At 46.6% G+C, this 61947-nt stretch overlaps 2 protein-coding genes across 10 annotated transcripts; both read left to right on the top strand.

The window, feature by feature from the left end:
* Positions 1 to 1773: 1773 nt before the first annotated feature.
* Positions 1774 to 24873, top strand: MOB3C (MOB kinase activator 3C). Of its 5 annotated transcripts, none has more exons than XM_051625639.1 (5): positions 1774 to 1959; positions 2427 to 2546; positions 9588 to 10087; positions 20102 to 20304; positions 24733 to 24842. In XM_051625639.1, the coding sequence occupies exons 3-5, from the start codon at positions 9667 to 9669 to the stop codon at positions 24760 to 24762; spliced, it is 654 nt and encodes a 217-aa protein (XP_051481599.1). In that variant the 5' UTR covers positions 1774 to 1959; positions 2427 to 2546; positions 9588 to 9666; the 3' UTR covers positions 24763 to 24842. The 5 variants fall into 5 exon arrangements, with proteins under 5 accessions (XP_051481599.1, XP_051481598.1, XP_051481602.1 ...); XM_051625638.1 differs by having other exon boundaries at positions 2405 to 2546; XM_051625642.1 differs by lacking the exon at positions 20102 to 20304 and having other exon boundaries at positions 2405 to 2546; positions 24733 to 24873.
* Positions 24874 to 35247: 10374 nt separating this feature from the next.
* MKNK1 (MAPK interacting serine/threonine kinase 1) lies at positions 35248 to 59764 on the top strand. 5 transcript variants are annotated; one of them, XM_051624929.1, is made up of 14 exons: positions 35286 to 35328; positions 36431 to 36495; positions 39950 to 40045; positions 43349 to 43447; positions 44329 to 44426; positions 45895 to 45974; positions 47336 to 47409; positions 49952 to 50056; positions 52374 to 52429; positions 52986 to 53081; positions 54056 to 54250; positions 54917 to 55081; positions 56534 to 56577; positions 57917 to 59764. In XM_051624929.1, exons 4-14 carry the CDS (start codon positions 43351 to 43353, stop codon positions 58143 to 58145), a joined length of 1239 nt encoding a protein of 412 aa, XP_051480889.1. In that variant the 5' UTR covers positions 35286 to 35328; positions 36431 to 36495; positions 39950 to 40045; positions 43349 to 43350; the 3' UTR covers positions 58146 to 59764. The 5 variants fall into 5 exon arrangements, with proteins under 5 accessions (XP_051480888.1, XP_051480886.1, XP_051480890.1 ...); XM_051624928.1 differs by lacking the exon at positions 39950 to 40045 and having other exon boundaries at positions 35248 to 35328; positions 56537 to 56577; XM_051624926.1 differs by lacking the exon at positions 39950 to 40045 and having other exon boundaries at positions 35248 to 35328.
* Positions 59765 to 61947: the final 2183 nt, after the last annotated feature.

Below are 61947 nucleotides of genomic sequence, written 5' to 3'. Positions count from 1 at the left end.
ATGATTTCCTGCTTCCCTTGGGAATAAGCATGGACACTGGGTTCCCAGGATTGGTTACAGCGGCACTGCTCAGTCCTCGCTGGGACTCAGGCTAGTTGTGATGTGCAGGGAGCACCCAGCATTAGGGATACTCCCCTAGGTGCCTCAAAAAGGCTTCATGGAGCTGCTGCTGCCTGAAACTTGCAGAGACATTGTCAAGCTCCTTCAGCATTTTTGTGAATAGCCCTTGATGGTCTTTCATGCAGCAGGTGCAAGGACACCCCTATGTCAAGTTTGTTTAATTGTTCCCTTTGTCTGCAGATGGCAGGAGCCTGCTGTTCTCCTTGGGCCAGATCCTGGTTTTAGGCTTGTTAGTTTGACCTGGAGACCATCTGCAGTGATCACAAGAAATTCACTCAGGAGCAAGGCCAGGCTGATGTGGAAAAGGCTCTGCCTCTGTAAACCAACCCACAAGTCCTGGGGAGGATGTACACCCAGAGCCTTGTAGGGACCATGCTGAACTCCTCAGCCATCTGCTCCAAGAGGCTTCTGGTTAATTGAGGACATTTGCCATTGCTGGGCTGGTAACTTTAAAGACTGTCTGAACATTGTGCCTCAAGGGCAAACGCTGGCATCACCTGTAGCTGAGAAGCCCGGTTATGGGGGAAGGAGCCTAGGTCTTGCCGAGATGTGTCTCCCACTGGGTGCACAGTCTGCATGAGGTCAGAAGGTAAATCCATGGCCACAGCAGCAGGAGAAGCCAGGCAGGGTTCAGGGAAGCAAACCCTCATCCTAAACCCTCCTGCTTCATGCAGACCCACCCAGCGGCCAGATCCTCCCATCCTCTCGGGCTGCTGCCTTTGTGGTTTCCTTTCTCACAGTCCCGCTGCTCTGTTTCCCCACCTCACCCCACCACCTACAAATGCTTGGCTGAACCTGAGTGCAGCACACATTAAAGCAAAACCTAGCAAACTTTCCCTCACCAGAACCGTGCCAAACAATCCGCAGACATCTCCGAGCAACTCTTCCATCTCACCTCGCCGCAGCTGCTCCCCTGGCCCAGACACACCATGGGGAGCACCAGGGCACCGTGCTGCTGCCCCCCACCTCACCACAACACCCCCAAGCATTGCGTGTGGGGTGCACCCCCACGTTTACATCCCTCCCCGTCCCACCGGGAGCCTGACCCGGGAGCAGAGCCCCTGCCGTCCCACGCTGGCTGCTCCCGCCGGCGCCGGGCGTGCTGGCCCAGGCTTGCTCTCCCCGAGCGGTATTTAAATACCGCAACGTGCTTCAGAACTCGCCCCACCGCCAGGACCGACAGACACAGTGAGTCCGCTTTCTGCAGAGAAAGTTTTTCTGGGTTTTTCTTTCCCTTCTCTCTCTCATTTCACTTCTGGATGGTGTCCAGCTTGGCCTGGCACTGAAACCTCGGGCTGGTTTTGTGTGCGTGCCGAGGAGGGGAGGAAGAAGAGAGAGGGGGCTGTGGAAAAAGATGGGGCGGGAGGGGTTAAACACTTCATCTGCTTTCCCTCAGTGCGTGGCTGTCCCATGAAAGCCTGGAGCCAGCGAGTGGTGTGGGGCCATGGGCCGAAACGGAGCTCAGCACCCGGGAACGGTGCGTGGGAGTGGGTGTGCGTGCCCGTCCATCAGCCCCTGTGCCCGCCGTGCCGGCTTCCCAGTGGGTTTTCCAGGGACAGCTGGAGCTGCCGGCAGGGTCAGGATGTGACATCACCGGCCGGAGGAAAACCCTCGGCCCCGGGATTCTGTAGGAAACCCCGGCGGGCGCCCGAGCGCAGCGGCGGTCCCTGCGCTGGCATCTCCAGAGCGCCGGCAGTCCCGACAGGGAGCCTGGCTTGGACCTTCAGCCTTCTTCATTTTCTTTTGAATTTTTTTGATTATTTTTTTTTTCTCTCCCTTTTAAGAGCGGAAAGCGTAGTGAAGGGATTCAGAGCTGGAAGCTGGGTGTGCTGGGATGAGGTGAGTGCTGGGGGTGGAAAAAGTCAGGGATGCTCCTGGGGTGCTCCTAAGCACGGGTTGGGCAAGACCTGGTCCGGGTTAGCCTGGGAAGGAGCGATCCTTCACCCAGCCGGGGCATGAACGCCTGCAGAGGGCTCTTCCCCTTCCTCTGTCATGTCTCGACTCAGCTGCCAGGGTGTAAGTACCGAGGGAGCGTGTTTCGGGGATGCGGGAGGCTCCGGGAGCGGCGGGCGGTGGGGAAGGGGGGACATGCGGGGAACGGGGGACGGGGTGTGGGCAGACACTCGTTTCGCGGGTAGGACAGTCCCAGCAGCGGCAGTGCCGGAGTCGTAGGGAAGGCGGAAAGTTGTGGGCGGGGGGGAACTGGGCGAGAGCGAGCGGTCGAGAGAGGTTGTGAGCAGCTGGCTCCTCTCCTCTCCCTCTCCTCTCCCTCTCCTCTCCTCAGCTCCCCGTGTTTGGGTTTGCAGCTCTGACCTTTGGGACTGAACCGGAGCAGTCGGGTGTCGTGGAGGCTGTTGGGCACCTCTTTGCAGGGCTCCCAGCGAGTCACTGGTGGCAGCAGCGAGATCCCAGCCCCCAGGAATGAGGTACACCCAGAAAGCCCCCAGCCCCATTGGGTATCACCCATGAAAATGAACTGGACGTTCTGCCTTTATCCTGGAGAGACTGGGTTTTCTTTTCTCCTTGGAGGTGTCTTGGGTGACTAGAGAAAAACTTTTTTGGTGCCTTTGGGTCAGGCTGTGGTTCCCAAGGAGCTGCTGCTTTGGTGGTAGTGTGGCAGGGAGGCAGGGCAAGGAGAGGGACAGAGCTGGGGGCCAGCAGGACCAGCTGGGGGTCAGGCCAAGATGTGTTCCTGGAAGCTGTGCTAGGTCTGTTTTGCACGAGATGGGGATTTCCAAGCACCAGACGAGCTGGGGGAAGCATCAGTGTGGCTTCCCACTGGCAGCTGCCCCCAGCTGGGGCACGGGGGGTGCTGAGTCCTGCTGCTGCTCTGGAGATGGGCTGGAGAGGGGCTGCCTTGGAGGAGGCTTGCACCTCTCATGGGTCTGTGCAGCACCAGGGGATTTTGGGGCAGGGGGATGCTGCTGAGAGCTCAGGGCTTCTCTGCAGCTTCTCCAGCCTGTGTACTGGGCCTTGATCCCTCTTCCAATATCTTGTCTTGGCTCATTTCCTGGAAATTTCCATCATTTAGGTTATATTTGGGATTGGCAGCCAATAACCCCTTTTCTCACAGACAGCCCAGCCAGGGCTTGGCTACAGCAGGAAGCACAGAGGGAGTGGGGCCAGCACCCCGAGACTGTACTCCCCAGCATCATCCTTCAGCAAACCCTCTTCATTGGGTGACTAAAATCAGAGGTGGCTTTTGCAAAGGCTGGAAAGGAGGGGATACATTCCTCTCTGGGAACCCGTATGTCCACAGCCCCTGGCTAGATTGGGGCTGAGGTGGCTGCAGTACAAGGAATGCTCTGGAGAGGCAGCTTTGGCCTTCGGGGCACTTCTGGTAGACTTTCAAATCTACCAAGAAGAAGCCCCAGTTGCAAAGATGCTCTAGGACAGGTTGAAGATGAAACTTTGCAACAGGACTTCTTGAAGTGAAACTCAAGAGACAGGGCTGTCGAATCAGCAGCCAGACAGTAACACTTCCTAGAGCAGCAAAAATCCAGCTGAGTTCCAGGGCCAGCTGGTTTCTGGTCAGACTGTCCAGCTGGAGACTGGCTGGCTGTTTCGGGCTCAGACAGAGGGTGGTTGAGCTGATGCCTGCCCTGCTCCTCCCCCAGGGATGGGGCAGCATGGGACTTTTATGCTGCCTGTGGTGGGGAGAAGGGAATCCCCTAAAGCAGGGAAACAGAAGTAGATATCCGGGCTGCCGAAGGCAAGATGCCCCAGGGAAGCCCAAGGGGGATGTGCAGAACTGGTAGTATTTAATCTGCACTGTATTCTGTAGTGCCTGGAGCTGCACAGATCTGTGCTCTCCCTCCACAGCCTTCCCAAAGCAGTGGGAGCTGGAGTCTCCCTATGGATTAGTTGTGGTGTTGGACCCCTTGTTGTCCTCCCTGGCTGTTGCACTGCTGGTGAGGATTGAAGTGTGCTGCTAAAGTGGCTTCCTGTGGTTTCCAGTCAGATGTTTGTGCAAGTGTGTAACTGTCTCGGGCTGGATCCAGAGAGGATGTGCTTGGCACTGGAGCTGCAGGAGCTGCCAGTGTCCGAGCCTTCCCCTTTCCTTAACCTCCCTGATTGTTAATGCTTCCCAGGGGCACTTGCAAAGTACTTTTCCCCTGAAGCCTTTGCTTTTGCAGCCCTTAATATAAGGGCAGCCCAGGGAGGGAGAAAAGTTTTGAAACTGGGGAAACTGAGGCAGGGTGTGTGGGACTGTCCCTGGTGCCCATGAACCTGGAGCCTGGCCATGGGTCTGACTGATCCTTCCTGCTGTCTTTCTGACTAAAGTCTATTTGGGGTCAAAAGTGGAGGGTTTTGTTGGTGACCTTGCCTTGTGCCTGCAGGACTGAGGGGGAGGAAGCCCCCCTTCCACCACTCTGCCTGCTTTCCCCTTTTGTTTGGCCAGTTTCTAAACAGACTTTCAGAGTTGTTTTTGATTTATAACAAAGCCTTCTCATTGCAGTGTTCCTCTGTGGTTTTCAAATGATAAAAAAAGAAAAAAAAAGCTTAAGTAAAAAAAAAGAAAAAAAACAAAACAACTCTGAAATCTGAAATTAGCAGCTTAGTTTGACCCTGAACTTACATCTCTGACATCCAGTTCATTTCCTTTCATCTCTGGACATGTCAGCAATCTAGGAAATCAGCTTTTCATGTGTTTTCATGCTACTTCCAAGCAGTGGCCCTGCCTTGCCCTTGCAGAACTTAACCCTGTGCTCCTTTGGTTCTTGCTGAATCCAACTGAGTTTTGCTTCTGCTGCTACCAGTAAGAACAGGGACAGGACTGAAGCCAGCAGCCTCTGGAGCCATGGATGGGGCTTTGTGGCCACTCAGCTGGGTTTGAAGCCAGCCCTCTGCAAAGCTGAAGCTATTTTGGGCACACGGATGAGGGCGAGCACCAAGCATGCTATGGTGCAGAAAGGGATGTGCGAGCCCCCCGGGTGGTCAGTACCACCCTGTGGTGGGAACTGTGGTGCAGTGAAGTGGGGTTGCAGCCCTTGCCAAGGCTCCTTTTGGGAAAGCTTTGATTTTGCACGTGGGAACCAAAGGCAGAGGCCTGCGGGCTGCCTCGGCGGCGCTGATCCAGGCCCCGCCAGCACGGGCTGGCAGGGGGATGTGTGTGGTCATGTTGTAGGAAGCTGCTGTCTGAGCTTGTTGAATGGCAGCTTGCCCTTTGGATTTCCCAAAATGGGCCATGTGAGCAGTCAGTTGGGCTTGGAGCTTTGGATTTTAGACTCCTGTCCCATCCCAAGCCCCAGCAGACCACTGCCTGATTTCCAGGATCACGGCCTGATTTGCAGGAACACAACAGCCCTGAACGTCAGACTCCGCTGAACTCTGCGCTGCAGCTAAACCTTGGAAAATCCCCTGTTTTCTGTCTCTTTACGTGCATCTGTCCTAAACACTCGGCTAGTGATGGAAGAGCAGGGGCTGAATCAGATGTGTTAAGGTGGACCCTTGGTCTTGTGTTTGCTGCTGATGCCCTTTTCCAGCAGTTAGACCGGGGGTGTCACTGGGTCCATTCCCAAAGGACTTGGCCCTTCTTCCCACAAAGTGGGGCTGGGTGCTGGGTCCCTGCTGTGTCCCAGGGGGAAACTGAGGCATCAGTGACTTTGCAGAGCCAGTTCTCTCCAAGCTGGTATGTCCCATCTCAGTGCCCCGGCTGCAAGGGCCATAGCTGGTATTCCGAGCCCCATTCCTGGCCTCTGTGCAGCTCCCTCTCTACGCTGCTCACATCCTTCTCCGCACTTCGATCTCTCTGGGCAGTAAAAGCTTTGGAGTCGATGTAAAGAACAAATTTGGTTTTTTGGCTTGGTGCCTCTCTCTGCTTCTTCGGGTTGTAAATCCCAGGATGTGTTTTTGGCTTTGTGTTAAATTCAATTTCTGGAGAACATTTTCTCCAGGAAAGATGCACGAGGCCCTTTAATGACTTGGTAATTTGGTAGCGATGCTGGTGAGGATCCAGAAGGCAAAACCGCTTGTGTTACTCTGGCATGTGCTGCTGCCTGGGGAGCAGAGAGGCTGCAGTGCTGTGCTGCCATCCCATGAGCTCAGGGGACAGGTCTGCACCAAGCAGACTTGGGCAGCAATGGCCTTTGCTCTCCCATCCCCTGGAAACTCTTAACAGATGCATGGCAGGAAAACACCTGGCAGATGCTTAGCAGGCTTGTTGCATTATTTTTATTTTTTTTTTCCCTTTTAACCTGGTATTTTATTTGCATGGTACTGAAGCATGAAGCATATTACCACCTGCCTGATGCATGAGAACAGCTTGGAGGGTAACAGAGATCCAGTTGTGGATGATGCAGAGATGCAGTTGTGGGATGAGTTACAGGTCTGGCTTCAGGAGGTGAAACACAGAGTTTAGTTCCCCGTGAGTGGCTCAGGATTTGCACAGGACTTGCAGTGTGAGGCACAGGAACACGGGAATCCTCTTTATTCATGAAGCACTGATTTCACTGCTGATGGCCCCTGCAAGTGACACATTTGATGGGTTGTCATCTGCCAGGGTGGCTTCTTCTCACCCCACAAGAACCCAGTCCCTGCCTGGAAGAGCCTGCAAACAGCAGGAGCTCCTGGAGCCAAGCAAATGCAACCAAGACCAGCAGAAGTGGCAACATGGAGAGATGTCTGTTGGCACGACTTGCCTTGCTGAAATCCCAGGGAAACCTCCTGGGTTGGATCCCAGTCCCCATCTGTACTGATGCTAATCCAGAGGGGCTGTGTGACCTGGTGGGATTGGTCTGGTCTAACACGGGGATAACAGAGTTGTTCATCCTCTGTCTACCCAGCAACGAGAGCGAGGACACAGGCTTGGCACAGTGCCCCTCCAGCCCTGTGGGGTGGCAGTCCCTGGGCTTTGGTCAGGTGCTGGACAGAGGGGCTGCTCAGCTTTGTCAGGGGTCGTCGACTGGGCAGGGGCAGGGATGCCAGAGCAGCAGGACAGATTACTGTGTGCTGCATCATCCCCATCCTGGGAAGCTGCCAGGTGTCCGGTGGGGAAATCCTGATTTCTCATTATGTGCATGATTGTTTTTTTTTTCCTCATTTGAATGGCCTTTATGTTTCAGCCAGAGCCCTCTGCTGCTGGCTGGTGACAGGAGAGAGAGAGAGAGGAAAAACAATCCACATACGAGGGCAGGGACAGCCCCATGTCCTGGCTTGGTGACAGAGCCAGTTAGTGATAGGAGCTTTGAGGGGGAGAGAAAGCACCAGAGGTGCTGCTGGCCCCCTCCCTCAGCCCCATCGTGCCTACCTCCATACAGGCAGACCTCATTCCAACATACAGGCTGGATGCCTCATCCCAAAGGGAAGCCTGGCATTTCCTACATGACTAGATTAGGATCCCCATTGCAGTGTTATATATATATATCTATGTGTATATGTACATATTTTAGAAACTGCATTACCAAACTCCCTAACAAGCCTTTTTTTAGAGGTGTTATCAACAGGATATGCCTTGAATATGTGACAGCCGAGTGGGAAGCCCCGGATAAGGGCTTTTTTTTTTTTTTTACAGCCTTGTTGTGCCCAGAGTCCTATGGTCTTTGTTTGGCTCCCCCAGGGCTCCTGTACCGAGACCCTTCTTCCTCTCAGGACAGGCAGGAGCCATGGCACAATGCCAGCTCCCTCCAATGGCTGGCAATTTGCGAAAGCTCATGCTCTTTTTTTTGACGTGGGAAACAAACTCTTTGACATGGCCAGAGGCAGCTGCTTGTGGCAGGGGAGGAGAGAGCATCCAAGAAATATCTCCCAGTCATCACCCTTGGGCAATGAATTAGGATAATGGGGCTGGTGCCGTTAAGCTCCCACTCAGGCACATGATCTGGGGAAGGTTTGCAGGTACTCCAGTATTACAGTCATTCTGCATAGCATCATGTGATGGCTGTGACCCCTTCCGTCAGGCAAAAGGCACCCAAAAACATAGAGTTTTGGGTCTGGTTGAAGCTGGGCACAGCAGAGCATGGCAGGGTTTGGTACCACGATGTTGTGAAATATGCAATGGTGGCAAAGCATCAGTTCAGCCTGCAGGAAAAGCTGTGGTCAGTGCACTGAGGGCACCCACACTAGGGCCTGCACTTGTACTTGCACCAGGGTGCAAGGGCAGATTCTGAAGGGCAGATTCTGTGGTTCTGGGGTGATCACCAGGTCTTGCTGCCTCCCAGCGATGCTCCCATGGGTGGACTTTGAGGATAGCAGAGGGATTCCCTGGCAAGACATTTAGCTGGGCAAAAGAAGATCTGCCTGTGGCTCAGGACTAAGTTTAGAAAACAGTTTACATAGCAAGCTTTGGGCTGCAAGCTTTCTTTTTAATGATGAATGTGCACCCAGGTTGGTTTGGCTTGGGCACCATTCCCTCCTGCTCGTGACTTTGGGTAATTGACTTCCCCTTTCCATTAATCTTTTTCTTCCTTTTTTTTTTTTTTTTTTTTTTTTTAACTCTTTCTCCATCTCCTCCTGTCAGGGGGAGGTTGTTGGAAGACTTTCTCTTCCCTAAGCCTCAGCAAAGCATTTAGCACAAGGGGGCCTTGATCTCACATAAACACCACCAGTGATGAGCACGGGTAACTAAAGGCACAAGTGTATTTCAGCCTGTCCAGGACAGCCTGGGGCGGATGGGATTTCCACTGGCATTTCAGGGAGGAAAAGAAAAAAAGGGGAAATACCTCAGCTCTAGTCTATGCTGCAAACCTCAGGCAGGAAGGGGTGAGCTCAGCACTTTGCCAAGCTGTGACTTCCAGACCAAGTCACCCGGAGCATTGGCTGGACACCCCAACTGTTCCCGCGTGCGTTGTGTGGGAGCCTGGAGGGCCGGCCGCACCCCAGCACGTCATGTTGCTGTGCTGGGCTGTTGTTTCCCTTCCTCGGATGTGGGTTTTGTTCTTTTGAATAAGCACAGGGGGCAGAAGAACAAAAAATAATCTCCCCTTTCCCCATTGATCTCGGCGCTGGGGCTGTGTGAACCAGCAGGCAGCTGCGGTCACAGCGCGGTCCCCAGGGCATCGCTCGCCAGCCGCCGCCGCAGGGTCAGGGGTTATTTGTTCTGAGAAATCCCTGGGAAAGAGATGCTTCCCCTTTGCTGGAAGAGGAAAGGGTCGCCAGGTTGGGACACTCTGGGCTGGTGAGCTCCACTAATATCGTGGCTTTCCCTTTATTGCAGCTTACCTAGAGGTGAGGGGCTGGCTGGAGCCCCAAGAGCTGCCAGCGTGCTCGGGAGGGAGGAAGGGCTCTGCCTGCCATCCCGCTTTTCATGGGCAAGTCTGTTGGGTGCTCACCCTCTCTGCCACTGGTAGCTGCTCTGTAGGTCACCTTGGTGAATGCAGAAGGGCCAGGAGTTCACCTTAAATCTCTGTCCCCATGTGCTGCCACAGCAGCAGGGCCAGCCAGTATCCTGGTGGGAATTAATCCTGGCAAACATGCCCAGGCATGCAGCTGCCTTCATAGGTGACCAAAATTTCTTTTTCTCCTCCTAGAAACCTCCACCACTGAAGACCTGAGTCCTGGGTTTCACATTGTGTCAAGCCTCTGCCTTCACCCTGGCCAGCCCTGCCCATGATGGCCTTGTGTCTCAAGCAAGTCTTCAACAAAGACAAAACATTTCGTCCCCGAAAGAAGTTTGAGCCGGGCACCCAGCGCTTCGAGCTGTACAAAAAAGCTCAGGCCTCCCTCAAGTCTGGGCTGGACCTGAAAGCAGTGGTGCAGCTGCCTCCCGGTGAGAGCATCAACGACTGGATTGCCGTGCACGTGGTGGACTTCTTCAACCGCATCAACCTCATCTACGGCACCATGTCGGAGTACTGCACGGAGAAGAGTTGTCCCATCATGTCAGGTGGGCTCAAGTATGAGTACAGGTGGCAGGACGATAACAAGTACAAGAAGCCGACCAAACTGTCGGCCCCAAAGTACATGTGTATGCTGATGGACTGGATTGAGATGCTCATTAACAACGAGGACATCTTCCCAACCAGGATAGGTGAGTGTGCTCTGATTCTTCATGGGGTTGTAACTGGTGCAGGTTCCCAAGCTGCTGGTGCACTTCACGGTTGGTATTCTGAACTTTGTGATCCCAAGGATCACAGCATTTCCTGTCACAGATGTTCCTCAGTGTCCGTTGCATACCCCTTCCTGCAAATCAAGCTTGGGATTCCTCATCTGGCTCCTAAAGGATGTGGAAAACAATCTGGTTCTTTTCTGTGCTTAACCTTTTCCCACATATTCTGTGACTGTGAGAAATGACGCCTGGTGGGTCATCAGCTCCCTTGCTCTTCCTCAAAGAGCTGAGCCACAGGGCTGGTTAAAGGTGGTCACCACATCTCTGCAGCATGCTCTTCTCTTGATTAACCAATGCTGGTTTTCCAGGTAAGTTCATGGTCCCAAGGTCTAACTCTTATCCCACCTTGCTGCTCCACTTCTCAGCTCTTTTCCATTTCTGCTAATTTGTCTCAGCCCTGATTATACATCACATCTTGCTATTTAGCTGAGGCATTGCCCAAGCAGAGATGTCTGACCCAGGATCTGACCCTTCCAGCTGCCAAGCCTTAGTGTGTATGATGCATCTCTTCAAAAGGTTTGGCCTCAAGAGCTTGCAGCAACTGCCAAAGGCAACACAGCTTGCAAATGAACCCCTCTCCTGCTGACCTGCAGTGCTTGGCAGCTGCTGGGGCTGCTCTTAGCCCTGCTACTTAGATGGTTTCTTGTAGTTTGGGGAGGTGAGTTGAGGGGTTGGAGCTGATGCATTGGGTGGTGGGGCTGCCAGAGCATCAGGTCGCACTGTGGAGCAGTTGCTTCTCAGATGAAATGCAAAGCTGCTTGAAAGCAAAATATTTAAGGAGTTTTGGGGAGAAACACCTGGGTTTGCAAGTCTACTAGACCTTTTTTGTTTTCCCAAGCTGCACAGCAGACAGAGCTGTATGAAATCAGCACAGTTTAGACTCAGGGTTTTTATTTAAATGCTGGAAAACATTGAAGAAAATAGTCTGTGTGGGATTACTGGCTGCCACTAACTGTTGTAGCCCTGTTTGGCTGTGATGTAGTATCTAGTTGTGAGTCTTTTTAGGGAAAGTCTTTGGCCCTCGCAGGCACAGAGAGGTCATGGCTCTCTGCAAGCAGGAGGGAGGCGGTGTCTGCAGGCTGGTTGTGCCAAACTCTGAATTTCAGCTTTCAGGGATGGGGTGACCCCCCAAGACCCCTGGTCCAGCCTGGCTGCACTGGCTATGCCTGTGGTTAGGGTGGTACAACCTGCCTTCTGGGGCTTTCTTCTCTCTCTCCATCCATTCTTCTCATCCCTCCTCCAAGACCTGCTGGCAGTAACTGCCTTCTTCCCCTTGCCAGCCATCTGGGGAGGCAGTGCCAGATCCTGCTGCCAGAGGACAGGCAGATGCGTTGCCCTCAGGGCATGGGGCAGGCAGTCCTTGGGATTCACCAGGAGCATTTGCTGTGCCACAGAGGCATCCCTCCCTTGTGGGCTGTGGGCTCCACACATCCCAGTGCACAAAAAAGACTGGAAGTGTGGCTGGCCAATAGCATCGGTGTGGGATGCTCTGTGCTGGCAGCCCCAGCTCAGCTGAGGACAACAAAGTCCCTGTTGATTCTGGTTGCAGCTGGGCACAGGCTCGATGCTGCCATGGGGTGAAACTGCAGCCACAGGGTGCAGGGTGGATCTTCCGTTTTCCAAGGTGGCTTGTTCCTAAGGAGAAGCTCTGCATGCTGTTAAAAGCAGGGCACAGACGTGGATTTACTCCATTTTCCCTCTGTCCAAGAAGGAGAGGGCACTGGTCCTGTTTCATGCCTTTCAGGTAGGATTTGGGGTGTGATGCTGCTTGAAAACTACTCCGGGGAGTCAGGGCTCCAAGGATTCTTAACACAGCAGAAGACAAGTGGTCATGGAGGGACAGCAACATTGCAGCAGCCTCTGCTCACCCACATCTCCCTCAGAGGCACAAAAGCCAAGGAGAGTCAGGGTCCTGCTGGTTTTCACCCTGTCTCTGGCACTTCTCCCTCTGAGGTACAACACATCCCAATGCAAGGAGGAACAGCTGGTGCCTCTGGTTTCCAGTTTTTCTTTCTTTTCAGAGTAGCAGTAGTTCTGGGTGAGGTCCAGGCTGGCTTCAGGCGGTTATGTGGCAAACCCATGTTTTTTCTCTTCCAAAGCCATTCCCAGGGTCCCTTTCCAATCCCCTTTCTAAGGGAGGGACCCTCATGTCCCTGAGCGACTTCAGTCCCCTTACTGGTGTGTCTTGGTGCTTCTCACCTCCCACGTGTAAAAGGGAACTTAGCCTGGGATCGTGCTTTCATAGAATCATAGAATTATTCAGGTTGGAAAAGCCCCTTGGGATCACTGAGTCCAACCATCATCCCTACTCTACAAATTCTCCCCTAAACCATATCCACCAACACCACATCCAAACAACCCTTAAGCACATCCAGGGATGGTGACTCAACCACCTCCCTGGGCAGCCTATTCCAGTTTCTAACCACTCTTTCTGTGAAAATTTTTTCCTAATGTCCAGTCTAAGCCTCCCCTGTTGCAGATGAAGCCATTCCCTCTTGTGCTGTCGCTAATTACCGGTGAAAAGAGACCAGCACCAACCTCTCTACAATGACCTTTCAGGTAGTTGTAGAGACTGATGAGGTCTGCCCTGAGCCTCCTCTTCCTCAAACTAAAAATTCCCAGCTCCTTCAAGCATGCTTCATAAGATTGACTCTCTGGGCCCTTCACCAGCTTCATTGCCCTCCTCTGTCCTCGCTCCAGCACCTCGAGATCTCTCTTGAATTGAGGTGCCCGAAACTGGACACAATACTCCAGGTGTGGCCCCGCCAGTGCTGAGTACAGCAGTAAAACACATGAAATGCTGTTGTCAGCAAGGGGAGGAGGGACCCGGTGGCATTTTGTCATCAGTATGTCCCCAATTAACTGCCTTTCAGTGGCCTGCCGGGTAATTGCTCGGCAGGTCTGGCATTTCACAAGCTAGAGGTGTTTGGCCACAGGGAAATGTCACATCCGCCCGTTCCTGACGGGCTGCTCCTTGTCACCGCGCCAGATGACGGGGGAGGCTGGAGGATGCGCAGCAGGGAGGGACGTGGACCTCAGGGACAGCAGCCAGGGCAAGCAAAGGGAGATGCTCAGCCTCCCTCCTAAAGAGCCAGGCCCCTGGGAAAACACCCAGGACAAAGGAAATAAGGCACAGAGGGGAAAAGTGAATTTTGTGCTTTGGGGATGAGGTGGTGGCCGTATCACGAGCTGCATGCATCTCAGCTTTCCCTGCTGGCTCCTCTTTGCCATCTGCAATAAAACTGTCCCAGCACAGAGATTTTCCTGGCTAAGGCCACCTGACAGCAGACACAACAGTCTTCTTTTTAAACATTTTTTTTTTAGAAACAGCAGATGTTCCCCAAACTTGATAATGTTACCTGAGGCTAACCTCAGCATCCCTCTCCATCCAAATCTACAAAGCCCAGCACGTGATTCAGCAGGGCTCACTCACCCATGGCTGGTATGGAGGTATGGGTCAGAGAGAAAAACCTTCACCGTGGGCTGAGAGGCTCAGCTAGAAATGAACAGAGATGGTTCATGGGCTCGCAGGGTCCTTCGGCATCATGGGGGAGACCTTGGTTGGGGTAAATAAGCACAACTGCACTGAGCAGAGCAGAGCTGGGCTGATTTGCACCACCTGGTCCCTCAGCATGTGTCAGCTGTAGAGGTGGGAGGGGAGCAGAGCCAGCTGGGTGACAAACACCTTTGGTTTTGCCAAACTGTGTGATGTGGAGCTTGTGCCAGCTCTGTAGCAATGGTGGTGGGGCAGACAACATCCAAAATAGCAACAAGGGAGCCCGATGCCAGCAGACAGCTTGTGACCTGGCAGAGTTAACCAGCAGGACCATAGCCCTTGGCTGGCATGTTTGCACCTGTAAAAAATCCCTGTGGTGGCTGAATGGGGCTGGGGGGGATGCCAAGCCCTCTGTGCACCACAGCAAGGGGCAGGGGGAGGTACTGTGTCTTCCCCATCCTCAGGGAAATCCACCTGCAGGGTGGTTCTAGTTAAAGACTTTGCTTCATAATCCTTCCTCTAGAGTGGAAACCTGTTTTTCTCCCAGTCAAGATGAGGCAAGTCTCTGCAAGGGGTGAGCTTTGCCAACCTGATCACTACAAATCTACAGCAGCAGCAGCTTTCCCAGATGATCCTTATCAGTTTGCATGTGCTAGCACTCTGTTTCCACTCTTCCATGTAGCTGTCCTGAAAAATCCATTTAAATAGAGAATAAGCATTGTTCCCATGCAGGGAGAAGAATAAATGATTCTACAGGTGTATTTTTACCAGCTGGTAAAACTATATCAGTAGATTTCTTTAGTGAGTGGCCACGTAAAAAAAATATTACCATCTGGGAAAACTCGGCTCCTCTTGGTAATTGTTCTGTCCCGTGGTGCCTGGTTTTAGGGAGCTGCTGCTGGGAAGGAGAGTTGGATGGGATAAGGGTCAGCACTGGGCTGGGGGCTGCACAAGTCCAGGTGTCTTTCATCAGCACCACCACGGCTGCTGGAACCTCCCTGTTGTTAAATCCGTGAGGACGCAGGGTTTGGACCAGACCCAGCGCCGGAAACACCCTGTGCTCTGCCAAATGTGGCTCTAAAGAGCATCAGTCACAGGAGATTTTGGAACAGTTCTTGGAAAGCTTTTCAAAACTCAAGTTCAGCCATTCAAGCATGGTCCCAAAACAATTATTAAAACCAGAGAAAACTCGATTCAGAATGATCTGATACTTTCTCCCCACAACAGGATAAAAATGTTCAGAATTCTGCTAATTATTGCCATTCTCTCAGCTGGTTATTTTTTACAGGATTTGTCTTTTTTTCCCCTGCCTATTTTCTTCCAAAATTAACACTACACCAGCTTGCAGATGCCATGAGTTTTAAATGGGGCTTTGCAGACTTATTTTTAGGAAAAAATGAATCACCGAACAAGACAGTGGCCAAAATGGGATTGAGAAATAATAACAACAATAACTCATCACATAGTTTATTGAATTAATGCTTTTGCAGAGGAAAAAAAAATACAATTGCCAAGAAGCAAAATATCTTTCCAGTACTGATTCATCATGAAAAAATCAAATTGGCTGGAGCACAAGGGTTAGGGATGGGGGACATAGCAGGAAAGATCCAAGAGCCATTTGCAGTCCCTTCCCGTAAGTGCAGGCACTTTGTTACCCCTCATTTTCATTTCCTTTTATTTATGGTCCCACATGGTTTCCTTACGTTTTGAAGCAATCAGCCCAGAGTGGGGAAAACAGATTTCTGAGAGCATTAAATCACATCTTGGGGTTTTCAAGCAAAACATCCAAGATAAACTGAAGGTGCTAATTCATTTCAGGGCTGTGAGTCACGCGGCTCTGCAGCGCCCTGGCTGCGTTGCAGTGGGTGGAATTGTACCTGCTGCAATTACAGCTTTTGCTCTGGCCTGGGGTTCTCTCTTTTTCACCACCACAGATGGATGCTGTGCTCAGTCCTCCTGGGATCGGGCTCATCTCCACTCTGGGACAAGGGATGTTCCTGATTGGTCTGTATGCTGTGTCTGGGTAGCACATACCTGTGATTGTGGGTGGAGGAAAAGAGCTGACCTTGTGTATAAATGTTTTTCTTGGCATTTGAGCAAGTTCATGTTGCATCTCGTGGTCTCCTCCTCATCACTCATCATGCAAGACAAGTCAGAGGGGGGGCAAAATTGTGGGTTTGCTCCTGCTTTCTTCAAGATTGCTGGATGGTGCTAGTGAATTAAATGTAAAGGTAGTTTCATTGCCTTTAAATCAGCCCAGATGGGTTTTGTGGTGCTCTGCTGTCCCTTGGGGCAGCTGGGACCAGCATCAGTGGGACATGCTAGGATGGTGTTGCTGGGTTGCCTTGTGTGTGTGTGTAGGGCTAGAGAGACTGAAGCAAACCCAAGAAACATCACATTGCCAGGATGGTTTGTCAAAACCCGGGGCACCATCCTGACTTTTCTCTGGCCTGCCATGCTCCTGCTAGCGGGTGAACTCATCTATGTGGGCTTAGTCCCACCAGCCTCATCCCTTTATCTCCTGCTGGTTCATGCCACTACCTCGGAGACGGAGAAAGTCCCCCAAGCAAGGGCCACCACTGCCCCACTCTGAAGTGTTGTTATCGGCACTTTGGCCACTTTTGGGGTCTCCCTGTCACCGGCTGTGACACTGATCTGCCTGGCCCAGCCTGGCAGGGAGGTGGGAGCCATGGTGGGAGCAGCCTGCTGCCCTGCACGCTTGGGGAATAGCCCCATTGCTCCCCCCTTCCTGTCACAGTGACCCCTCCTAGCAGCCAGGATGGCTCCAACATGAACCCACAGGGGCTTGGCTGCTCAGTGTAAAGCTAAGGATCTGCAATGGGGGGATAGGTGCATGGCCAGTCCTGAGACCCCTGTTCCAGGGCCTTCTTGCTGGGATGTGCTGGCTGCAGTGTGTGCCTGGCTGCAGGGAGGAGGCACAGCCTACTCTTGCTGTGTCTCCTTGTGTGCTGGAGAAGATGTCACATATGTTGTCTGCTGGACATCCACTGCACCAGCAGCCATGACTCGGGGCAAGTCGTGTTGATGCCAGATCCTTCTGCTGCTCTCTGCAGGTTGATCAGACACAGCCTTTACTCTTCCCTTTCATCTCTGGGCAAGGGGACGGTGAACTTCTCCAGTTCCTCCCTGGTGTGGCTGGTGTCTGCTGGGGCTGCCACGGGTTGTTTTCCAAGTCACTGGATCAGCAGCGAGGCACGACTGCTTATCAGATATCTGCCCAGCTTCCTTCCCGGTGGGAAGAGCTTTCATCAGGGGGTGCTGGCCCAGGCACAGGGTCCAGTCGGGCATCTGCAGCCTGTGCTGAGGGTCCTGGCACAGACACGGCTGCAGCACAGGGAGGGGATGCAGGACCTGGGTTGTGCCCTGCACTGCTGGGGCTGCCTGTGCCTCCCCGAGCAAGAGGGGTGATGCGGGGAGACAGAGCCAGGGCTGGATCCCAGTGATCCCTGGACCCAAAGGACCATAGCTGGTGGTGTCATGAGATTGTAGGGTGAGATGTGTTATTTAGGAGTCCATGGGTGACTACCAACCACCACTACAGCTTGGCCATGTATGGAGGAGGTGGCCACACACTGACACCTTGTGATGGACACAAAGAAGGGCAGCCCAGCTTCACCTCTCAGGAGCTGCTGCTGGTTTCACTTGAGAGCACAATGAAGGGGTAGCCCAGAAAGGTACTTCATAGGTCTTGGCTGCTTGGTGGTATATTTCCAGGCATCATTAGGTACAAGATAGCCCAAGAGCTCCCATAGTTGCTGACAGCCATGAGATTTGGACTAGATGATCTTTAAAGGTCCCTTTCAACCCAAACGATTCTATGATTTATGCTAAATCTCTGTTTCCTGATACAAGAGCTGCTTTTGAAGAACCCAGGATGTAGCTGGAGGTGTCACCCCTCTAAGTCTCTCAGCTGCCAACATGTCCATGAAGAATTGCTGGTAACTGATTTCTAGGATAAGACGGTTCCTGGCTAACCTCAGGACAAAAGTGGTGGAAAGCCTCTTGTCATCATCTGGCAGTTCTGAAGGTGCTCATCTAACAGCTGTATTTGGACCATAAATGCTATCAGCCCTGGGAGTCTGAGATCCTTTTGAGCTGCTGTTCACTGTCTGATCATCTCTCTCAGCTCAGGACTGGGTTGAACTTTGGTGCTTTCCCCCTCTTGGCAGTTTGGTGATAAAGTCCTGGTGGCTGGTCAGGTCTGATTTCTTCCCTCTTGCCTTTGACCTGAGAAGACACTAGGCAAGTGGGATGGGTGACAAACTGGAGGCAACGAATGTCCTGCTGTCTGCCTGCTGGCACCTTGCTGAGTTCCTGGCAGCGACTGCTCAGTTCTGGTCCCAGGGAGACAGGCTGTTCAGAACAGTGTGTATTCCCCAGCCAGGCCTGGTGATGTGTGCTCATCAGAAATTACTGACCCTGATTAATTTTCTTTATTTAAAAAAATGATTCTTGACTGGTTCTTCAAAACTGGTCTGCGGAGGCCACCCTAAGAACATGTCTGAATCCTCAGGTGGGTGATTATGGTTTTTATTTGCTCAGCAACTTCTCACTCAGTGCCAAAAGCTCAAATGATGCCACTGATGAAGCAAACTGTGTCCCTCCTGATGGCAGAGAAACCTGGAGATCTCCCTCTGATCCCTGCCTTTATCTGACTAGCAGGCAAGGAGAGCTCTGCAGCCAAGGGTGCAGGGCAGAAGCAGATCTCCAGTACCATCTCTGAGCTGCTGGCATGAAGAGAACCTGGTTGTACTTTGCCAGATGCAAACACCCTTCCCAGAAAATCCTAATGGGATCTGTTGGAGCTGGCAGCAAAATGGGTCATGCTGCCACCCCTGCAGTGGGAGCAGCCCTGGGTCTGCAGCCTGCTCATGGTTGTGCAGAGCAGCAGCTGTGAATCAGTCTCAAAACCACCTCTCCGTGTTTGCATGAGGGCCAAGATATATGGTCCCTTGAGGGGTGGCCAGGACATCCACCTGTGGCGTGAGCACACGGGCTTCTGTCCTGCCTGCTGCACCCCCGCTGTGTGTGGAGCAAAGTGGGGCTGGGGGTGATGCTGCTTTAGACCAAAGGTTCTGTTCTTTGTGCTGTGATACTGGACCCAGCATCTGCCAAACCCTGGGCAAAACACAGGCTCCACGTGTGGTGTTGGAGGGACAGATCCTTTGTGTTTGCCACCCGTGGAGGAAAGGGGCATGGCACTGCTGCTGGGAAACAAACCTGCCAGGAGCCCTTGGGAAAAACAGTGTAATTGCTTAGTGAGGCTGATGAGGAAGAGTCAAAGATTAAGTTGCCATTTGTAATTCTTTTAGCTGAGAGATTTGCTGATGCTTTCCACAGCACACAATGTGTGAGGTGGCCACGTTTGGGTGGAGGTTATTTTGAAAGGTTATTAAGAGGTTATGTGCTGCATTAATAAGAAGCTAAGGGAGGAGGCTTGTACAACTGTGGGAAGGGAGGATTTTATTTTGTCTTTTGCAAATTTGCATTGAATTGCTCAGGGGAAAGGAAGAAGCTTCAGGAAAACAAATTCTAGTTGCTTCATTTTTTGCCTCCCAAAAATATGTGCCACGTTTCAAAGCCTGTTCTCTTAGGAGATTTATCCCAGCCTTGCTTACACTGACTGTATCACACTTCTGAGATTTTCACTGTGATAGAGGTGTGTTTAGATAAGGATGAAAATGTACGTGATGAAATTGTGTCCGCGTGTGGGAAAAGGTTAAAAGTATAAAACAATGTTTGGTGGGACCTGTTCTTGAACAACCTGGGAGGACATCTCAGGAGGGAGCATCATACGGGTACAATGCAGTTACAACCTAAGCATTGTTAAGAGGGGCAGTTTTCTTCCTGCTTTAATGAGACTTTTGCATAAAACAAGGATCAGGAAAAGAGGTAGAAAGCCCACCTGTTTCTGTTGATGCATCAGAAGTGATGGCTGAGGGTGTGTGGAGGGAGAAAAACAACATGAACCATGTTTTTGATTCAGAGGACTAGGGAAGCTGTCATTTCTGCTCAGAGGAAGTTGAGTTTTGTTCATGGACCTGAGTATATACAAGTTGACTTACACTCTGCCTGCACAGGCTTGCAAGGGAAAGGAAGGGAGAGAGGGCAGGTTGCTCTGGATGGAGCCAGATGTGGAGAGATGTGGCCTTCTTCACTGGATGAGAAATTTTATCTCATGGGGAAACTCCCCAAATCTTCATAAGATATCTGCATGAAATTGCTGTTTGGGCAATGAGGAAGTATGTGAGGAGAGCTGGATGCCAGGTTGATCCAGTGTTGCTGTCACTCTTGATATTAGCCAAGGGAGTCTTTTCTAATCACCCGTGGTTGCCTGTTAAACACAGCAGGGACATTTAAACTCTAGCTGTTTTTTGTGGAAATGGTCAAATGGCTTCCAACTTGCTTCTGCTTTGCAGGTGTTCCCTTCCCCAAGCAGTTCCAGCAAGTTTGCACTAAGATCCTCACCCGCCTCTTCCGTGTCTTTGTCCATGTCTACATCCACCACTTTGACAGCATCATCAACATGGGTGCTGAGGCTCACGTCAACACCTGCTACAAGCACTTTTACTACTTCATCAGGGAGTTCAGCCTCATAGACCATCGGGAGCTGGAGCCTTTGGTAAGGATGTCCCAGGGATGGGGAGGTGGTGGGGGTGTGAGTGGTGTGGGCTGAACACAGCACTGGTATATTCAGGTGGGGACTGAACTCTGAAGAACAACCATTTTTTTCTACCCTGTAACCATCATCCTTAGTGCCCTGAGCAAGAACTTCCCAGCAACACTAAGGAAACTCTTTACCCTTTGACAAACCCCTCCTGAAACTTTGCTTCTGCTGCCATGTCTACGAACTGCTCTTCAGTGTCCTCAGGACCACTGTAACATGGAGTCCCTCCACACTGTCTTGGTAGCTCTAATGCAATTTGCACATCAGAGTGTTGCCAGCCAGTTCTGTCCACACGGCCTTTACGGGTCAGATTTGAGCCCCCATCTCCTCTCCCCAGTCTGAAGTTTTCCTGTTAGGAGACTAAGGTTCCTGTTTGAGGTCTTTGTGTGAATTAGTTGTGGATGCCCCATCCTTGGAAGTGTTCAAGGCCAGGTTGGATGAGGCTTTGAGCAACCTGATCTAGTGGGAGGTGTCCCTGCCCATGCAGAGGGGATGGAACTAGATGATCTTTAAGGTCCCTTCCAACCCAAACCTTTCTATGGTTCTGTGATTCAATTACAATGAGACTGCAGGAAGACAAGCTCCAGTAGGACACCCAGTTCCAGACAACAGCTATAGAGGCCAAGCTGGAGAGGCCTCACTGGAGCTCCAGGTTTCTCTGCAGCCTCCCTTGGGAAGCAATTGACCAGGTAGAGAGTGAGAAACCTTGAAAATAGCAGAACTGGTGGGATGCAGAGGCCAGACAGCTGGGGCACATGAACTAGGAAACTCACACAGCTGGTTCTGTAGGAGAAGCAAGTGTGACACGGGCAAGGCTGAGTGTGGTCTGGCCTAAGGAGGGCAGGATGCAATGGGGAGAAGAATCAATAGGGAGCCCAGTAGTTAGCACCTGCTAAGGGCTGAGTTGCAGAAAAGACTGTTTGCAGCAGCAGAGAGCCAGGGAAGACCATGAGGATCTAATCCCAGAGAGAGAAAAGAGCTGAGAGAAGTCCCAGCATGAGCTGCCTGTTTAGGAATATCAGGGATGCCTCTGAGTGCTAAGTGCTTTTGCTGCTTCTCTGCTTTCATGTGTCTCAATTTGCTGCCTGTCTGCTCTGATGGTGATTTGGGAGAACAGAGGGATGAGGATCTAATCAGCAGAGACTTGACTGACAACAGCATCCTATGTTAATTACTTCAAATCGTTTGATTGTGACCTATATTATCACAACAGCCCTCAGCTCCAGAAAATGGCAGCTCAGCATCAGTCTCCTCTGTCAGTCTTCCTCACCACTGCTCCCCATGACAAACTTTAGCATTGATATACAGCCCATAATGGTGTCTTCTGCTTTGACTGATGCTTGCTAATGTAAATAATTAGCACTTAATAGCCAAAGCAGAGGCTGACATTGCTAAATAGGCCTTCAATGCCAGTGACTCACATGCAACATGAGATGATTTATGGATCTAGATGAATCTAAGATGAACAGATTTTCCTTGTGTGATGCAACCAGGGTTAAACTACAAGGAAATGAGACACATTTACCTCTAGTCTGTCTGTGTCTCATCTCTTGGTGTGCCCATGTGTATCCGAGGTCTACAGCAGACCCAACCACATGGGAGACCTCCTTCCCCCAAGGCCATGACTTGCTGTAGGTGTGTTAGGAGAGTGTCCTGCAACCAGAGGATGGCTGTGTTCAGGATGCAATGCTGAGTTGAGGAGGGAGGGACAAGTTGCTGCAGCTTATGAACAACTTTCAAAAACTGAGAGTGGTCCTTTTAGCCATGTTGTTAGCCCGGGGAGGCTGCAGTTTGGCACTGCCATCAATCCCAAAGTCTGCATGGGTTGGAATTGAGCCAGTAGCTTCCAGCAGGATTTCTCTCTGCTACAGGCAGGGAAAGCAATAATGGGAAGTTTCTTCATACGCATCCCAGAGGCTCTAATGAGCCCCTGGGACCTGGTGTGGCTCCAGTTCATTGTGCTGTGGAGTGTGTGGGGAGCCTGGTGCTCCTGCTGTTCTGGCTTTGCTTCAGCAACAGTAGTGGGGATGCACAAATAGTAACATCCAACCTCTGCAGCATTTTCCACTTGACCTCAGTCCACTTTTCTGTGGTTAATTACTGTCCCCAGCCCAGGGTGGAGCACCAGTGACTTGCTTTGCTCATACCCCTTCTCTACTGGGCTGCACCAGAGCTGTTGCTCTGATTCTAGGTGGTTTTAAGTCCTGAAGGATTCATCAGCTGGTTTGACACTTAAGCAAGGACAGGCAGTGCATTGCATCTGCCTTCATTTTTGGCTAAGACTGCAGGGTTTAATTTTTGCAAATTCTCAAGGTTTGTGGAAAGGCAATAATCTCTCAGTAGGGATGAGATGAGGTTCTTTAAGAGGTTCAGTCTCTCTTGACAGCCTCATCAACCCAGATCACTCTCCTAACCGTGCATTTAAATGGCCAGTTAGCCCACATGAATCCCATGAGACTCCTGCCTGGAGATGCCTCTTCCGTGCCTGAGACTATGGAAGGCCACCAAGCATGTGAAGGAAGCACATTTGGAGCAGGACAGTAGTTTTGGGTGCTGTGGTATGGTTGGAGCTTCCCAGACGTGGACTTTCTACAGAGAAGGCCCAGTGTTGAGAATTAGGAGTAAGAGGAAAGAAAAAACAGCACCTCCTCAGCCAGAAAATGACCTTTTACACCCATGCAGTTTAAAAAAAACACAGGGATTGTGGGATGAAGGACTTCTTGGTTTCTAAGCCTGCCTCTGGCTGAATCTCTTTTTGCTGCATCAGTTTCCTTTTTGTTAAACTTGTTTGGGAAATTATTTCTTAGCAGCAAATCTTGGAAGCCAAGAGTGAGATGGATGCTTTGTACAGGCAGAACCAGCGACGGGCAGTGATTCACTCCCTTAAGAAATGCAGAACTGTGGGGGCAGAGGGAAACCATGCCCTTGTCTCCTGATGAAGGCAGATCATGGTGCTGGGCAGTCCTGGCAGAGGTCCAGCTGGTTACACACCAAGGCAGAGCTGTGGGGGATTTCCAGAGCATGATGAATGCCTTGGACATTTGGGGCCAGCCTGAGGAGCTCGCAGGCAGCTTGGGCCCCCCCAGCCCTTCCTGCTCAAGGCTGCTTTTGCACGTGGTGCTGTGCTAGCAGGGTGGGCTGGGAGCTGTTGCAAGAGGATGTCCACCCTTTTCTCACACCCCACATCCCCCCCCCCGGCTTCTTTCCGCTTCCGAGATGTTTGCAAACATTTCCCGTTTGCAACACGACTCTGTTTCAGCATTGGCTTTTCATTTCATGGCAGGGTTCTGCACTCCAGTGATTTGTATGTTCCTCCAACAGAGAAGCCCTCTCTTTGGCACTCTTCCCCGATGGGTTTTAAAAACAAAGCTCTCAGCACTGAAGAGCTGAGATTGCAGCTTCTGTCCCCCTTTGGTTATATCACAAAGGGCCTTTTATGGGGTTACTCAAGGGTCATCCTCCTTTCCTAGTTCCCCTTTTTTCAGTTGCATCCTTCCTGCTTTGCAGACCAGTCCTACTTCAGATCGATTTTAGCAGCACATTTTAATGTGCAAACCTTTCTCTGGGGTGTGTGAGGGGGTCTGTGTGCACATGCAGATGCACAAGCCGTGGACCTGAAGAGCCAGAGAGAATCACAGACTTCCCTTGTTGCAGCCAGGTTTTCCAAAGCCGTTAGTTGAGCTCCCTAAGGCAAGGACAAATACTATCTTCCACCAGCTGAAAGCTGAGCACCATCAGCTGAAAGCTTCCATCACCTGAAGGCTGATGCCATCCTGGCTAAAGAAAACAGTCTGTTAACCTAAACAGGGCTCGTTCTTGCAGGAGGTTTCCTGTGGTCCTGTTATTAGCACTTATTTGTGTTGCAGCCTGACCGCGGGATCCTCTGCCAAAATTACAGAACCTTTGGCTGAGCTGTCGTCAGCCCCTGGAGCAAGTGGCAGCAGCTCCCAGGAGCAGCAATGTGTCCTCTCTCCCTAGGCAGTGGGAGCAGCTCTGCCTTGTCTGGCTGCTCTGTGGCTGAGCCAGGAGCAGGACCTGCTCTTTCCTGGATCTGGATCCAGGATCCAGAACCTGGTCCAGGATCTGGACCTGGATCTTTCCACATCTCAGCCCATGCTCTTTCCTTGGACTGCTTCCAGAGCTGGGGCATGGCCAAAAGAACCATGTGCCACGGAAACTGAGAAGGATGCCAGGAAGGAGCTGCTGGGGCAGAGGGTTTCCCAGGAGGGCTGGCATGGGAAACAGACAAATGCTCCCTGAGACTCCCACAGTCCCTTCCTTGGGTTGTTTTTGGACACCCACCAAACCACCTGACATGTCACTCGACTAAAACCTGTCACTTGCCCTTACTGTTTCTCTCTTTTCTCTCTCCCTTCAATGCAGAAAGAAATGACAGAACGAATTTGCCACTGAAGCTTTTTGGCCAGTGAACTCAGCTGGTTCCTTTGGACTCCAATGGCACAGGACACCCTGTGGTGGGAGACCTCTCCCCAAGGACTTGCTCTGGGCATTTCAACTCACCAAACTATGAACACTGCAGAAGAGCCTCTTCAGACCAGGGCTGAATCCTAAGCTTGACAAACATCTCTGGACCATTTTTTATTTTTCTTTTAATAGATCCCAGTTTCTGTTAGATGGTTCTTGTCTTAGCAAGCCACTGACTGACTGGAGAACAAGGCAAGTTTGGGTGACTTTTGCACACGCTGGTTTCTAAGACTGAATCCCATGCCTGATAACATCCCTTCAGCTGCTGTTCCTCTTGTTTTGCCCTCAGTTATACTGATCTCCAAATGTTTTATTTCTGATTCCTGCCCTGTGAGCAGGTGTGACCGTGGCTGCCGAGCACTGCCTGTTTCCTTTGCCATGCGCAGTGAGTTTGTGATAACATGTGAGATCATCTCTGCAGAGTTGGTGACATTTTAACCCAATTTAATGCCTTCATGTTGCTGATGTTGTGTTTTGAACCGTGAGTTACGAATGTCTCCCCTTCTGCCCTAAAGAATGCTTCACCAAAGGGACCTTTTTTACCCCTCCAGGGATTTTTCACGCTTGGCAGAGGGGACTTCATGATGTTCTAAGATGCATTCAACACTGCTTGGACCATGGCAAGGTGGCCTCATGACAGAGGAGATAAACTAGGCCACTCTTCCATGTGATCAGCACAGTCTACCTAAGAAAGACTCAGAAAGTTGGGGAAAGAAACTGTTGCCAGAAACCAACATTTTCAACACAGCAGCACTTCCTGACATACTGTCTTGGCTCAAGATCAGCAGATGCTGACTGTAGAAATAGTTGTTTTCCATTCTCCAACCCTGCAGCACAGTAAATCAGGTGGAGAAGGACTTTAAGAGACACCTCATCTATCCTGTTCTTCCAAAATGCCAAGATCAGTCCTTCTTAAACCTTTTTGACCTTTTGAAAGCCACTGTTGCTGCCAGGTCTGTGCCATTATTCCGCTGAAAGGTATCACATCTCAGTTTTTTCCCCCTTCTGCTTGCAATGCCTGATAACTAATGTTGTGTTCCCTGGGCCATTTTTCTTTTGACAAGGGTTAAAGTATTTTCTTGTCCTTTTTTTTAATGTTTTGGGGGAGTTAAAACCAACTTGTCTGAGCCACAGCATCATTATATTTGTTTTTCCTGCCCTTTTTCTGTGAAAGTTTTGTATGCTAGACACAGCTGATATTTATAATCTGGGGTTTGTCCATTTTTGGGGTAGGGAGGGGATGTGGCTAGAAAATGTAAATATTTAGGCCAACACAAAAGCACACAAGTGAATTTTTAGTGCTCAAAGCACTTATTTTGTTGTGAAAATCTATTTTTTTTAATCTTGTGTACCAGATATATATTTTTACAGGGAAATAAAACAGAGCAAAATGGACACAAAAACACCTGATACATCATTCCAAGGTTTTCAGTGTAAAATAATCAGTAAAAGTCCAAACATTCTTGTTCTGTTACTAATTAAAAAAAGTGTTAAGATGCCTGGTGTGCTTCATTCTTCCCTGATTCATCTGTAATAAGACAGGCATCATGAAAAAGCACCCCAGGATAACTTAAAAATGGATTTCCTCTGAGAGCTGCAGCACTGATGGATCTCAATGCCATGCTGAGACCTCAGCTTGCATCTCAAGAGAGCAGCTTGACATAGAGTGGTGTTGCTGGTCTGCATCCTCCACTTGCAGGCTTCTCCAGCATCCCAGCTAAAACTGATGCATGGTGATGATTTTCACTACTTTTTCCAAAGGTGTATGGTTCCTGGGATCAATCTTGAGGCTTCTTCTTGCAGCCAGGGACAAATCACTGTGTGGTGCAGAGACAGGAGATGACAACCTTTTGCCTTTTTGAGGAGCAAAGCCTGGTTGGACTCAGGGTGCAGGACCCTCTGGAAGCTGGGAAAGTTGGGACTTAGGGAGAAGCTGTCTCCACAGAGGAGTCAAAGGGATGAACTGATAGAATTCTGCAACTACTTCAAGGTGAGGCACAAAGATGACAGAGTCAACCTCTTTTCAGCAGTGGAAGACAGTGACCAACAACCATAATCTGTAGCTTGGGAGGTTCAAATTAGACAAGAGATAAAAAATCCAAGAGGGTGGTGTGGCCAGTGAACAGATACCCAGGGAGGAAGCATTAACTGTTCTCAGTGTAAATAATGCCCCTGCACAGAGGCCAGCTTGTGTCTTTGTCATCCACATTGTCCTGTGACAATGAGTTCCACCAGGTAATTATGCACTGTGTGTTACAAAAAGGGAGTGTAGTTTGTTTGTAAACATGTGCCTGAAGATTTCACATTTACCTCCTCTATACCATGGAGCTTCCACAGATTCCTGCAGAACAGTAAGTGTTGATTATTGTTGAAAGAGTAACCCACAGGGTCATCTCAAGCAGCAGGGGGGCTGAGGGAGCTGTGCCCCTTACCAGGATATCTGAAGCCTCTTGGCTGAATTGCTACCACATTGACAGGGCCAGTAATGAAGCAGCAGTAGATCTCTGTAGAACCAGGAAGGTCTTTCTCTCTCCAAGGCACTGAGCCTGAGTGCCTCCCAGCCTGGAGTGTTTCATGCCTGAGCACAGCAGAGATGTTTATGAAGCAGAAGCACTTGAGAGAACTATCTAAGTGAAACTTCTCCTTTCAGGAGTCTGATTTGTGCCTATGAGGCTCTAACATCCCCAGAACTACAACAAACATTTCCCTGTGCAATTTGAAAGCAGGCAGGAATTCTGGGATGTGTTAAATATGCATGTAGACCTTGTTATCCTCAGGTCCCCAAATGACTCATCTGCTTGGCTGGCTGCCAGGTGCCTGGGACTCATTTGTCTCTTTGCAAAATCCCTGCACTCTCCTGATGAAGGGGAGATGTGCTACTGCCAGGATTTTATATTCCTTCTCTGCAGCCACCATGTCCTTTGGGACCCAGCAAAAGGCTGTGGTGTTGGTCACCAGGTCAGATGGAGGCTGCCACAATGTCTGCTGACTTTGGAGAGTTTAGGAATAGCCCTGGATGGGGGGGGAAAAAGGGCTTTGTGGAGCATAGTGGGTCCTGTCCCAGTGCTACAGTGATGGGGCATGGAGAGGGCCTGAGCTGGGCACAGGCAGGGGCCAAGGTGGACCTACCCTGGTAGCAGCAGCTTGGGCCATGGGGTGGTGGTGGGGTTTGCTGCTCTGAGTGCAGGCTCCTGGGTTTAAGCCTGTCCATGCTAAGGCTGGACAGTCATGGGTGAATGGTCACAATAACCATGACATGATCAGACCTGAAATATTCCTCCTGTCTTGGTGAAAGATTGTAAAATGTAAGAGAAGACTTGGGGAAAGAGAAAAAAGAGCCAAGAAGAAGCAGTCGGTTCCAAGGGCTAAGGTCCATTAATTAAGGTCCATTAATCCAGTTGGGACCAGAAAGGGATGAGATGGGTTAATAATACAAGATCCATTCCTTGATTGCTTTCTTGGAGGTGGGGGAAGATGCTGATTCTAGCAGAGAGTTTCACAACTAGTAGCAGGAGTGTTTCTCTTGAATGTCCACAGCTTTCACTTTCTGGAGGCACATGGCTTTCCTAGTGCAGCCCAGTCAGGCAGATTCCCTCATGCAGGTCAGGGAAGGACAGATGACTCAGAAGTGTCGATAAAACCTCGAAGCAGGAGTGTGGCATTCAGCTCCCTGCTGAGAAGAGACCCTGAGTCACAGCTGAAATGCCAGCAGTGCGTGGGGGACTCCTGCATGTCTGCAGAGATGCAGAGCACAGCAACAGCAAATGAGGTCTCTCTCACGTGAGAGGGTCTCTTTCTGCAGATGTGGCTGTGGGGGAAACAAAAGCGTGGTCAATTCGGCTCCAGTGAGGAACTTCACTTTGAGATACCAGGTGATGGCACCTGCTATTGACATCCATAGGACAGGACTCATTACCTGTGTAGTCACTCAATGCTGGCCACGTTTTGACAGCCCCAGGGTCTCTAGTCCTTTCCAATGTCTGAGCTCACCCACTCTTTCCCCCATCCAAGCTGGCTCATTGCTGGGGCCAGCCAGAGGCTCCTCAGCAGCAACACAGGTAAGTGAGATAGACCAGATGACACCCATTGGATCTTAAGTGAGTCCAGCATCTCCACAACTGCTGCTTCTTAAAAATATCTGACACTTGTTCTCCCAAATTATGTGCTTTGGTGGAAAACTTGAAGGAAGTTTGGGACTTTGCAGGAACTCTGGATTGTAAGGCTTCTCTTGTAGAACAGTTGGGTCCAGGTGCTGGCTGCTGGGATACAGGGTTGCTCCATACTCAGCTAGTGGTGGTATCCATTTAACATCCTCCTGTCAGGAGCAATAATCACAAGGGGGAGGAAGAGGATCCATATTTTCAGGATTCTTCAACTTGTGTGACTCTTCAGCCTGTGTTAGGAGGAGAAGTTTCACTGCTGTTTGGGTAATCCTCCAGCAGCTATTTTATGATTATTATTTAATGTTAATGAAGCTGTACCACCTGGGAGTTGCCATACTGGGACTGATCTCTCCTTTGTCATTTAATATTTCATATCCACTGGGCCAGCTACCAATTGCTTTGGGCTATGCCCTAATGATGGAGTGAGGTAAGCATTTTGCCATCTGTTCATGTGCCTATCGGGTGAGCATATGAAAGAGCTGGCAGCCTCAGGACAACTTGCTGTAGGCATCCTGGGCTGGAGGCCAGGACCAGCACTGCACTCAAGGACTCCCTCCCTTGGGTCTTACTCATCTTGCAGTTTTCCAGTAGTGCCAAGTTTCTTCATCCTTACATGTGCTGGAGGCAGTAGGAGTTGAGATGAACACAAGGTCTCAGTCCCAGCCTACACTAGCAGGGTGGAAGTGCTGGTTTTGGTAGCTACAGATATGTGGAGACAATGTGGTGGAAGGCCTTGCTTTCTAATGCTGAGGCAAAATGTTCTGCTGCTTTGGTGACTGTGCTCGTTTCTTAGGACTTGTTTTCCTTCAGTCCTTGGATTGCTTCTGTAACCTACAACTGGCCTTGCTAGGAACTCGGCTAACATCTCCTCTGTGCTGCAAGCAGCAGCCTCAGCATCTTGTCTAAGTCCTTCGTGCTTGACTTTGCAATCTGCTTGATATTACTGCTCTCTGATGTAAAAATAAAAACCTATGCAGAACACGAATACACTGAAATTACTGGGATGCTGCATGTGAAAATGTCACCACTGAGAAGGAAAATCAGCTTCCCACTTCTGTTCCTAGCAGTTAAAAGAGTTTCCTTCCCAGGGCACCCTTTTTGGGCTATGACTTCCAAATTCCCTAAAACTCACAGACATCCTTATATTGTAGTACCTTGTAACCAGCCCACAGCAACAGTAGGATTAAAAAGCTCCTTCCCCTGCACAAGCATGCAGCAGAAGTCTCTGAGAGCTTCCCTCTTTCGTACAGATCACTCATACAGCAGCAGCTCTCATGTCTGAGGAACCCAGTTGGGCAGAACAAGGATATCAACCCTCACTTGTCAAATGGACTTTCTGAGAGTTTTGCTCATCCCTGGCTCCAAGACTTCTGTTTTGTTCATGTACAAATACTATCTGAGCCTCTAGACAGCGCAGATGGATGTAGAATGCACAGTCACAGGATGATCCTGCAGCCACCAGAACTGTGGCCAAAGAGGATGTTACTCATCTGGGTCATATCCCAAGGTACCCAAGGGCATGAGGCAGCTTAGCCCTGTTCAGTTTAATGAGAATATGCCATCAAAGCACCAGGTGTGACATCACCAGATCTCAACCTTCTTGTCCATGTTGTGTCGACACTGATGGCATCGGCACCGCCTGAATCATCAGTACCGGGTTGCAACACTTCAGTCAGACTATTTGGACACAGCACTATTCCATGGAATCACTTCAGGACCTCTGTCCCAATGGGCAGTGGGGTGGCACCATGTGGTGATGTGAGTACTCCTCATGGGCCTGGCTGTAGAGAACACACTTTTCACCCTGGCACTCACAAACATCTACAGGCACTTTCAATGGCCATTTGGTTGAACCTCTCCTTGTCCCCTGCCGTGAATAGCTTTGCCAGATGGGACACTGAAATATGGTCTCGAGGGGCAGAGGTATCTCGCTCTACCCATAATGCTACACATGAATCATCACTTTTCCTGAAAGAAACAGCACTTTATTTTTTTTTTATTTTCTTTTTATTTTCTTTTTTTTTGTGGAGAAGGGACATTCACAATGAAAGAATGACACAGAAGATACAGAAGCTTTATCCTGGAAAATGTGATTGCATAAGCCTGTCTCTGGCTTTAATCACCTAAATGAGAAGTGTAATTTCCAGAGAAACAGCCTGTACAAATTCCTTGAAGAGCAGAGGGAACAGTACATGCCCTGTGTCCTGAAAATCAGACCAGACTAGATTGCAGGTGCTTAAATACAGATTTGGATGCTTAGCTGTGGGCAGATAAGAGAGGAGTCATTCTAGTCAAGGCTTGAAAGAATTTTCGTCGTAAAACACAGGCCAAAGCACTGTGATCCAACTGTAACCCTGCTAAATCAAAACTAGCTTTGGTAATTACTTCTTATTTGCCTAATAACCAGCATAGATGGCTTCTTATCTTCTGTACTGTGTGCTGTGTGGGTAAAAAGCAGACAGGTACTTGAGAAGCTATTAAAAATAAAAGGAAAATTCATGTGGAAGAGCAACTTTTTTTTTTTTTTAACTGTGGTTAATGAACCAATTATACTATTTGAGGAGATGCTTTTTTTCCCCTTTTCATGGGACTTAGACATGAAGCATTAACATAACCATTTCCTAGAAATGCCATGTCTATTCTATTAAAAACAACAAAATTAAAGCCAAAATACTTTTTTTTTCTTCTTCTGCCATTTCACAGGCCCATTGAAACTTCAGATTTGCCCCATGTTTAAGTGTGTTACAGAGCTGGTAACAAGATCATACAAACATTATCTTGCAAGTAACAAAGTAACAGAAGGGAGAGGAAAACCAAGAGGGCTTCAATTATATACATCTGGCTTTGAGAACAGGTGCCTGTTTTCACAGGCAGAAGGTGCTGTGTTGGGTAAGAGCCCTTCAACCCAGCGCAGGAAGGTGTAACAAGAAGCAATGGATGGGAATTAAAAACCATGATGAATTCGATTTGAAAATAGGCTACTAAAGTTTGAGATGATCTGGTCTGTATAGATACAGTCCTAGATGCTGAACGTCAGAATGTGCTTGCATGGATTTAAGCTACTCTCTGAGACTAACCTTCTGTTCAAGTGGAGGTATCCATGGGAAGATGTTCAGATGTAAGTCCTGAACCCTTGAAGGATAAAGCATTTCAAACTGTTGTGGAGACAGGTGGGTGACCAATAGAGAGTGAAACTACTAATGCCCTCCCTGAGAGGAGAGGGAAATAGGAACATTCTCAACCTGGATGGGCCTCCAGGGATCCATGTTGGGAAGAGCTGCTGGGTGTCACTTCACTGTGGAGAAATCTTCATGTGGGCTTGCACTTTTGTTAGATATCAGAGCACTGCACCAACACGTGCACGAGTGCATCCCTCAGAAACCAGGCTTCAATGCTGACTGCAGGACCTGTTCTTCCATGCCATCTTGGTGGAAAGAACAAAACATGCTTTCATCCTTGAAGAGGATACCACAAAGTTACCACTGATGTTCAGTGCTCCCTGCCTGCTTCAGGCTTCAGCTGTCTCAGGCACTGCTGTGCTTCTGAGCTGTTTCCTTTGAACCCAGGTGAGGAACTGGCAGCTCTCTCTATAGTGGTGCATCTTCCTGACCCCTTGGCAGAGAAGGCAGCCAGAGCAGGTAGCATATGTCTTAACTTGCCTTAGATGTACTGAGCTTGTGGCTTTGAGAGTTGAAGGTACCAGGCTGCATATCCAGACTGAAACAATATCGTGCTGGGATATTCATGGGTTATAAAGCTGTACCTCACTAAACAAGCTGAATTTGATGTTTCTCTTGAGCCATTTTAACAATAGCCACCTCTAGCTAGATTTAAAAGCTTTGGGTGAAAAACGCTCTTATCAAGAACAAGGTGTTGACCCTCTATGTGGCTGCAGAGTTGAAAGTTTTGGGCCAGTATAACTAAAAGGGGTTGCTCTCCCTCCGTGGCACCTTGGAGATGATTTCTGATGTTCTGGGTGTGGGAAGGGCTTATCTCTATGTCATCTACAGTCCCACAGGCTCTTTGCCATGTGGCAGTTGCCGCCATCTCCCAGTTGGAATGTGTTAACAGGCTGTGTGCAAATTCCCAGATCTTGGCAAATGCAAAATAAAACGACTTAGGACATCTACATGGCGACTGTCAAAGTCCTGCTAACTTGATAGCTTGCAATTTGCTTTGATTTTTCCAGGCATATTCAGGTTTAGCTTCAAACATTCCTGTTATCTATCTGATATCTGTAGCCACACAGTGCAGCAAAGCTGCACACACACGGAGTGCAGCAAAGCTTGAAGACTCTAGGCAGGAACATCTCCCACTTCCCAGCAGAGCTAGTTATCTCTACTGATGTTTCAAATCTTTACAGAGAAGATACTAAATCACAAATCAGGTAGGGAGTAGTATCTCACAGAGTTCTTGTTGGGCTTGATTTCAATCTACTCTTTTTTTTCTTTTCTTTTCTTTTTTTTAACAACTCTAAATTTACCAAGTTTACATCTTTTCATTTAGTTTACTACAATGAGCAGAGGACTGAAATGCCACCCAATCTGAGAATGACCTTATAAAATGTCAATCTGAGTGGGAATGGAAAAGAGCTCTTTCTTGCCAAGGATAAGTCTCTGCAAATCAATCCACCTCCCTGCTTAGCCTTGCAGTGGGAAACAGCACTGATAACTGTCTCTTCCCAAGCCTTTTTAACACCTGAGAAGTAGTAGATCAGAGCTTCTCTTTGTAAAGCTAAAAGAAAGAACTCATCTGCAAACTCCAAAGCAAGATCCCTGCTATTAGTGAGCCTTTTTTCTCTCTTGCAGTTCTTGTGCAGAGCTGGTGCTTTATATCTGCTGTACCTCCCTAGGTTTACCCCTAGCTCTGGGTTGTTATTACTGTATTTTTTCCTTCTGTTCTTAGTGTGGCCTGCTTGATGGTGCACCTGGCTTACTGAATGTCCCCAACCCCTCCACTGCAGCCACAGTGCTCTGAAGGAAAGGCATGGGACACTTTCCCCTTGTCACGAGAAGACTGTTGAGATATGCCAACAAGACATTGATCCCGAGGACAAACAGGAAAAATCCCTGGCCAAAGCATAGTGCTTGTGGGGAGCACAGGAGAGACCGAACTAGCAAGGAAATCAACTTCCAAAATATCTATTATGCTGCTGGCGTGAGACAGACAGCACAGTATCAACTTGTAAAGCTGAGACAAAAGAAATTTTCCTGAATAAAGAGGCTCTCTCCAGTGATCCTTATGACCCCTTCTGTGCCCTAACTCTTCTATGACACACAGTATTTGGTGCAGCCAGATGGGCCCCATTGGCCTTTTTGAACTCACCAGGGTCTTTTTTTGCAAAAGCATAATTTGAACAACATAGAGTCATAGAATTATAGAATCATAGAATGGTTTGAGTTGGAAGGGACCTCAGGTTGCTCAGAGCCCCATCCAACCTGGCATTGAACACTTCCAGTGATGGGGCTTCCACAGCTTCCCTGGGTAACCTGTTCCAGTGTCTCACCACCCTCATACTAAAGAATTTCTTCCTAATGTCTGACCTTAATCCATTACCCTTCTTCCTCTCACTACAAGCCCTTGTAAAAAGTCCCTCCCCATCTTTCCCGTAGCTCCCTCAGGCACTGGAAGGTGCTATAAGGTCTCACTGGAACCATCTCTCCTCCGGGCTCAACAACCCCAACTCTCCCAGCCTGTCTTTGTAGAAGAGGTGCTCCAGCCCTTTGACCACCTTCATGGCCCTCCTCTGGGCAGTCTCCAGGAGCCCCACGTCCTTACGCTGGGGGCTCCAGAACTGGGTACGCTCCTCCAGGCGAGGTCTCATGAGAGCAGGGGAAAGGGGTAGAATCACCAGCACGGACCGAATTTTGTTCGGTCGTTCATTACTGTGCTTCTTCCACGAGGGTTTCTTGGTTACCCCGTGGAAGGGGGGGGGGGGGGGGGGGGGGGGGGCAGCAATACGAGATGCTGGGGCTACAAGAGGGTCCCCACACGCCCCGAGGTGCCCGCGCCCTCCTGCCCTGCGACATGCCCAGACGCACATCCCTCCTCTGGGCAGCAGCCCGCAGCCCGCCGGCGCGCCTGGGGGGCGGGCAATGCCGCGGCGGGGCACCCCCGCACCCCCGCACCCCCCGCAATGGGGCACCTCCGCGCGTGCGCGCACGGCTTCGTGTGCGCACACGGCTTCGTGGGCGCGCCTGCTCCCGGGCGCGCTCCCGGAGGGGCGGGGGGATGCGCATGCGCGCTCCTCGCTCCCCAAAGGCAGGAGCCGGGGGCGCGGCCCCGAGGCGGAGCGCCGGCCCCGCCAGGGACGCCGGGAGCCGCGATGGAGGTGCGGGGGGCTGCGCGGGGGGCTGCGCGGGGGGCTGCGCGGGGGGCTGCGCGGGGGGCTGCGCGGGGGGCTGCGCGGGGGGCTGTCCCGTCGCTCTCTCCGCCTGGGTCAGCTGAGGGGACCCTCGGAGGGCAGCGGTCTGTGCCTGCCCGAGCCGCCTGGCTCCCCTGGCTGGGAGCGCGGGGCTCCTCCGGGCTCCTCCGGGCTCCTCCCGGCTCCTCCGGGCTCCTCCCGGCTCCTCCGGGCTCCTCCCGGCTCCTCCCGGCTCCTCCCGGCTCCTCCCGGCTCCTCCGGGGCTCGGGGCGTGCGGGGCGGTGCGCGCTGGAGGGCGGCAGCTCCGGGCGCTGCTGGCGAGGGCAGCGGGAGGGCGGCCGAAGTGCCTGCAGCTCGCCGGCCGGCAGCTCTGCGTCCTGGGGCCTCTGTCCGGGCAAGCTGGGAGTTTTCTAGCGCTTGGAGCTGGTTGTTGCCCGGAGGCCTGAGAGGCTGTATTTTGTGCATAGTGCGTTTTTAATAAAGAGGGGTAAGTCTGTGAAGTCCTGCGACGGCTGCTTTCTGCTAAGGGTGTTGCTGGAACAGAAGAGGAGCAGGCAAAGGTGAATGGACCTGTTCCTAGATTTTACCACAAGTAGTCTTTTAGTTATTCTCGTGGGTTTTTGTCTGTCACAAAACGATGAGACCTCTGAGTCCTTGGGAACACTGGAAACCCCTCTGCGTTTGATCTGTATCTCTGCAGTATCTCTTAGCCCGACTAGGGTGACCTTCTGGAGCAGTTCAGAGGGAGGAGAGGCAAACACAAGGCAGCAGAACAGCCCTGGTGACAGCTCAGCTGCTGGATCCAGCAGTAGGTGTGACAGCCAAAAACTAGCCCGCTCCCCTGACACCATTGGCATTTATGTGTGAAGTGTCAGGTTTGTTTAGAAATAAACTGCTCTTTAGTTTGGGTGTTTTGTTTCCCCCTCTATGAGCTTACTGCTTATAAAAGCTGCTTTATCATACAAATATGTGCCCCAAAACTAGCTTGGAAGGAGTTGTGTATGTTCTGATAACTTTGAAGAGCTACAGTTTGGCATTTTTTTTAAAACCTCCTTTTCATGCTTTCCAGGTGCTGGATGGGAACAAGGCAAAATACACTTGCAGGGCTGAACCTCTTCCACTGCAGTTCTAAAGGTAATTGGTTTTGATACAGGCAGCCTTTCAGTTCAAGTGTGTGTCTTGGACACATGAAAGTCTGATGTTGAGTGTTGTCCATCATGACATTATTTCGTGGTCTGAATGCTGTATCCGTACTCTCTGATGCTTTCAAAAAGGTATTTACTGCTGTGATGAATTTCCTCTCGCCTTCCAGTACCCTCCTGGTAACAAAAGTTAAAACACTGGTACAAATTTTATGTGAAAGTGCAGTGGAGTTTAATGACTTCATTTCAGAGCTAAAAGTACAGAGGGGAAAAAGAAGAAAAATCAGTCTTGCTTCAGACTTTTAAAAACACATTTAGTTAGAGTAACCTCTCCAAACAAGACTGCTTGCTAATATGTAATATGGGAGCATGTTGAGCAGCTTTTTTTCCAGTGACAAATGTCATTATCTGATAATTTGCGGGGTGTGGAGGAAGAGCAGGAAATGCTTATCTTGTGTGAAACATACAAAATTAAAAGTTGTCTTCTAAGAAGTTTTTCGTTTTGGTTTAGACTTGAAAACTAGCAAGGGAGCTGAGTGGGATTACAGGAACTAGTTGGTGATGCAAAGGCAGGCTTCTCAGAGTTGTAGATGCCATGAGATGCACAAGAGAGTAAGCAGCAGACTGTTGAGCAAGTGGCCCTCAGAGCTTACCTGGCCTGTGTATCTCCTTGGTTTAAAAGTGCTCTAGGGGTTTAGAGAAGCTTTGAGTACTTGAGTCAAAGTACTATTGCAAGGGCTTTTCTCATGTAGAATATGTGTGATCTGGAGTTTGAAAGAATTTTGCAGCAAAGTTCCTACTGCACTGTGATGGAATCTCTTAAAATCAAATGGTTTGCCAGTGGTCAGTAGTATTATGTAGCTTGTTTGGCTGTACTGGTTTGCTCTGGGTGGAAGGAGGAAAGATGGTCTTTGGTGCAATAACCAGTGTGTATGCCTTGCTCTTCCTACACCCTATTATGTCCTCTCATCCCTGTGGCTGCCTCAGAGGCACGTTGTCCTAGAAGAAGAAATTTACTGGGCATTTTTAAGCCACCTGCAGTCTCATTTGTGACCCTTACTTGTTAACTCATAAAGAAATGCAGGTTTGTCTGTTGCAGACATAGGCAGATCTCAGCAGAAGATCTCATGTCTCCAGCTTGTGTGGTAAAATATGCTATTTTGTCTCAACAGGAGAGGAAGGAATGCTGAGTGCTCTCCTCTCCATTAAGGTTCTCCCTGCTTCCCCACTAGTAATCATGGTGAAGTAATAAATTGAGGTAGGAGGAATCAATTTGAAGTAACATGATGTGCTATCCTATGAAAGGAGATCCACCCATTGCTGGAGGGTTTGACTCAGAACCTCAGAAACCCCAGGCTTAGTTTGCAAGGGAAGTGGCTGGCTGAGAGATGAAAAGTTAAAACTGCAACTTGCATACACAGAAAATGAGGTGACTCTGGTCATCTAAAAGTGCAACAGAAGGAGATCACAGCAAGAATTCTAGGGGCAAAGAAAAAGTTGCTGTAACCTTTTCTACAGAGTGAAGAATTTTAGGATGATACCAGCTGTTCCACTGTGTAGGTGTTACAGTAATGCCTGTGATAAGGCAAAATCGATAATTTTTCTCAGACTTGCTCTTCCAAGAAAGCAGATCACCTGGTCTTCCTGTGGATTTTTGGGTGTTCATTTCAAAATGTTAATGCTTCTGTATCTTATTGGGAAGATGTTGGAATATATTTAAATTCCTCTTCTTCAATGAAAATTGAGATTAATGAATTAAATGATACTAAAAGTTTTCTTGTAGGTGGAATGAGAAGTTAATTCAGACAGCTAAGAATGCCACTGAGAAGTATGGCAAACTGCTGTAAAGGTGAATGTCTTGTAAGGATACTCACTTATTACAATTTGAAAATAACATTTTTACTTCAGTCCAGAATGAACATTAAAAGAATCTGCCTCTGGATTTGACACAGGCCTGCCCTAAAGAGTTGGGCATCCCTCGTCTTCAGATTGTGTTTCTTTTGGTCTGTAACATTACAAGCCCAATTAATCAATATGTAGTTGCCTTATAAAGAAAGCTTTGATTATTCTGAGCTTCCTGCAACTAGCAGGTTTTGGCAGAATCAGCAGCTGTTGAGTGAGGCTTCTTTGATTATAAGCCACATCCACAGGAATCAAAGTGTTGTGGAAAAGGAAGAGTCCAAGAACGATGTGAGCAACTGAGTTGGAGGGAATGTGAAACTGAAGTCTGTTTCTGTTTTGTTTCCTGGTCCAAAACTCTGGATGTCTGAAACTTTGAAGTAGCTTAACTCTTGTTTGAGCACACTCTTCTACATTTAAAGTCTGAGAGTTACAGGTATGTCATGCTTGTAGAATCCAGGTGCTTACTCATGCCTGACTATTGATTCTGTCAGTAGCTGTTTGAACAAGTAAACAATGGCTTTGAAAATAAGCATAAATCAATGGAGAATTTGGGTGCTGTTCAGAAGCTGCAGACTGGTCCACTTGTAGTTGTTTAGTTAGTCAAAACAGTATTTTTAAATCTCAATTAGAGGAACCTTATAAGAGATCTCAGCTTGGTCTGAATAAAAAGCCTTTGCTTTTGCAGCTATGGGACAGCAATATTTTTGTAATTGCAGCTGTTTAGGTACCACCTCAGTGATCTTAAAACATCCTGTGCCAGCATGTCACCTTCGAGTTTGCTTCATCTATTGAATTCTGGCTGGTGGCTACCCCCTTTGAACCCACAGAAGGCTTTGTTGGAGGCTCCTAATTCTTCCTTTCTTCAGATGGTTTTACCTGAACATCACTTCCTTGTTTGCTGCTTGCTAGAAGTGGTACCTGTTCTCAGGGGAAGATTTTCAGCAGTGGAAAATGCCTTCCATGTTGTGGGTCTGTTGGAGCCTGTTTGGCAGCCTTCAAGACCGATTTCAAGATAAAGCACCAAGTTAAAGCCTATCTTGGCAGTTGAGATAGGTTAGGAGCATGATTATTCTTGGAACAGGCTGCCCAGAGAGGTTGTGGAGTCTCCTTTGCTGGAGACATTCAAAGCCCACCTGGACAAGTTCCTGTGTGATGTGCTCTGGGTGATCCTGCTCTGGCAGGGGGGTTGGACTGGATCTTTCGAGGTCCCTTCCAACCCCTCGGATTCTGTGATTCTGTTAAGAGTAATTTGGTATTTTCTATCTAAACTTGTTATGGTTCTCCAACAGTACAACAAGAAGTAATGAACACCATCAATTCCTCCATTGGTTTTGCAAGACTGTGATGAGGGGGGTCTCCTTCAGTTGAAGTGACTGGAGCACTGGAAATCACGCTGTGTTTTGCATTCTCTGCTTGAGAGTTAGAAAGTCTTTGCTGCAGGGGTGTGCTCAGCAGCTTCTTGCAATCTCTTGAGGCTCTGGACACTAACTGAATGTAAGTAACGTAGGGTAATGTAGGGTAAATGTGGTTGTCTTCCTTTTCAGCTGCAGGACGTCCTGGCTCAAGCAAGACCCAGTTTTGAAGGAGGTTGTAGTACCTGGACTCTCTGCTTAAACTTCTTTCTTCAACGCACAAACAAGGTACTTTCTTAATAGAAGAAGTCATCTGTACTGGGTTCTCCAAGCACTTCCTGGACACACGTGTGCTTGTTTTCTAAATATACCCTTTTTTTCCTTTGGGAAGCAGATTAGAATGAGGGGGGAGTTATGTCTGGATAGTGGATTTTGGCATATTTTTAAATGGAGTATTAAACAGCAAGATAACATGATTTAAGATCTGGATGAAGTGAAATTTGTGGCAATTGTTCCTTTTCTTCTTCACTTGGCATTGTTGGCAAGTTGTCTTTAGGACAGGTGCTTCTGTTCATCCATTTGAAGATGGTTGTAGTGGCCACAACAGTGAAAGGGAAGGGCTGTAACTGTTCCTTCCCACACAAGCTCTGAATAATGCATAGGTTAAGTAGTGCCTCAACACTGAATTATGATGATGGTAATAAAATACAGGGCTTTAATGAGACTGCAACTAAGACAGAAACTTGCTCTCTTTTTGCTTGCACTATGGATTTTGTTGGGTTATATTATCTGTCAGCAATAACCCTAACCTGACTGGAAGAGAAGGGTAGTTCAGAATTGGAATTGTTCCTTGTTTCTTCAGCTTTTGTCAGACAGTAGTCTCACAGAACAGTGTGACTCTGTTGTGCCTGAGAGGGAAGAAATGCTCTTTATCAAAGCTTTGCCTGGTCTGCTCTGGACACCACATAGTGTTCTACTCCCACCTCCCTGCCCTCAGCCTGAATAGATCATGAAGTGGGTGGATAAGTTGGTTTGGTGGAAGCAGGGGTTTGAATGCTTTGGGCCACATTGGAAAATGACCTTAAAATGACAACAGTTATATATTCATCTTGGAACAGATGTGTCTATGGGTCGTTTCTCTCCAGAGCAGTTCATCCAGTCTTGTAGCTTTCTGCCTGGCAGGCTCCCACAGTGTCCTTGTCAGCAGAGGTAATCCTGCAGTATGCAAAACACCTCAGTGTTGCTTGGATGGCTGAAGCACACTGTCAGTGTCACCAGGAGCTCTTTGGTATATGGTCACAGAAACACAAACATTTCTCTGAAAGCTTGAAAAACCTCTGAACCAGCTGTTAGTTAAGTTCATTATAACCAAGTCAATAACAAGAATGAAGCTGTGAAGCTGTGTTTAAAGGAAAAGCTGTGTTGAGAGACGTGAACTACACAATGATGTGAAATAGCAGACCAGAAGGGTAGTAAGAATCTAACATAGCAAACATTTCATGCCAATCTCGTAGTAAATTTGGTCGAGACTACAGGTTGAAAACATCAGCTTTTTAGTAATTTGGTTTCTGTAAACATGACTAGTGAACTTCCTGGTTTCAAGGAAGGTGTTCTCTGTAATTTAGTAATTGAGTCAGACTCAAGGGAATTGAAATAATGTACTGAGTTATTAAACACCAGGATGCAAATACAGCCAACTGGTAGGATGCAGGAGAGGGTTGTGAAGAAGTGTGTCAGCTGTGCTGATGCAGGATTCATCTCCTGTCTTTTTTCCATAATTTTTAGTTTCTGTTACAAGCTCTGAAACCATGGAGTATTTGAAATGGAGTAGAACCTGTCTGGGTATGACTTACTGACTTGCAGAAAGTCTGGTCATTTTTTAATTGCTTATTTGACAGCTGGAAATCAAGTACCTCCTTCAAGTAGACCAGCTCTATCTCTGAGCAGCTCCACATGTGTCATTTCGATCCCAGTGCTGAGTAACTTCTAATGCAAGCTGAACTGGAACCAGGGAGGGCTGGAACTTGCTGTCAAAGGCTAGCCTTCTCTTTAGATTGAAATTAAAACCTGTGTGGGTGTCAGTTTGAGTAAAAAAGAAGCTGTTGCTTCAGAAGTTGGTAAAGTTTTTAGAAGTTTTGTATTTCTTACTATATTTAAGAATTTGCATATGTCATCTATCGGGATGATTTCTTAACACATTCTGCTTAGGACTTGAACAGGAGGATTTACTGTTTTCTTGAGGCTTTGAGTGATAAATTTTTAAGTGCCTTCAATTTTCAGACAACTTGTGAGTTCTAAGTGGCACTCACTGACTTTGACTGACAGATATTGACAAGAAAAATACAACACAGCGAACAAAAAGTGTTTAATGCATTGGCAGATTGTTGTGTAATATTTTCTGCCTTTGAGCTTCTCCTGTATTTTAAGAGTAATGTAGAAACGGTGAGAGGCAGAAAAAATTCTATTCACAAAGGCTCTCTGTTAAAGAAGAATTGCCTGAACACTTTTTGTTATTTAGGGCTTGCACTTCTTTCATTACCAGTGTTCTCATGATGATGCTAGTTCTAGGGATTTAGGGTTGTTTTTTTTCTGTAGAACAAAATCTTTAGTTGTGAATTTACTTAAATCCTCCTGGCTGTAAAATGTCTTAGCAGTGCTTTGCTACTGCCTTAAAGACTTTAAGCAGTGATATTTTTTTTAACTGTTACGGCCAACTTGGCAGGATGTGGCTGGTGTTAAGGAGAAGTTCTCAGGTCAGTATAGTGTGGAATAATTTAACCTTTTTGGAGGTGGGTTATCTGTGTGAAGCAGCCTGGCAGAGGTCTATGGTCTTGTTTTTATTTAGACCTTTCATAAGAATATGCAGGTGTATTTTCTTTTTCTGCCATATTAACTTGCATCAGTAAATTGTTACCTCTGACTAAGCTGTTGTAATATCTGCAGCTAGTAATGCAGGGAAAAAAAAATCTAAATGCCATGAACATTGCTTGTTTTGGAGAGTAGGTTATCCAGTGTTGTGTGGTTCAGAAAGGTACATCCTGGTTCTATGAGAAATGGCTTTTTTCCCCTGGCCTTCTGGCAGCATAAACAGACCTGGATTGCTCCTTTGACCTGTTAATTCCTGTGGTTGCTTCCTTTCACCAGGTTGTTAGAAAATTCCCCACACCTTCATCCTGTTTTGGAAGGTGGTTTTCTTAAGCTGACTTGATAAAATTGACTGAAACCAGTAGAATACCTCAGAGAACAGTGCCCTTGTGGGGACTGTGCATCCTGTGTTGCATCAGGGCATGCATTGTGTTGTGAGTAGCTCATGGTGGTTGTTCACAAGGTTATTCCCATACTCTGCCTTAGTGTGTTGAGAGCAGGATTCAGGAGAGATGCATAGTTGTTTTCCTCTGATTTTACATTTATCACACCTCCAGAGCTGTTAATTAGCACTCAAACTATCTTTTTTAGGTTTCCTCTGCTATTTAGAGGAGAGATGGCAGCCTGTGATGAAGACAAGCAAACTTTTGGATACACAGAATCAGAAAAGCATGTGAATTTTCTCCTAAAGTTAAGTAACAGGCACCTTTATGTTCTGCCACACAGAGATGGTCAGCAGTCAGCCTCTCCCCATAGAAGACAGTGGGAAAAGGAAGAAGAAAAAGAGAACCAGAGCCACAGATCATGTCCCTGGGAAGTTTGAAGGTTGGTTCTAAAATTTCTAAAATTTCAAAGAATTTCTAAGCTTCTAATTGTAATCGTTTGTTTTCCCTCTGCTGTTCTCAGTTTTCTCAGCTAAATATTGCTTTTAAGTTGTAAGTTAAAGTAAGTAATTGTAAGTTAAAGTTTTGTTTTTCTCTATCCCCCATGTTATGGTGTTGAGTCTCTTTCTTTTCTTTAGTGGTGAAATTGAATGAGTCCCATTCATAATCTGTTTGGGGTTTGTTTGTTTGCTTTTTGTAGGAGTAGTGCTGATGTAAAAATGTTTTGATGGAATAGATGTGAGCACAAATACTGTGAAGCACTGTGGGGTAAAAGAGAGTTCAGTGTGACAAAGCTGACCAGTATAAGACTTCTTAGTGGGCAAGTAGTGTTTTAAGGTACATTGCAAATCAAGACAAAAGCAGTCTTCTAGGATTAAACATTCATATTTCAATTATACTTAAAACACTACTTGCAGAGAGAGACTTTGTACAGTGGGCAATTTCTGGTCAAGGAGGGGAATGTTTTTCACCTGGAAAAAATGGTTCTGACTTTTACACAAATACAGGGAAGGTGGATGAGGTCCTAGATATTGCTGAGATAGAAAATGTTTCTTGTGTGAACAAATTTGTAATTTTAATGCTAGAATGAAGTCTGCTTAAATTTTCCTGTAACTTGAAGGAAGGGAGGTGAAAAAATGAGGCATAATTAAGGCTGGCACATTTACTATAGTACTGCATAAATCTATATTCTGTCTTCATTACCAAGGGAGTTTTTTCAGTTGCTGTCATATGAGGGATGCTTATCAGATAAATAGTTTGTCTTGGTGTTATTCACTGAAATGCTTTGCCTGATCTGTCCTTTCTGCTGGATTTCTTTGGCAGACTTGTACAAGCTGACTGCTGAGCTTCTTGGTGAGGGAGCATATGCCAAAGTTCAGGGTGCTGTCAGCCTCCAGACTGGGAAAGAATATGCAGTAAAAGTAAGTACAGAAAACAGGCAGCATCACCTCTGTCTGTAACATGTCTTCTCTCTTCTGGTATCTCAGTGAGAACCTGTAATAGAGTGGGTAATAGCAAAAGGTTTGAGAAAATTTTTGGTGCTTGAAATGAGCCTGCTTTATAACTGTCGAGCTATTTGTCATCTTAAGTATTGTGCCTCTGGATTGAGCTGGTGTATCAGCCACAGAGAGAATTCATAAACACTAAATGACTGTGGTGGTTAGATTTCAGGGCAGGCTTTCCTCTCATGTCCTGATTTGATCGTAGTCCTACCACTTCTTATCTCTGATGGAAGAAGAGGCCAAGTCATTACCTAGCATGGCCTACCAAATAATACCAGCTTTTGAGAACACTTCTCAAGAGTTCAGTAAACATCAGTTATTGCCATTAGTTCATGTAAAGCTGTCTCTTTCTTTTTTTTTTTTTTTTAATATAGAGGTGAATCTTCTGTAGTACCAATATATTAAGTGTTAAGGCCCACTTACAGATTTGTGGTTATCCCAAGTCCTCCATTTATTTACAAGCACAAAAAATAGTAATAGGAAAGCTTTATGCTTGATTCTTTTGTGAAAAACACACATAATTGTAAGTCCCTTTAAAATCTAGTCCTATAGATGCTGTAATTTTGTGTGTGCTTTGTTGAATTGTTGAAGGTGAAAGTCTGGAATAAACCACCAGCTACCTTATAAATTAGGTGTGATCAGATACCGGTTCCCCTGTAGTACTGGTGAAGCTTTGCCTGTTCTGTACTAGAGAGCTCTGGCTGTAAAAAGGACACTGATACTGGATACAGAGGGTGGTAGAATTTGCAGCAATGTCAGGAGCTTTCAGTTCATGTAGCAATCATTCAGTCTGAGCCTGTGTGGAAAGCCTTTGTCCTTGCCCTCTTCCAGCCTGAGGAATGTGTAAAGAAGGGTGACTTCTGATGGTAGTACAGAAGGGCTCTGAGATTGAATGTATGTTTTCTTTAACATGTTAGGTCCTATTTTTGGTCTCCCTGAAGTAAACACTATGAACCAAATTCTCATTTTGTGATCAATTTAATATTTTTTTACCTAAATACCTGGAGTGACAAATCTCTTCTTTTTGACTGTTCATTGTATGATGTGACTCAGATATTTTTTGTTAGAACTGAAAATTATGTTCTTTTCTGCACATTGCAAAGTTAAAATGATGAAAGAAGCAGCTTGTGGTAACTGGTCAGTGACTGTAACGTGTATTTACTTCCTTTCTACTCTTTCCTGTCCTCATTTCTTTTGTCCTTTGAATGCCTTCCAGAGCTCTGCTGACGCTGTAAATAAATGACAGATGAGCAATTAAGCAAAAAAACAAAGATGGAGTGTTTCTCTCTGCCTGAGATCCAAACTTTAGATCAGTTACTTAATTCCAGAGCCACATGCAGAATTCCTGCATTCATTTTTCAAATAGGAGCTCTGTGTCTTTCCACAGATCATTGAAAAAAACGCTGGGCATAGTCGGAGTCGGGTTTTTCGTGAAGTAGAAACACTGTACCAGTGTCAAGGTAACAAGTAAGTATAGTGTCTTGCTTGTTTGTTTATTTAAAGTACTTTAAACAGATTTTTCAGATTTTGAAGCCTGTGTGACTAGGACAGGAGCTCCTTAAAATCAGCTGAAATTGAGAATTTCCCCTTCTCATACCTGTGAAATATAGGGAAACACAAATCCAAAGTCACATAACTTGATTAGCAACCAGGTCAGTATAGCCTGAATGTGCTTCAGTGATGCACAGCTTTTGTCTGAATGAGGAATTAACTTTCTCACACTCTCCCCTGTGATTTCACCATCAGCAAAAGCTGACCTGATACCAGCTGCTATTCCTTGTCTTAATGTGTGGTTTGTCCTTCTCTTGGCATCAGCCTTCCTGCTTTTGCACAGGATCAGCCAAAAGCTAATTTACTTTTCATTTGGAAATGTGCTGGCTTCACATAACCACAAAATGAAGTAACTTGAAAGCTGCTACTCCTGGCTCAAAAGCCTACACAGCCAGTGACAACATGCTCCATGATAAGCTTAAGCCATTTCTGAAACTGCTTCATGGGATATCTGTGTTCATCTAGGGTGTATACAACAGCTGTTATGTCTACTACAGTTGTGCATCTTCTATCTAGCCTTTTTTTACAAATTTTTAGCACAACACTTAAAGATAATTTAAAACCAAACTTGTTTACCAAACTCATGGGCTTAAGTTGTGCTACAGAGAAGCAGATTGTGTCTTTGTCCTGTGTGTGGTTAAGAGTGTATGGTCATCCAGTACCTAATTAATGAGAAAGTCAAGCTCTTGTGACTATGTGCAGAATTTAGATTTTGTGTGTATTATAAGCATAGAAGAATCTGGCTTAAGTGTTTGACCTTCTGAAGATATCATGGGGTGTTTGTGCTGCAAAAACTGTACACTAGCTAAACAGGAATGTGTTTGTCTAAAAATGGTCACCAGTGCACTGCATATAATGTTATGTTGACAGATGTCTGTCTCCTCCAAGGCCTGTGTGTTCTGCTTTGTGATTTCCAGAGAGAAAGAATGCCAATTTAATTATTTTTGTTCTTGCCTTCAGCACAAATGCAATGTTCTAAATTATTAAATACAACCTATTACCAGTTATCTTCCTGTCAATTGAGCAGCAGCAGAACTCTTTCACAATTCCTGTCTGAATTTAGTGTTTGGCTTGCTTCCCCTGCTTAAATTTCAGTGTGAGCTGGAATTGTGGTTTTAATGCCATGGGCAACCAAAGCAACTTGTTTAATTAACACTTTTATTTTTGGTTACTTGTGGCACTTCTTCATTATCCATGCTGAAACTCTTCATTGTTCTGTTTATACTTTGCCTGTTTCTTCTATTGCCCTTCTTTTTTTTCCCATTTTTTTTTTTAAGGAACATTTTGGAGTTAATAGAATTTTTTGAAGATGACACAAGATACTACCTTGTCTTTGAGAAGCTGCGAGGAGGTACTGTGCAGTAACTCTTCTTTTTCCTTCAGTAAATGCTTTAGTTTCCCTTCCCTTAAAATTACTGCATCATTTCATTGTGATTTCCTCTAACACTGTTCTTTTTAAGGCACAGGCTTCTCTGACAAATTAGCTAGAATAGGGCTTGATTGGGATGAATCTGTATTTGTCTGTTTTCCCATCTCCATTTTCTTCCTTTAGTTAACCCTCTTGGACTGCAAGACTCTGCTTGTCAGTGTACCTGCATGGCTGCTGAGAGGAGGATAATGCTGCACCTTCTTCCCTCTCTGTTTTCTCAGTGGTCAGCTAGGGCTAAGGCTGGATTTCTCTTTGAAAAATTTCAGCATTTGAAGTGTTAGGTATGTGGGTTTGAAGAAAGAAATAATGGGAATTAGGGATCAGACCAGCTTCTGACATGCTACAGGTTCTGTGGCTGGCAAGAGTGAGAACATTAATCTTCAATGCAAGCCTTACTTTAGTAACTCCAGTCTGGAAGACCAGTATTAACTGCAGCGTTGGGGCAAAACTTGAGCTTTCCATTTTCAGCTTTGCCTTCCTGTAGCTATGGTAACTGAAGGAGCTCTGCTCCCATTTTAGCTGTGTTCAGTTCATCATGATATGCAGAACCTGTTTAATATCCTTACCTGACAGCATTTTGTAATTGAAAGCATTAAAATCCAGCTTATTATACTCAAATCCACCTTATTATATTTTCTTCAGTTTTCCTTTTTGTTTTTTTGTTTTGTTTTTTTTTTTTCCTTCTGAATGCATTTTGGGAGGTGCTGTATCGTTCTTTCTCTCTGAATATTGAAGAGGTGGTAACAACTGTGACAGGAGTGCCCTGTTATTCTTTCTGTTTGTGAGATTCCTGTACGTGGGCTGAATAAAATGTCTGTAGAGTCTATGTTCATTGATATTGATATAATTCTTATCTGAGAATTTGAAACATCAGCTTTATTCAGAAGGGTAATGTGAAATAAACCTGCTGAGTGAAATGAGCACTTCAGGTGTCATATTGTTTCCTGCAAAGTCTGGAGTCTTTTCCACAGGCATGGAAACATTTAAGAGCTGTTACTACTTTCTGAATGTGTAAAGAACAACTACACCAGAAAGACCCTTTGAACTCTGTGCCCTTTAGAAATCTGTAGCAAGCTAGAAAGTACCTTCTGCATTTGAAATCTGATAACCTCATCCAGGGTGGCCCTCCTCCACCCATTTGACACAACATATCTGTGCATATCTGAAGAGTCTTTTGTCATATCAAAGCATATGCAAATAGTTTTAGTCCATCTTTCTTCATTTTGACTGTTTTCCCTGTTTGCTCTCTGAATACTTGCTGGGAATGAGTGGCAACAGCATTGATGGCATAATAGGAATTACCCAATAGAGAATGGGAGGTTTCCTTCTACATCTAGAACTGAAGAATGAATATTAAATCACCTGACATATAGAATGTTTACTGTATTGGGAGCTTATAACAAATGGCAGTTACTTCTTGAATTTCTCTGCCTGATGGCTTTTATAAATGTCCCTGACAATGGAAGACAGTAGTAAGGCTATTTAGTGGACTTGGATATCTGTGGGCTACATTTAATCGTTTTTTAAAAGATATTTTTAATCTTTTGAGAAGATTGATGGCATTCATTTAAAGAAGATCAAGAATCACACTTCCCTTTATGCTTTGTTGAAGGGATACCAGTGGAGGCCTGTCTGCAACCACCAGTCCTCAGTATGTTTGTATTTGAGAGGTTTTTTGGTCAAATTTCATGTTCCTCTGCAAATTTTGCCTTGTCAGGGCATGAGCCTTACTTTGATGTCAATGGGAATTTTAATGTGTGTTTAAAGGTAGAATGGCTTGTTATTTTGATGGTGTGTCCTTGATTTTCAGTGCAAGGTTTCCATTGTCACATTGCACAAAAACGTGGAGAGTTAGTTCAAGCATGGCCACCTGTGGCTGGGGGAGGATGGGTTTTGCTGAAGTGCTCTCTACATCCTTAGCTGATATTTGAGTTTTATATAGTACTATTAGCAAGTCTCTGCTGCTTACAGTGTGTAGAAAACAGACTGATCATGCTGGGGCAGTAAAAAGTGATTGCCTCTCATGCTGTGCTTAAACTTTAGGGCTGCAGTGTTGGGAAGTTACATAAGCATATATACTTAAGCATGCTTAAGTGTTGAAGTTGCTCAGTTATACCTTCTTCTTCTTAGTCATTCCTCTGTTCTGTCCACGAAATTGTCTGCTGTGAAAGGCTGTTCTAAAATATGATAAAGGGTATTACAGATTCGTGATGCTTGGTGCTAGTTCATCATTATTTTCGGGGGCTATTTTAATATCAAAACGTGGCCATTGTGACACTCCAGTTTCTGCCATGCAAACAGACTAGGACAGAGGGTGAGCTACAGAGAGATTTTCTAAGTTACTTCCCCCTTTATAGCAGACTGGCAGTGGCTCCAAGGATAAACCTGCAGTAGTGACAAAGCCTTTTCTCAGCCCAGGTTGCATTCATGCTAGGGGTTTCCCTTTCTCCTGTTGCTCTGACAGGTTCAATCCTGGCCCACATACAAAAGCGGAAACACTTCAATGAACGAGAAGCCAGCAAAGTGGTGAGAGATATTGCTTCTGCTCTGGATTTTCTTCATACAAAAGGTAACAGAAGGCTGTCTCCATCTTTCCTAGTTGATGATGTACTCTTAGGTTATGGAGCACATTTTATCTGTTAGTAGTCAGCCTTTGCTAGCGTTTCTATTTACAGCAATGTCAGATGACTTACGCTGTTTTCCTCTAGAATATTATTTTCATAATGTGATAGTTTAAGTTATCAGCTGTGTTGAGATGGTGTAACCTTTTGAAGAAGAAAACTGAAATTGGCATCCAGGGAGAATTAAATTAGAGCTGAATCCTTTTTCTTGTTCCTCTTACCTAAGCCGCAATGGAAAGGTTACCTAAAAGAGAGCTAGTATTTTTTTTTTATTTCCTCCTCTTTCAGTTCTACAGAGATGTTTTTCTGCATTTACCCAGAATTTCTGCTCTTTGCAAGACCCCTTTGTTTGTAGTAGCTTTTGGTCTCCACATTTAAACCCCCAGTGTTGGGCTGAAAGACCTACAAGTGAACCATATACATTGTTTGAAGGTGTCCTCATTTCATCAGGGACTTGCTCAGGTTTCAAAGCAGTTCTGATTGTGGAGAGTTCTTTTATGTTAAAATGCTTTCTTGCAGCTTTTTCTCCTTGGAAGTACTTTGGTTTCATTTCAGAATACCTGTGTGTGTTGTGGTCAACCCATAAGAGAGACCTACAGAAAGATTTTAGTTTTAATTCCCCTCTGCTCAGACGAAGGGGCAGTGATTCATTAAAATGGCTTTAGAGCAGCAATCCACTCTCTTGCTTGTCATTTCCTGGGAATTGGGAGAGTGGGGATGTGGCTTGCAGAATCAGCTGCTACAACATTCCCTTTCATTTTATTGTTTTCTTTATGGTTCTTCTGTGTGACATTAAAATAATTAGTAAGTAGGATACAGAACACTAAAGTAAACAGGAAATTAAAGCACTTTTATTGCATAGCTTAATGGTGAAGTGCATAAGCTAGATGCTTTGAAAAAAAAATTGAGGACAACTAATTCTTTTGCTAGGAGTAGTTTAAAACTCAGTTGGATGATAATACTGCCTTACACCCACTTGGGATATGTGTGCTTTATTGCTAATAATCCACTGGAGGAGTGTTTCAAGGTGGTTGTTTTCTCAGTGCTATGTGCAGCTGCAAAAGAAAATGTTATATAATCAGACATTTGAATTCAAAATATAATACAAAAAAGTGCTTTTGGGTTTCACACGGCAAGCCAAGCATACATTGGGAATTTTGCAAGCCTTGTGGTAAATCTCAGCTTGGGCCATCTTCACTTGTCATGTTTTCCATCTTCCATGCATAAGCAATGTGGACTGCACCATTATGAAAGCTCTGGTTCCTTTAGATTGTTGCTGTGCTGTGAATGTTCTATTTGAAGTCATGTCTTCTGGAGTGTGCCAAAGAAAAGACATCAGATACTCCCTTACCTAGGGATGGGTTTTTTTCTCATATTCTGAAGTAGTATCAAGTATGCTTGGAGTGTAATTTTTTTTAAGCAAAACTGAAGTGTGGTTAAATTACAGACAAGCTGCTCATTTGATTTGATTTTTGGTTCTTGCTTTCTGCATTCCCATTAAGTTTGATCATATTGAACAGAGAACTTCCAGAAATTGTGTTTAGGCATTTGAAGAACTGCTTTGACAACATGGAACCACCTTTGCATGTGAATTCAACAGGCAGATAACTTTGCATTTCCCTGTTGGGTTTGCCTATTCTGATTGCAGCTGAATGGATGTAGAAGCGCTTCGATTGTTTTCATTTAGTCTTTTATACTGCATCTCCAACCAAACCATTAAATTTTTACTTCAGGAATGGGTACATACCTTTCCATTAAAGGGATGATATTTTCACTTGGGAACTCAGGGTTTGTGGTGGGGTTTTTTTGGCAGATTGTTTTAGGTATCGTCTGTGCTGGTAGGAGTTCAGCAAACCACCAATTTTTTCCTTTGGAAGGAGGGACCTTACTGTAGAAGGCACAAAAATAAAAACATTTTTGAATAAACTGTAGTATATGTGTATACACAAACTTTCCTCCAGGTCAATAGTTTTAATAAGCTGGTCTTAGTTAACATAATTAATTTGGGCTAAGCCAAAAAGTTCCAGTGTTAGCAGGTTCTTTTTGCTTGACTGACTCTCATTTACAGATAAAGGCACAGCAGGATGCAACAGTAACTTGTAACAAACACACTTGGAAATTCAGTTATTTGCAGTATCATTAAAGGGAGGTTGTGGAGCAAACTCAGGCCTAGAATATCTCTCAGGCCACCTTGTAATAGACAGAGGTATTAAAAAATAAAACAGGAGAGCATCTTCTCTAATCAACATTTGTATTCTTGTTTAGGTATTGCTCACAGGGACCTGAAGCCTGAGAACATCCTGTGCGAGTCTCCAGAAAAGGTCCTACTCTGGTCTCTTAACCTTCTGAAGTATATTTGTTAACTTGGTTTCCAAAGACAGCCTTCACATTCTGTCTTGCTCTTCTTGAAGACATTTGAACCCACTAATGATCTTCAACTAGATTTAATTGAACTGAAGCTCGAAAGAGACTAAATTCTTCTGTGAGCTGTAAAGATGTGAGCATCTGGCTAGGAGATAAAAAGCCAACTGTTCTCAGGGAGAGCATGGCAATTACAGGCAAAATCTCTTCTGTTCTGAGGCAGTACATAGATGGACAAGCAGCATTTACAGGCCAGCTGGTCATGTTGTGTGTAGTTCCCAAACTGCCCCAATGTGTGCTGGCACCTAGCTAAATAAAAAATTAATGTAGTAGGTTCAGATGCTGGGGATGTGGGAGCAAGTGGGACAGAGGAGTCAAATACACCTGTAGGAGACTGTTTCACTAGTCTTCCTGCTAGAACAACTTTTTGTCCTGGAGTTTTCCATGTGGCACTGTATTCATATGCATTGCATTAGCCCCACTCTTCTGGACCTCTTGTTTTGTCCTTGTTTTTAGGTATCACCAGTAAAAATATGTGACTTTGATCTTGGTAGTGGGGTGAAGCTGAACAGTGCATGTACTCCAATAACTACTCCTGAATTAACAACACCGGTAAGAGGCTGCTGTGGCTTCATGCTTTTCCTCTTCTACCATAGAACAGGTTTTCTTCTCTCCAGAGAAGAGCTTCCAGAGGTCTTACTGCAGCTACACCCAGTGGTGGGTCCCTCATTTAAAGCAGCTACACCCATGTGGTAAATATTGTCTTGGTTTCCCAGTCATAGAACACATGTTCAGGAGTGTTCACAAAGTTCAGGAGCTCATTGTTTTAATTCCCCTGTTGGCCAGGAAGTACCACATTGATCCTGGTTGTTTCTTACCCCATCAAACAAAGCAGCTTTTTATGGAGGTTTTTTGTGTGCTTATGGACTGAGTTTGAACCTCAGTTTTGTGTTCATTTTCCCCATATTTGGGTTCTGTAGCTAAGACCCATGAGCTAAGGGAAACAGAAGCTCTGTAATCAGTGTGGGGCTCTATAGTACCACGTTAGTTTGAAAAACTACAGTGCTATGCTTTTGGCGTTATTCTGAGAGAAAAATATGACAGTTTTGCAGAAGTCTTATAGAAACCACCTCCATGATATACTTACTTCCTTTCTGAAAAGCCTAGTGACTAATGGGGATAAGATTTTTAAAATCTGAAATATGTAAATTAGTATTTTGACCCTGTATAAAGGATCACAGATTTGTATGGACCTGTGTATCATTCTGCTAAAGAACAGTAGGAACTCTTTTGTCTTCTGTTAGGTCTCTGTAGTCCTTACACCTGAAGTCTGTTAATTTTTTCCTGTGCAATATGCTCACAAAGCTCTTGGCAATCCCATTTAGCCTTGGAGGGAGGCAGTAGTTGTGACTTGGCTTAACAAAATGAGACCTGCAGTGGAAGCCAGCAGTAAACTTTAGTACTCCCTGATGCCTGGTTCTGCTTTTAGACCAAGCCACCTACTATAAAAAGAAGAGAATGATAAACCTGAGTCTTGTTTTGATTTGACCCTTCCTTTGAAAACTTGCTTTTATTGGGTTTTCTAGTGTGGGTCTGCAGAATACATGGCACCTGAAGTGGTTGAAGTCTTCACGGAGGAGGCCACATTCTATGATAAGCGGTGTGATCTTTGGAGTCTAGGAGTGATTCTGTACATCATGCTCAGTGGTTATCCCCCTTTTGTGGGCAACTGTGGCACAGACTGTGGCTGGGACAGAGGAGAAGTCTGCAGAGTTTGTCAGGTGAATGAATGCATGTGTCCTGGGCATATGTGGGGGAGTGCAGTTTGTCTCCTGAACCTAGGGTGTAAGACTTGCCATAAAGCCAGCAGTGAAGAGCTGAGTCTGTAACCCAGTTAGTTATCTGGGAGGATAAGCTGTCCCTGAGAAGTGAGGGTGGTAATACAAAAGTTGAGTCAGAAGTCTGTCAAGTAAGGTTTGGCAACTGCTTCTTTCTCCTGATACGAGATCTCAGAGCTTCTCTTCATCCTCTCACCCACCCCACCTTCCTTCTGTATTCTTTAATTCTTGATCTGGCTTTTGGTAGTCACCACAATTCCTCAGATGAAGGTTGAGCCCCAGGAGAATCTCCATGCAAGGAGTTTAGCCTTCCTAAATTTCTGAACTTAGTCTTTCTAAAAACTGAGTACATTGGCTGCCTTGGCAGAGGGTGGCAGGGGAAGGTGTTTTCAGCAGACAATGAATGCATCATTGTCCACTTAGGGTGTTCTGAATCACTCTGGAGCTGCCTGTCACTCTCCATTGACTCCATAAGGAGACTGGATGGTTTTGGTTTCAGCTGTCACACACCACATGAAGTGAATAAGATTGAGTGAGAAGAATCCACCTGAGAAGTCTTTTTGTTGCACTCCAGTTGCTATTTAAACTAACAGAATTTTCCTTTACTAGAACAAGCTTTTTGAGAGCATCCAGGAAGGCAAGTACGAATTTCCTGACAAGGACTGGTCACATATATCCTCTGAGGCCAAAGATCTCATCTCAAAGTTGCTGGTTCGTGACGCCAAAGAACGACTTAGTGCTGCTCAGGTTTTGCAACATTCTTGGGTTCAAGGAGTATGTATCCCCCTTTATATTTTTTCAAGTTTTGTTCTTCCTCCAAAGTGACAAACAAGCTGTTCTTTGAAGTTTTAATAGAGTAATTGTATGTTTTAGTGCTCTTGATTAATTAAACAATACACAGTGGCTTTATTCTTTCTGGGGTGGTGAATATTTGGATGAAGCTGTCAAGTCTTAAGTGTTTTTTTTAAATTACTGCTTTATGCATTTTAAATGGCTTTCTGGTGAATACCACGCACTGCAGTACACAAATTATTGTTATTCTATAATACAGTAATGCAGAATGCTGGTAGAATCATGAGATTTTTTTGGGTTGGAAAAGACCTTTAAGGTCATTGAGTCCAACTGTTAAACTAACATTGCCAAGTCCACCTCTAAACCATGTCCCGAAGCACCACATCTACACATCTGTTAAATACCTCCAGGAATGGTGACTCCACCACTTTCCTTGGCAGCCTGTTCCAGCCCCTGACAACCCTTCCAGTGAAAACATTTTTCCTAATACCCAATCTAAACCTCCCTGGCACAAGTTGAGGCAGTTTCCTCTTGTTCTTTTGCTTGTTACTGAGAAGAAGAGACCAACACCCACCTCACTACAACCTTCTTTCAGGTAGTTGTAGACAGTGATAAGATCTCTCCTCAACCTCTTCCTCCAGACTAAACAACCCCAGTTCTCTTAGGTGATCCTCATAAAACCTGTTCTCCAGGCCCTTCAGCAGCTTCATCGCCCATCTCTGGACATGCTCCAGCACCTCTGTGTCTTTCCTAGAGTGAAGGCCCGGAGCTGAACACAGCATCTGAGATGCAGCCTCACCAGTGCTGAGTACAGGGGATGATCACTTCTCTACTCCTGCTGGCCACACTATTCCTGATACAAGCCAAGATGCCGTTCATCATCTTGGCCACTTGGGCACATCACTGGCTTGTGTTCAGCTGGCTGTCAATCAACATCCCCAGGTCCTTTTCCTGTGGGCAACTTTCCAGCTACACTTCCCTAGGCCTGTAGTGTTGCATGGGGTGGTTGTGACCCAGTTGCAGAACCTGGCACTGAGTCTTGTTCAACCTCATTCATCTAGCCAGTCCAGATCCCTCTGTAGAGCCTTCCTTACCCTCAGACAAATCACTCCTGCCCAGTAGATAGATACAGTTTTAAAAGAACAGTGATGTCCTCTTTTGTTTTAATTCCTAGTTCAGGAGAGAAGAGAAGACCCTCTTGAGAGCTTCCGGAGCTTTAGTCTTATACCTGTAAACCCTCTTGTGAGAGGAGACAGATCATGAAACACAGTGTTTAAACCAACAATGATTTATAAACCCACAGTGAATTACTTTATATGCAATATCCATTAGTTCTAAAGATAAGGGGGTGTATCCTGTTTATCACACTCTCTTGGGAAAGCTTGGTTTCCAGCTGCTAATACATAACTAACTTTTCTTAACTGCTTTTTCTAGCAGGCTCCTGAAAGGGGATTACCCACTCCTCAAGTTCTTCAAAGGTAATTTATTTTTTTTTTAGATGTCTGTAATCTTGGTCAAAAATCATTACTGAAACAATGAGGAGTAAGGTGACAAATCAGGGGGTTGAGAGTGGAACTTCATAAATGCACAGTGCTAGTTTTGTTAAGAACATCAGAAAAATTAAAGCTTTCTTTATGAACTAATCTTTCTTTTTTGTGGAGAAGGTATCAGAGAGGATTCCTGCAGTGCAGTGCTAATCTTAGAGAGGAAATAATGATGGCTTTGACATTTTGCTGCCCAGGAGGGGAAAAAAAGGCATAAAGGCATGTGTTACCCAAAGAGGCTACATTCTGATGGGTGGAATCATCATGCACACAGACTCAGATCTGACCTCCACTGCAGTTGGTGGTAATTACATTATCAGTTTAGCTGTAAGCAGGGCAAGCCTCCTTTAAAGTGATTTGATGGCAGATTCTGTATGCCAGAGAGCCTGAGTCACAGGTCTGTTACTATTTCCATGCTTGCCACTGGCAATTCTGAGTGGTTCTTCCCTTCAAAAATGCATTTCTTGAAGCCAGCTGAGCAATTATAGTGGGATTGCAGTTGTCTGAAGCCAACAGTATTGCCTCATAGGCCCATCCTTTTTTATCATGTAGAAATTAAGAATGGCATCTCAGGTGGCTTCCTGGGAAGTCCTTTGCAGAACAAGAACCAGAACTGTGACTGTTTGAAAAATCCCCGACTGGTTTTGTTCTGTATTGCTGGCCCTTGCTCTAGGGACAGATACAGATATTAATGAGTCATTTTCATAGAATCATAGAATGGTTAGAGTTGGAAAAGACCTTAAAGATCATCTAGTTCCAACTCCCCTGCAGGGGCAGGGACACCTCCCACTAGATCAGGTTGCTCAGAGCCCCATCCAGCCTGGCCTTGAATGCTTCCAGAGATGGAGCTTCCACAGCTTCTCTGGGCAGCCTGTTACAGTGTCTCGCTACCCTCACATTAAAGAATTTCCTCCTGATCTCTAACCTAAATCTCTCCTAATTTAGTCCTCCCACGACGAGCCTTTGTAAAAAGCCCCTCCCCAGCTTTCCTGTAGGACCCCTTCAGGTACTGGAAGGCTGTTATGAGGTCCCCCCAGAGCCTTCTCTTCTTCAGGCTGAATAGTCCCAACTCCCTCAGCCTGTCTTCATAAGAGCAGTGCTCCAGGCCCTTCATGGCCCTGCTCTGGACATGTTCCACCAGGTCCACATTTTGCCTTGCTGTTTTGATAGGAGAAATAAACCCCCCTGGAAGTCAGTGTTCTGCTGTGAGGGTAACCGTGTGAAGTGACTTTTCTCGCATGTGTTGTAACTGTTTTCTCCTTTCCCTTGAAAGGAACAGTAGCACAAAAGACCTGACACTTTTTGCTGCTGAGGCCATTGCCCTCAACCGCCAGCTGTCTCAGCATGAGAATGAACTCAGCACAGAGCAGGAGAACGTTGCCCATGCTGTGTGCTCCATGAAGCTTTCTCCTCCGTCCAAGTCCCGCCTCGCCAAGCGCAGAGCAATGACACACGCCACCAAAGCCACTGACTTCCCACCAGTTCCTCATGAAGCCTTTTAAACTTCTTTCCTGCTATGAATTGGCAAGATCAGCCTGTGTTCTTTGGATTTTCAGCACTGATAAAAACTTCTCTGCTTCTGACACTTTGATCAGAAGCTTGCTCTTGTGATGTGACTTGTAACTTTTTAAGGGGACAGCTTTTTATGGGAATGTTTTTTTGCCCGTCAGATTTGGTACATTAAGATAATTTAGCTGATCTTTTTAAGTTGGAGAAGATGGGTTTGCTGCTGTGTTATCTGAGGAGATCAATCACGAAGCTTTCCTTACTTTCTTCTTAAAAAAACATACTTTAAAATGAAAACTTAAAGCATCAGAAAAGAAACACTTTCTGGCTTTGCCCAGGAGAGCATTGCATCTCTCCCTGCCTGTGGCTGCTCTCCTTAATGGCACATCTTGCAAGATGCTGTTGCTGCTGGTGTCAGCAGCAGAGACTGTTTTCAGCCAGCAGTGCCCTCTCTTTCTGTAGACTCAGGAAACAAAGATGATGACTGGGTGGGTCTCTGTCTCCATTGCCTTTACTGGGCTTAAATTGTATGAGAATGGTACTGTGAAGGTACAAGGATTGCTCAGGCTTGTAGAGATGAAGAAGATAGTGTTGTTTTTTATACTGTTGATAGTTTGTGTGTCAGTGTGTGGAATGGAAGCTTGGGGATGTGTTATTTTTTCTGACACTTTTGTTCTTAACTATAATGTACTCTATGTAGTCTTTTTTTGTTTGTTTCTTGGGGTGGTTTTGTCTCTGATATGTCCCATTCTCTGACAGTTACATTCTTAAGTCTGATAACCACAGTATAACAAACTGTATAATAGTTTATATTTAGTATCTGGGGTTATTGTGTGTTAATGCTATTCCCACTTGCACCTTCCTTTCTGTAAGCGCATATTTTTCCAGGTCCTTTTGTGTGTGTTACCTGGAGTTCTTAACGTGAACGGAGAGGCTTCAGTGAATTTTGGTATGTGGATAATTTATGGTTAACAAATGCAGAGGTACATCTGTAGAAATGGTGCTGCAGCTGTTGCATTCTGCCTCCTGCCGTGATCTCAGGCTAGGTGTCTTGATTTTTGCTTCCAGTTTTTAGTACTGTGGTGCACCAAGGGTCAGGAGTAATTTGGAATGGTACAGGCTGAAAAGCTGAAGATGTCAGATGACCAAGGCGAGGTGTCCATGCAGAAGGACACAGATGTTGAGCACTTTCTGAAATGTGAGCTGTGAAAATTGGGCCATTAAGATGCCCGACGTGATGCACCTTAAACTTGCCAGCCATTTCTGAATAACCTTTGCCAGGGCATTGTGTACAGGGTGGAGAGGGAGAGGAGGAGACCCTCAAGTTCCAGCACAAAACCCTCCTGAGCAGAATGAGATGGAATTAAGTAGCAGATCCAAGAAGCTCTTGGAAATTCAAAAGTCAGAGCTGAATGTCTTTGCATGGCCTATTCAGAGCCATTTTACATTAACTTTTAGCAGTGTGCAAACAGCTATTTTTATACAACATGCAGGATTTTGTGACTAATATTAAAGTTGTTATTTAAAAGTTTTTATACATTGTGCCAGTGGACAGATGATGAAATGTGTTTTGCTTTGTTTTTATTAAAATGTTTTAAGTTATGGATTTAACGCATTTGGTGGCTATGTGGTTTTTTCATCTTGATTTTTGGTGAGCTAGAAAAATAGAGAAGTACTTCCTTACTTCAGTGTGACATTGGATTTAAGACAATTTAAATCTCTGAAGACTAAGCATACCTCCCTCTTCTCTGGCTGCATTGCTTTATTCATGTCTGGGTTATCCTGTAATCTCGGATTTCTTGTGGTAAAACGAAGCTATGACTGCACAGAGAGGGCTGAAAGGGATCCTGTGATCCTTTTGACCTTCAGAAAAGATCAGATCAATAAGGGCCGGTGAGTTCAGAAGCTTATCTGCACTCTTACATTTCATGTTCTTTCCTTTGATTTGTGTATGAAGCAAAAACCCTGAAGCTTGGCCAGGAGTGGTGGTAAGATGCAAAATACTCCTCTTGGATGGAGCCCTGAAGCCTTTTGGGCTCCAGAAGTCTAAGCAGCAGCACTAACATGAAAGTGTGAAAGGGGAGCACTGAGGGTGCTGCTTGCCCAGAGACAGGGGACTCTGATGGGTTTGTTCAAGCATTGGTGAGTGGTCCTTTGCAGACTTTGCTGTGGACCTGCTGCTGTTCTGTGTTCTTGGGTGAATTACTGGTCTGGACAGTCAGTCCTTTCCTTGCACCACCCCACCTAAACCCAATATGGAAAGGGAATCCAGTGTGTGTGTCTTCTGCACAGTGAGAGAGAAGCTGACTTTCTAGCCTGATTTGCTTTCCCTTTATGAATGAAGGCCTGGGAGGAGAGAGTGAAATGTCCAGAGAAAACCTTAGTTCAGGAATATTCATGCCATTGCCTTTGGCTAGTGGAATTGCTGTCTAGATGAGCAAGTGCTCCTCTGAGCTTGAAACCTTCTCCTGCACAAGGAAAACGCTTCAGCTGTTGGATGTGTGCAGTGCAAAGGATTTTAAGCACTGGTGTGTGAAATGTTGGCAGTGCCCAGCAGGACTTACACCAAATGGTTAAATTTTGCCTGATGGTTATAGCAAGCTCTTCTTATACCTGAGTTTGGGTGGGGAAGGCAGTTTCTCCAGCAAGGTGTGATGCAGCCCTCCCCTTTGGGGCTCATGCCTGGTATAATCAGATCAGTCCACAGACAAACATGGTGGGTTTTAGTTCTTTTTCCAGTGCAGTTGGAACAGGGCAGGGATCCCAAATCAGCTGGCAGACCCTTACTTGTACTTACCTTTCTTTTGAAGGAAATCTGCCATATTCAGACCAAATATTTGTTTGAACTGTGCTTTAAAACCATGTGCTTCTTCTTTCCTCTTCCTCCTGGGAAAGAGAGGTAGCAGAGACCACAGGTGACGTTGTAGAGGTGGTACTAGAGCAATCTTTCAGTGACAACAGATCTTAGTTTTCTGTGCCTCAAAATGAGGTCAGATTCAGCTGATGGTCCAGCAGCTATCAGAGGTACCTCCTTCCCTCTGGTCTTTATTTTTCAGTGAGAGCTATCTTTAGGTGTTTTATCCCCAGAAGGCATATCTTAGTAGTCCTTTTTGATGTCTTTTCATGTCAGCAGGCAAGAGGCACTTGTTTCTAGGTGCAAGTCACAAATCCAGAGACTTGGTGATCTCTCGTTTTGAAGTAGTGCTGGGTTTGCTCTTGCCACCAGAATGTCCCATGTTCAGGCAGCCTGTAGGCTGAACTCATTGCTGAATCCCACTACTCCCCTTTTGGAAAGAGCTGGGTCTCTGTGCATGCTTTTTCAGTTATTGGTGATAAAATAGAGCAGGCAGCTGATGTGGGCTCCCTGGCTTCTGAAAAATGTAAGGCCCTGCAGAAACTGTCTTTTTTTGGTGGGGAACTGGGGTTGCTAAGGAAAAAGGTGACTTTCAGGAGTTCAAAATCAATTCTGACCAGCAAGGACAGCAGCAAAGCTTTGCTGATCTTTAATGTTGACTAAAGTGGCCTCCAGGAGAATTCTCCTTCCCCTTCTCAAGCTTTTTCTGGAAGGTGGGCAAGCACACCAAGGGAGAGGCATCAGCACCATTAAGGGGGGCTAATTCAAACAAACAGTAGCAAACAGCCCTAGTCTCAAAGTACCTGCTTCAGTCCCCTCGGGAGCTGGTGGCACAGGATGCTCTGTAGGGTTTTGCTGACCTTTATGTACAATATTTCATAAAGCACAGTCAGCTTTCTGCTTAGTAGGGTGGTTTCTGCATTGTTGGTTGCATAAAAGGAAGC

Source organism: Apus apus, chromosome 7 (genome assembly GCF_020740795.1).
Source record: "Apus apus isolate bApuApu2 chromosome 7, bApuApu2.pri.cur, whole genome shotgun sequence".
Taxonomy (NCBI): Eukaryota; Metazoa; Chordata; class Aves; order Apodiformes; family Apodidae; genus Apus; species Apus apus.
Note: the sequence above shows the minus strand (reverse complement) of the source record. Positions and strands in the feature narration are given on the sequence as shown.

Coding starts and splice junctions, on each gene's coding strand:
- MOB3C (XM_051625640.1), top strand. CDS start 9,667: ATGATGGCCTTGTGTCTCAAGCAAGTCTTCAACAAAGACAAAACATTT. Junction 10,088..20,101: donor CATCTTCCCAACCAGGATAG/GTGAGTGTGCTC, acceptor TCTGCTTTGCAG/GTGTTCCCTTCCCCAAGCAG. Junction 20,305..24,732: donor ATCGGGAGCTGGAGCCTTTG/GTAAGGATGTCC, acceptor CCTTCAATGCAG/AAAGAAATGACAGAACGAAT.
- MKNK1 (XM_051624926.1), top strand. CDS start 36,438: ATGGGAACAAGGCAAAATACACTTGCAGGGCTGAACCTCTTCCACTGC. Junction 44,427..45,894: donor GGAAAGAATATGCAGTAAAA/GTAAGTACAGAA, acceptor GTCTTTCCACAG/ATCATTGAAAAAAACGCTGG. Junction 50,057..52,373: donor GGATTTTCTTCATACAAAAG/GTAACAGAAGGC, acceptor ATTCTTGTTTAG/GTATTGCTCACAGGGACCTG.